This window comes from Homalodisca vitripennis, unplaced genomic scaffold (assembly GCF_021130785.1).
Source record: "Homalodisca vitripennis isolate AUS2020 unplaced genomic scaffold, UT_GWSS_2.1 ScUCBcl_23;HRSCAF=586, whole genome shotgun sequence".
Taxonomy (NCBI): Eukaryota; Metazoa; Arthropoda; class Insecta; order Hemiptera; family Cicadellidae; genus Homalodisca; species Homalodisca vitripennis.
The window spans coordinates 131,170-203,258 of NW_025776149.1; the positions used below are offsets into that span (position 1 = coordinate 131,170).

Here is a 72,089-nt window from a genome sequence, read left to right on the forward strand (position 1 = left end):
TTTGTCATTGAAGAAATTATAAAGGCCTACTCCTGCTGAAGCTAATCCAGCTACAGCTGCGACGGTTAAGAAAACCTGCCTTTTGTGCCGATGAGGGAGCGCTCTTGATATATCAGTCTCTCCATTGTTAGACATGAGGAGGCAATCAATTTTTGTCCCTCTGCAAATATGGTTACTCAGTGGGTTAAATCTTGATGGTATAGTCTCCAAAAATTCCTGCATTTCATGATTCATTGCCTCCAGCAGTTTTTTCTTTGATTCTGTCAAAGTGCAGTCTGTCTTTGAGGAGAATTCAGGAACTTTCGTTGGATTTGCAACTAGATCCATATCTATAGCAATTGTAGTATAAATGTTATTCTCATAAGATAGCATAATCGATTCCGGTTCTATTACTATACCGTACTGATCTAGAGCTAGAACAGCATCTGGTATTTCAATAGCTTGACTATTTTTCAGTAGGAATAGTAAAAACAACATAGTGTGAGTTTTGCGATTCATCATAGTGTAGGCGGACGACAGACGACAAGTGCCGGTTGTATGTCAACATTCACAATGGACCGCTACCCCCACTACTCCAGCCGGCCCGTTTACCCGACCTCGGCAGCCGGCCTTTGCCGAAGGAACGCACGGCATCCCTCGACGAGTCCACGGCAGCCGGGTAATGATTAACCGACCACGACACTGTCGTGCATATATGAACGGCCCCACATGCTTCTTCACCCAATAGTCGGTTAAACGACACACGACAGCCGGGTATATGTGAAACAGGCCTAAGGGCTATGTAATCCTAGACATGTTTGACCTTTGGGAATACGAAGTGATAAAGTACGAGCCTGGACTGTTTACTGACTTCACTAACAAATTTCTAAACATCAAGCAGGAGGTATCAGGTTAGCCTATGAAGACAAGTCCAGCTATAGTCAAAATTACTTTAACCATGAAGGCCGACCCAAAATTAGGTTAGACTGGACCGAACTAAAATTGAAAAGAACGGGAGTCTTCGCTCCCTAGCAAAATTAATGCTAATTTCTTTTTGGGGTAAATTCGGCAACATTGAGAATCAAACAAAAACTTCAATAATCAGGGAAACCGATGTACGTACTATTAATTAATCCGGGGGTCCAAGTAAAAACCAGAAATCATGATGAGGTTCTACTCGTCAGCTGGCAGTACATAGATGAGGTCAGTGAGTCTCAGAACAGTAAACGTCGTACTAGCCGCCTATACTACATTCCAGACGAGGCTGAAACTGTTCAAACACCTCGAAGCTCTGGAGAACCATGTCCTCCACTACGACACAGACAGTGTCCTTTATGTACACAGTGAGGGTAAAAAACAAAGTACCTACAGGGGATTATTTGGGTGAAATGACCGATGAGTTGGTAGACTACTGCCCCGTCTCTTACGTTGGTGAATTTGTGTACGGCGGCCCCCAAACGTACGCATATCTTGTTTGTCCAAAAATAAAAATTCGTTGGTTGAAGTATGTAAGATAAAAGGCCTTACACTAAACCTTAGAACCAGTAAAAACTTAAACTTTACAAAATAAAAAGAAATGATACTTTCGGAAAACAAACAAACCTTAGACATTACTGTAACCCGAATTAGACAAACCAAGGACAAAGCCATCATAACTGTAGAGGAGATCAAAATGTTTAAAGTAACTGACCCAAAAAGAAAATGTTTTGAGGATAACGGGGCTCTACCTTACGGGTACAGTAAAAGGACTCACCACTAGTTGGAGTCAAAACTAGTAGGTAGGTTTTAAAGCATTGTATGTGTTTATACCTACCTCTATGCCAATTTTTGTAAGTACATGAATTCTTTCCATTGCACCATTATTGAATGTAAGAACAGCATCCAAAGCTCCCATGATCAGTGTGTGGTACCCAACAAAAGTAGTCTTTGGTATTCTACTCTACAGTTTGTTGTTGAAGCTTTCATTTGGGTTTTGTGTATGCCCATGCATACAGCTTGACAACAGTTCATCTTTTGTTAGATCCCTAAAATTGGTTTAATTGTTTCCATGACACAACATTCATAGAGGATTTGTGAAAATAGTGTTGTCCTGTTACCAGACTTTTTTGGTACTTGCACTACGAATCTTCATCTTTTGGGCACAACTGATGCTAGGGTCGGTCATCTGTGGAGATGCTGTGGAAGAGAATGGCCCAAACAGCAGCTTTTATTTTTTTAGGCTTCCTTGGCTTTTTCTGACAGCTAGGCCATAGTTAGTTTGGAGAAGATCAACTTGATCATCTGTTAGTCTAGTTTTCCCACCTAAAACTTATCCGTCTGATAATGGAACGCCCTTCATTTTATTCTCAGGCGTCGTAATCTAGGACCAACCCTTTTCTGTACATGTCCTATTATGAATTCAAGTTTCTTTATTTGGTGTTCATTACCATATGGGTTAGCTGATTTTACAACATCAAACTCTTTTGAGTCACCGTCACCTAAATATAACGTATACCGAACACCACGAATATTTTCTGATCTCTGAAACAATTTCAAAATTCCGACACATTCCATCCCACGACTACTACCCTCATAATGTTTTACCCAACCAACATGTTTACCCTTTTCAGCTGAATTTTTAAATTTAGTACACCCTTGACAATATTTAGTTAGGCATTCCAAATCCAGTATTTTACCTGTGTCGAAGGAGGTAGCAGTTACAACACCGTTTATACTGACATGACCCCTCTTCTGCCAAGTACCATCAAAATCTGCTGCAATGTTCTTGTCATTAGAGTTTTCTCTAATTGCTTCTACTGCTGCTTCTTTCATTGATGTCTCAGCCACATCTGTCAAGCTTTTCAATGAGTAACTTTTCAATAGCTTTGGTGTGAGTAACAAACCGTTGATGTGGAGCACATAACAATTTAATATAGCACATAAAGTTTTCTCACCAGCTAGGCCTACTCCTATGCAACGTAGGCCATAAACAAACCTAGTATTTAGTTCGTAGGGTTTGTTTTTCTTTTCTGATGTGTCTTTTGATACTTTATTAGTACAGTTTGTGCATAATAAGACTAAGTTTGAAACAATACCTGCTCTTTTACTTGAGTCTTCAGGAAATTTTAAATCGCCAATAGAGTCACAATGTTTGCATTTACATAAGGTATTGACAAGAGTACCTACTTAGTGTATTTACATCAACAATAATATTTACAAAATTTGATTGGTATATGTCTTCAATTTCTTTACTAGGCTTATTCAAATAGGGAAGTTCTTTTCTATGACGCACTTTCAAAACTAGGCCTAGGATTTCCATAACCTAAAGTTGAGCTACTGCTAGACTCACCAGTTTCATTACTACTAATGTCTAATGTTGTTGGTTTAGTATATTTATTCCCTCTGAAGGTTCTTCTCTTAGCATAACTTAGTGATCTAGGCATATTCAAACACAAAACTGATTATAACTAATAAGCTCAAACTTCACAACCACTTCAAACTCTTTGTAAACAAACTACTGCACATAATATACAGAGTGAGTTTTATGTCCTGGCATACCTGGATATAATTTAAACGGCCCGAGATATCGTTGACCCTACCTATTATAACATATTTTTTTAATTTTTCAAGTTGTTGAAAATGTTGCCCCCTTTTCTAAAGGGGGGTAAAGGGGGGCATCTAAACATTTTCAAATACAAACCCCTATCATGTGTCCCCTCATTTTAAAGGGAATAAAAAAAGAAATCCAATAATGCAAACTAGAGGTCTCTACGTTTATTTTAACAGATTTTATGACAAATTTACAATAATAAAATCAGTAACTGTCTTGTCCTGTTTATCGTAACATGAGTCAACACTAACGCAAATTCTAAAAACAGTTACCTGTTTTAATGTAGCAGGTGTTCAAACTGTTCACCTTCGGCTGTTTGACAGTATGCTAGACGTGTGTAAAAACTTGAGACAGCATTCAAGAAATGATCTCTAGGAATTGTTTGAGATAAGTTCAAAATTCTTTGCGTTAAGTCATGGACGTCAATTGGCTTTGTTTTGTAAACCAGATATTTCATGTAGCTCCAAAAAAAGTAATCAAGTGGGTTAAGGTCAGGAGACCTTGCCGGCCATTCCACAGCGCCCCTTCGGCCTATTCACCTTCTTGGGAAGACATTATATTTAGATATTGTCGTACTTCAAGACCATAGTGTGGTGGTGCTCCATCTTGTTGTAATCAAATGTTATCAGCTTCTTGTCCAAACATATTTTGGAGTGCAGGCACAATCTGGTTTTCAAGCATATCTAAATACTTCACAGAATTTAAATTTCCATCAATTATAAATGGACCGACCAAGCGGTGATCTACTATTCCTGCCCAAACATTAACTTTTGAAGGGCGTTGTGTATGGGCCTCTACATACCAGTGTGGATTGTTATCTACCCAGTAACGACAATTATGCCTATTGACGGCACCGTTGGTCATAAAAGTTGCTTCGTCACTAAAAAGGATTCTGTTCAGTAGCTCAGGTTCAGCGTCTAGTTTGCCCATCATTATATCACAAAATTCAACCCTACGGTCATAGTCATCTTCACTAAGCTCTTGCACTAGTTTGACTTTAAAAGGTTTGAATTTATCACATTTAAGAATTTTTCTTACCGAAGATTGGCTAATGTCGTGCTCCAAAGCAGCTCTTCTCGTAGATATGTGGGGATCTTGAACAAAGGACTGCATAACATTAATGATTTCTCCTCGTCAATTACAGGAGCCCTTCCTGGTTTGGGTCTATTCTTTACAGAATGAGTATCATTATACCGTTGAACAATTCTTGCCACCGTAAATCTAGTTATGGGATTGTTCCGGTTAGGAAATTCCTCAATAAATAATTCTGCTACTTCAGCGTATGATCTCATACGTTCTCCATAACCTCCCATCATTAACACAGTAATTCTTTCAACACAGAATTCTCCATCTAGAAATAAAATAAGTAACACTATTTGTCAGAAAAATAACCTTAAACTGATGTTGTTTATAGCAACTTAATTAATCAGCTGATGAAATGCAAGTGAGTAGTAAAGAGAAAGTCAACAGTAGATTGTTGCAACCTGTAAGATAAGAACAAGGGAAATTCCAAAGTCATATTTAGTTACTGATCATGAATGTGCTTAAAATTAAATAAGTGGTAATAAGTAATAAAAGTAAAAAGATAAGTAATAAGTAAATTTAAATAACATAACATTGTTTTGACTTGTTTTATTATTATTGTGAGTCCTCCGCACAGTTAACACAGATTTTCGCCTGGTGATCAAGGAACATGTGACGCTGGCAGTTATAACACACATATTGTGTCATTCTTCTTTTTTTTGAGGGACAAATAGAACATATTTTTCTTTTTTCTTTTCCATGACGATTTCTTCGACTGGAGGTAGAGCATCATTAGCTGGAACTAGAGCCACGGCATCAGCGGCTGGATCTGGAAGTGCGGCTTGATTGTCTGGGCATGGAGGCACGGCATTACCGGCTGGAGGAATAAACGATACATTTGCAACTGGTTCGTGTTCCCCTAGGATTTTTTTGTCTTCAAATTTCTTGGTAACATTTTAATTGTAACCCTTTCTTGCAACCATGGTTTCATGAGCTCTTCACTGAGTCCTTTAGCAAAGTCACGGCGATGAAGTGGTTTCTCATTTTTCATAACCATCATGGACACATACAAAACATATGCGTTTACCAAGGTACTGTTCAACATGCCATAAAAGTAGTATATAGGCCATCTTTGAGTTTCCTACTGCATTACATATTACTGGACATTTCGTCAAATGTGTCAACTGCACCTTTCGTTGAGTTATAAAATTCAACGATATCTGGTTTCTCTGACTCTTCAGATATGGTGCCTGACTCATGACAAGTTGAAAGTAAATAGACCATCTTATTTTCTTTTGCCTTATATGAAAGCAATACTAGCTCATTGTCATAACAAAACATTGAACTGTTAACTCTTCTAGACTTTTGGTCTGTCAATTCAGGAGGAATCTCTTTCTTGTTTGAGCGCAAAGTACCAACAATAGTCAACTTAAGGTTCTTCAGCATGTCCTTAGCCAGACCAACTGAAGTGAACCAATTATCCATAGTTACGTTCCTGTTAGAACTACGGATAAGTTTCAGTTAGGCTTTTAACAAAATACGTTCCAACAGGAAGCCCGTTAGTGTTAGTATACTTTCCTAAATAAGGCATGGCATCAATCATATACTTAGTCTTTACATCACATAGCATAACTATTTTACTACCATATTTATTTGGTTTTGAAGGAAGGTACATCCTGAATGGGCATCGTCCTCTGAAACCTAGCAACTGTTCGTCATTTCTTACGTAGGAACCAGAAATATAGTTATCACGGCAAGCTTGAACAAACTCTTCCCATATCTCTCTGATGGGTGCAAGTACATCTTCAGAATTCCGTGTAGCTCTGTGATCAAACCATAGGCATTTTAACAAAAAATCAAACCGATTTCTGCTCATGACACATATGAACCTTGTGCCACTAAATGAAGGATCAAACAGCTCTTCCGCTGTCAAATGATAGTCTTTCATGACTGCAGACATCACCAAGAGCCCCAAAAGAGCGCTAATCTCCTTAGATGTAGTAGGCATTACAGTTCTTTGGTACTTTTGGCATATTTCAATCGTCTTTGTTCAATTTCTACATTTGTATGAAATACTATTTTATCCACAATTGATGGAATAATAAAAATCTTAAAAGAATCTAATGGAGATTGAATGTTTTTGGCATTATTTACAGGTCTCTGACGGAAATGAATTATGTTCCTTCGGCTACACCTAGAAAAACGGGTTTTTGGTTTTTAGCTCCAAATGTACCCATTCTTACCTCTCAAAGTCCTAGTTTTAGGGAGAACTAAGTTTATATGACGCTTGAGATTAGACAAATATACTGGTTCATCAGATCTATTTGATACAACTTGAGCAGAAGAACTTCTGCTAATTTCCGGTACTTCTTCAGGATTTACTCCAGTATCACTATGTGGAACGGATGAAGAGGAACTTTCTTCATCGGACATTTCATAATTAGGGTCATTTGATTCTGAGTCGTAAAAATCAATTGACATTAACGTATCAGTTTGAAAATTGGTGTCATAATTGTGAGACACATCTTTACCTTCTACAGGATCGTTTTGACGGTCTATTCAAATTAGTATCGCTAGTCTCAGAAGGAGATAAATGATGTGTTACATTACATTTGCTTGTAGATGGTAAACTGAAATCATTACCTGGCCTTCCTTGAGAAACTGAGGTATCACGGATTGGTTGTCGTAGTCCTACCCCGTTTTGGCTGTCATCATCTTGAAGATTAGCAAACAACTGAATTCTGTCCGTGTCTTCTTCACCTGAAGGATATAAGTCGGGGTCAGCATCCATGTCGTCAACAGTCGTGTCACTTTTTCCATCGGACTCAATTTCAAGGTTGTCTTCCGTTTCACTCTGGGTAATTTCTACGTCAGGAGTTTCAATATCAGGTTCAGAGATCCCAATTCCAAGTTCTTTCAACACCTTGTCGATGCTATCGTCTTTTAAATTAAAATGCACTTTAAGTAGACACTGCTCCGCAATACGTTCACACAACCAAATAAATTATTACTTTATATAAATGTAATGAATTTAAGACAAATAAAAAAAAAAATTTAAGCATTTCGATTTGAAGAAACGTGTTTTGTTTTCTTTTATCCCCCTAAAAAATCTAAAGTAGTTTGTATTCATGGTAAAGGATAACTATCCTTACGCGTCAGAGCATTTAGTGCTCTAAAATCACAACGCAGTCGATACTGAGTTGGCTGATTAGGTGGCGCATCTACACTCCTTTTCTTCTTTACCAGAACTATAGGACTACTCCACGGAGAATCCGAAGGTTCAATAATGTCCCTAGCTAAAAAAATCAGCAACTTGCTCTTGGACTACCCCCTTTAGTGCTTCTGGCTACCTATAATTATGGTGCCATTTTGATTGGCGCAGCATCCCCTGTAGGGATCTTATGCTCAATCAAGCTAGTACATCCTAATGGTCCGTTTCCATCATAAAACAAAGACTTATACTCTAATAAAACGGTTTTCAAAATATTCTTATCTTCCTCATTCAAATGTGCTAACTTATTGTCTATTAAGGACAATACATCAATCTTTTTATTTGAATTAGTTCCCATTACTACATTATCCCATACTTCCTCTCCTGTATTATCTGTCTATTCCTGCAACTGTGACCACATTTCAGTATGTTCCCTTTTAACTACACTGGCTGCTACTTTACCCAAGGTTAATTCTGCTTCCTTACTAATTTACGAACACACGGCTTCCCCGCCGCTATCACTACTCTGCCAGGCTTTCCCGCCTGCATTACTATTTACCAAGGCTAACCCGCCTTCACTTTTATTTACCAAGGCTATCTCGCCTTCACGTTTACTATCACTTTCTAAGACTACCCCGCCTACAAGTACTTCCTTTTCCATTATTTTACCCACAGAACTGCCCGCAATTACTTTACAACCCTGCTCTTCAACCGAGCTTTTAACATACTTCTTACTACTCTTTACAAACAACTCTTGATTCAACATAATACAAACAACATTATCTTTATACACCTCTGCGGCATTACCTAGCCATCTCCCTTTTTTCAACACCACACTCGACCTATGGGGATTTAAAAGTCTACACTGCACTAACGATGCACCTGAATCCTTAAATAATTTGCTAATTACTCTCGCTACACAAATATTAAAACTTCATTACTACGCACTTGCAACTCACTTGAAACTGGTTCAACATACACTTCATCTACATTAACAAACCTCTGACCTTCCACTGTTGGCTTTAACACACATGCTACTAAAATTTCGCTAAGTTCCGGAACTTCTATATCACAGGGCATGACCACTTTCCAGACATGAGCTCCAACTACTGGTTTCCTTCCCTTTTCTTCCACAACACCAAATGGTTCCTTTTAGTTCGCGACGCTCATAGGTTCCATTACCTGCACACATCCGTCAATAGGATCCTTTATCGACGGGCTCAAAGTCTGAATAGTATCAACCCTTAGGACTTCCTGTCCTCCACTAAAATCCAAAATTACACCTAATACCTTTAACGCATCAACTCCCAAAATTCCAACGTAAGGAATGTTCATTTCACAAATAAAGAAATTAACCTTAAAGTATTCCCCTTTAAAATTCACTAACACGGTTTATTCTCCATAAATAATTTTTCCCCCTGTCACTCCTACCGCCTTAACACAAGTCTCTGTTGGCACACACATATATGCCCCCTTTCTCAAGAATGAAATCTTAGCACCTGAATCTAATAAAAATGTAAACACTTTACCTTGAATTTCAGCTTGAATGGTTAAATCCTCATTACCATCCACATAAACACTGGGTACAAAAGATTCCTTGTGCATTTCAGGTCCCTCAGCAGGGTGGTCTACACCGACGGACCTCTGGAGTTTAACGCCACAGAATTTTGCGTCTGAATTCTTCAAACACTTGCATAGTGTCCCATTCGTCTACAATTGAAACACTCTACTTTGGGCTAACTTAACACTTTAACTCCCATGTGTATTATTTATATACGCACTTAAGTTTATGGGCGGCCCATGTGTATTTGTTTTATACACAGTGAAATTATACTTTAAAATGTTATGAATTTAAGTGCCTACCCAATATAGTCCAAGCGTCTCATTGTACTGGTAATGGGTACAGGAATATGTGAATACATGAAAAAATAGCCTAATGCCCATAGGGAGCTGTTTATGAAGTGTATAAAAATATGATACACATGGGCCTGGGTAATAAAATCATGTACGCTAGATGGGACAAAAAACCCCAGGAACCTGAATTTCATTGTGCAATGTAGGAAAATAAGTAAACAATCTAATGTAAATACAAATTTAATTTTATAAGAGTAGTAAAAAACATTACAGCACTAAATTTATCTTGAAAAAAACCATTTGTAAAGGCCTACTGAGTATATTTGGGCACTGATTTATGAGTTTTGAAAAAACATTCCAAACACAGGTATTGACTGGAACAACCATTGCATTTCATTTTCACTTGTGCAGATTTCATCGCGAATTGTATCCGAATCCATTATGAACACAAATAAAATAAGCACTAAGTTACACAAACCACACTTTACCTAACCCCTTTCTGTTGTTCTGTTTGTAAACCAAAACATTGAATGACTAGTGCTGGCTCTGGTGGCCAATCCCCGGACCACTGCAACCAGTGGCAGTCTGGGCCCAGACCAACATAAAGAGCCATTAGTTGTAATGATAGGTGTGCAGATAAGCTATACACAGCAGCAGAAACATGACCATTTCGTGTGTATAAATAAAATACACATGGACTGAGTGAAAGTTATTGTGCGTATCAAATATATACATATGGTAGCGAACGCCTAAAATGATGAAAGCCACTTGGGCTGGAGGTAAAAGTACACTTTAAATGCCTGGTAGTCAAAGTGTTAAATGAGTTAGGCGTAACATTAGTTTTTTGGGTACAATAAATATTGCGTACTACCCCTCTCTGATTGTGTTGCGGCTACTGGACCACACCCTCACTCTCTATTTCCGCCTGTATTTCCCTCAATCTTTGTCCACGGCCTTTATACGTATTCTAAGGCCCCCCATCCACTTACAGTTCGAACTGCAGTTCTTGACTGCAGTCAGAACTGTGAACGGTGGACTGTGGACTGTTGAAAAATGTTCACGTCAGTACGGACTGCAGTCGCGGACCGCAGTCCGTTCGGTGGCGTGGTTGTCGTGGTCAGTCTTTCCGGTGTTTTGCCGTAGGTGTGTACTTTGTAGTTATTATTCGTTATATTATTTATTATATTTTTAGTTATATTATTCGTTTTGTGGCTGTAGGAAAAGTGCATTCTAAGTTCTTATCGTATGTGAAGTTAAAGTGCAATGTCTACGTTTGAAGATTTGGCAGCATACGCTGTAATAGCGGTAGCTATTAAAAAACGCAAGAAACGAAGGCATCAAATGTGGAAAAAAGAATGGCTTCAGAGGAAGAGATTTAACCACGTTCACCTTCTTAGGGAGCTTGAAGCATATCCTAGAGACTGGAAAAACTACTTAAGAATGGACGAGAAAACGTACTTTGATTTATTACGTATAGTAACACCATTGATTACCAAACAAGATACAAAAATGAGGGAAGCCATTACACCACATGAAAAACTGACTGCGACATTGCGGTATCTAAGCACTGGCAGAACAATGGAAGATTTAAAGTTTTCAACGAGAATTTCCCCCCAAACATTAGGAAGAATAATTCCAGAGACCTGCTCAGCTATTGTCAAGGCCTTGAATGACTATTGCAAGGTTAGTAGCCTAATGTGTGTTTCAAGTAGTTTTGAAAAATCCAAAATATGAAACCAGATAAAAGTTAGAAAAAGAAATAAAGTAGGTCTTTGTTGTTTTCGAATGCCAACATACTGTTAAGAAATTACAATATTTTTAATCTGCTTATGGATTTGTTAAGGTACATAGCCTACACATTGTATTATGTCACTACTTTTTGCTAATTTTAAATTACAACTCCAGTATCTCTAACGATTACGAGTTCATTTCTGTGTGCACACAACATTTAACCATTTTTATAAAGTAGTAAAAGGTAATGAAACTCATACAAAATTATTGTAAACATTATATTATCCATACTTGTATTTGTTGCGTTGTACAAACAACACATTTACTTTTTATAACTAAGGAAGAAAAAGTAAAAAATCAATTTAATTAATGTAAGTATAAAGATAAAAAGTAATACGTACCTATGGTGTATGTTTAACCACAAATGAGTAAAGTAATAATTATAAAAACTATGACACTGTCAAACATAACATTGCAATCTAGTATTACAAACACATGGCAGCTCACAACAGTACCGCATATGAATAAAGATTAAAGTGTAATTTTAATTGAGTGCAAAATATTTTCACCACAAACAAAAAAAAAATAATAAATGTAATTTGTTCAACATATAACTCTCAATGTACTCAACTACTGGAGTAGGCCTACTAAAAAACCGCACAGCTTGGGTTGTGAAAAGTTTACAGGTTTAAGCCTACTTGTTAATAATAGAACACTTAATTTAGATTTGTATAGTTGACACTGAAGCCAGACATTGCTGTATCATCATACATTGGTTCATAGGTTGATCTACCTCCTGAACTTGGGGTAACACTAGCTGCCGATGGTGTTGTGGAACTTGAGTAAAGAATACCTGGGTTAACTGTAGCAAATCGTGTTAGTCCACCTAGTTCTGCTTCAAACAGGGCATCATTAATGATTTTCTGCGCATAAATCCTTTGCTCATTGTTCAGCAATCTCAGCTTTTGAGCAACGTTCTTCCCAAAGGCGTCGTAGTGATCTTCTTCTTTTGTTGTTGCCAGTCGTTGTCCAATATTAACCAAGACTTGATCACACGGGGACAATTTTTTTTGCCGTTTAAAAGAATCTTTAGGTTCAGGTGTTGCAGAGGTAATATTGGAAGCGGTTCGAGCAACTTGAGGAGGATTCTGTAGAGATTGGGGCGCTGGTACATTTTCCTCAGCATCTAATGGTTCTTTTTGTGAATCGTCCAGCATCTCCTGTAAAAAAAAAATGTTTGAAAAAAATGTCAAAATCCGTGACTTTTCGCGGATTTCCTTTATTTCCGTGCCCGGTAGACACCCTGTCATTACTTAATAATGAACCACAATATCAATAATGATTCAGTTATCACCACAGTACATTCTTAACTACTTATTTATTACTTTCTCAAAATATTATATTGAAAAAATTACAGAGGGGGTGGCGAACGGAAAACGAGGGGTGATACGGTTCTCGATGGGTTTGATTTCATTAAAATTTGTTCCGTACAAAACGCTGGTCTGAAATATGACAGCTGACAGTTTATGAATTGTTTTCAGGTACCGAATACAGCCGAGGAGTGGAAACAAATTGCACAGGAGTACGGGGAAAAATGGAATTTCCCCAACTGCCTAGGCAGCATGGATGGAAAGCATATAGCCATAACACCACCACCTGGAAGTGGTTCTTACTTCTATAACTATAAGGGTTTCCATAGTCAGGTACTTTTCTGCATTGCTAGTGCAAACTATGAAATAATTTATTTTCATTTTGGTGTTAATGGCCGGGTATCTGATGGAGGAGTTCTGAAAGAGACAGACTTCAACAAGAAACTAACAGATAAAAGCCTCAATTTACCTGAAGAGGGCATTGTAGACGGCGAAGCTCTTCCATACGTATTCATTGCAGATGACGCCTTCCCCCTAACTGAGGTCATAATGAAACCCTTTTCCTATAGGGTTGCAAACAAACCTAGAAAGGTATATAACTACCGACTCTCAAGAGCACGCCGAATGGTCGAAAGTGTTTTTGGGATTCTCGCTGAGAGATTTCAGGTTCTACAAAAACCAATCACCTTCATTGACTTGAAGAAAGTGAATAGTGTTGTTGTTGCGTGCTGCTACCTGCACAACTATTTGCGTAGGACAATCCCTCAAAGGTACTCACCTAAAGACTGGTTGGATTTAGATGACGACGAAGTTGGTGTGTCTAAGCCTGGACCAAGAACCAGCGATCACATGGCATTACAAGTAAGACAAACCGATCGCCCAATGGCTAGTGCAAAAGAAGTAAGAAATAAATTTGTTCATTATTTTAGCAACAAAGGAAAAGTGGAATGGCAAGACAGATACATCTCTTAGTTTATAATGATTATTTGAAAACAAAATACCTCCGATGACAAACTGTAAGTTAGTTGTAGCATTGTGAATACATTATTTAACCGCAAAACTAGTAATTTAATTCTCTTACCTCGTCTTCACTGACTCTTCCTTCTCCTAAGTTGGAAGTCCCTCCTAGACATTCTTCCTGGTCAATAAGAAACAAAAGTTCTCTGTAGTACCACAGCTTTGGTACATATATATCGTCTGTACCACTGCCAGAACGTTGAGAGGCTGTTACCTTTCTTTGTTCCTTACGAAATGCACTTCTGATATTGTTTATCTTCTTCAACACATCGCTTTTTGTTGCAGTACTGTCAAACCCTTTCACTACTAATAGTAAACTACGGTGGGCTGCTTCCTTCTTTTCCCTATTGTGATAGTCTTTTGACTTAACCTTCCATACACATTCATGTTTCCTAAACTCCTCTATAAACTGTAAAAGATTATCCTTCGACCAACTGGCCATGATTGCCGCGTCACAAACAAAACAATGCGCAACCACCAAACGCTCACCACTCAATGACGCATGAGGCCGACACGGAGCAGCTGAGCTAGCGCATGCGCATATCTCGCAGCTTGGACTGTCGACTGTGGCCTGTCACGGGAGCCTCCACTAACTAGCAGTTCCGCCTGCAGTCCGATCGTTGAACTGTCGCACCGTGCGACAGTTGACAGTCCAACGATTCGCCTGCCGGATTCCCCATCCACTTACAGTTCTAACTGCAGTCCCGGACTGTCTCAGTCCAGGACTGCAGTTAGAACTGTAAGTGGATGGGGGGCCTAAGACTAACCTCCGCGACCTCTACCAAACTCCTGAGGTCTTCCATTTCCTCTACCTCGGCCAGGTAGATAACCCATACGCGCCTCTTCCTCTCGGCCCAAAATTATTCCCCACGGGTTGCCTACAATCCGATTTTACATGTCCCGGCTTATTACAGTTCCAACACTGTACTGCAAATACCATAGCATCCTCCACTACGGGCTTACTCCTTTAATCCGCTTCTACTATGATCACTGTCTTTACTGCCTCCTCCCAGTTTTCCGGAAACCTAAACCTGGTTACCTCACCGGGTTTACCTATCAAACCATGCAAAAATGACGCTAACATCCGACGTTACGCTTCTTCATTCACTACTTTCTGTTCCTCCTCCTCGACTATTTACTTCTTATACCTTTTCCTAGATTTTTTTGGTTTATACACAGTTTTTTTATGTTATTGATTTAAATTTTCTCCCATAGGTACATAACACTTTGTTCAGTGTTCCCAGAACATCAACATCGTCTTTATTTTTATTGTCCAGCAGAAGCACCCTTTTTTGAAACCTTTTCCCAAAAGTCCTTAGGACTTTTACAACTTTTCAAATCTTTTGTGGATGTGATTTCAATTTTGATTAAGTGAGAACCTTGTTCACCAGGTGATACAATTTTGTGTCTTATTTCTCTTTAAAAACTGTAATTCTTAAATAATAAAAAAGCGTTATTTCTTTTATCGGTTTCAAAAAGAGAGGTGAAATCGCTTTCATCATCAGATTGGTCAGAGGATGAAGAAGAAGAGCTCAATGAAGACAGCGATCTTTTAGTTCGTTTCGCGTTCCTTTCCTGTCTGCTTTTCCCTTTTACGTTATGTCATATCTCTGTATTAGCATCTGCATCAGTAGCCTTAGCGGTTTGAAATGTAAGTTCATTTTGTAACATTTTATCAACGTTTTGAGTTATTTTGATTGTACTTGTTATATCGAATTCTCGGTTCTTATAAGGTTTTTTCTTTAACAAAGGATTTAAGATGTGCATAATTTCATTAAAAGGTTTGTTTTCTGCAATCAATGAAGGTACTTTGTCCTGACTTAGATCAATTTGGTTCAAATATATGTTTTTAGAAAATGTAATTAACGCCTAGTGTGAATATGATGTTCATTGGGGTTAAATCCTCTTTTATTTCTTGTATTGTTTTTAGGGCGGTTATGGAAAACTTATTTCTCAACTGAAGCCATTCCTAGGGTGTATAAATTTTGAAGTAAGGCTATTAAGTTATCATACCAGGTTTTTCTTTGTTCAGGCTTGGCTTTTCCGACCTAGTTGATTCCATAACAGACTCAGCTTGAGCGATAGACTGTTTTGTGGATCCATCTTTCTGTGAAACCATACAATATGTTTAACCAATTAATGCCCAAATTATTTTTTTTTAAATATTTTTCTTTTCTTCTAGTATTTTATTATCTATAGTACAAAGAGTGTTGTGACGTGTGCGGTTTATGGTGAGTTATGGTATAAATAATGTAGAACTGATCACTCTACATTATATAAATTTCAATTCATCAATGTCGTAGCGCGCCGACATTGTACCAATTATACCAATGCACCAATGCCTGTACGTCACTCTTGCCTGTTCTGTATAAAAGAATAGCCCATTGAGTAACCTTTTATCTCCGGTGGACTGTTCACCGCACGACCGGACGACACGCTGCGGCAGGTGAACTGATAACAAACAGCTGGTGGATTGATTAGTGAGGAAGCTTGCGAGTGACTGGATTGCGTCGGTGCTGTGTGTGTCTACGAGCCCTTCAGCTTCGCTGGATTTTCGGGAGCCGACTAATAAAGTGGCCAAGGGCTTTTTTTGGGAGATTTTGTCCTGGTACACTTCCTGGTGGACTTATTGCCGAGCCGCTAGTGGGTACTCCAGCTTGCACTACCCTGACACTGGGATCTGCTCCTAGCCGTGCCGCCTTACACCTACCACTACCGCACCGCGGATCCGCTCGCGCCGCGCCGCGCTCTTCCGCGCCACGGTCTGGACCGGACGTAGTAGGCCTTTTGTGTTGTGACTCCCAGTTGGTGAGTACAGACTTGGATTATTTCACAGAGTGCTCTTATGGATTAGTGAGTCGGACGCGGACTGATGTCTAATTCTGGCCCAGGAGCTTGTATTGTGGAAGGAGCCCTTAAAATTTGGTTCAACGCTACCCTCCAGACGTTAACTGCACACCTTAGTGCATTATAGTGTATCTTTAGTATATTTACTTGTGTCGTCTATTATTTACATGTCTAGGCCATTTATTGCATGTGTTTATTGCATTTATTTATGTATGTTGCATGTTGTTTTGAGGAAGTGGAGCGCTCCCTACCATAATTAGAGTTCATTTAGCCATTTGTAATTCTCTCTAATAAGTGGTAACATTGTATCTTCGCTATATTTGTTGTTAATTATTTTCTGTCTAAAAGCATTTATTTACTGTAAGGCTGGATTACTTGTGATAATGTCATACAATTCCTGCACATAAATAATTAGTTTAATTGCAAACATTTGAGTGTTTTGTTTCTTTTGTTCAGTCCTAGTAACTGGATTTAGATAACCTCGCATAAGTATTAGGGGTCTATATTTAACCTTATATTCAGAATATTTCAATACAACTATCTGTGTAGTCCAAAGGCCTGGTTGACAAAAAAATAGCTTAGTGTATGGTAGTAGGGAGCCTGATTGGTACTTTCCTTGGAGCAGGGGTACTGTTCCTTGTTGGAGCCCTGCCTGTTACCTGTCCTACAACAAGGTGGTGCCCTTTCCCTCACCGAGCAACCTTAAAGAAGAAGAAGTACTAATCGTAGGTTACCCTTTACCCTTACGGCGCGCTGTCAAGGACCACCCCCTTTCTCCACTGAGTGATACCGGACATTTGCACAATTCCCCTAGGGGAGAACGTTGCAGTGTAGATACAGATTTTTATTTTTTTTTTATTATCCAATACTGAATGACGTCATGTCGACAGTGGGCATGAATGGTAACATTACGGCATTGACAGATATTGACTACTAAAGCCAACCGTGAGCGTATCCGGTAAGATGAAAACTATATTTACACACATTTTAGTTTACTATTCCTAATGGAAAGAATTTTAAATGACAGAACATCTATATAATAGCACTTTTATTTATGTATAAAACTACAACTGTACAAACTGGTGCATTAATAATACAAAAAACACTCTTTTATGTGACAAAATAATATTTTCGAATATTAAAAGGAAGTACATGTTATCAAAACGTTTGTAACAAATGCATTGAGCATGTTTTGCAAAACATTGTTACAAACACTGTTATAGAACACGAATTACACACAAAACTATTTATAAATTAATGTCACGTGAATAGAACTACTGTTAAGTAAAACAATGAGCTGTTGTAATATCTCCAAGTAGCCTTCTACGTGGTACAAATACTACTGCACTCCTAAAAAACTGTCAAATACGTAACAATACGTACTTAGTAAACACAAAAATGTAGTTTTAGGAAGACATTTTGGAAGAAAAATTATGTACAAACATGTTCATATAACGGTTCAGTTTTCGGTCGTTTGTCATGAATAATGTATTTTTCGAAAAATGTCTGATAGGTAAAGCGGTCAAAACTTTTATCAACAGGTCTGTTAAAATACAATATTAACTTGGAGCTTGATCTGGTTATCGCGGAGGTCAGATCACCGGGACGAAAACAGACGTGCATTTTACCCTCAAGATGGACACAAGATAGACACTCAACTGGTGGTTCTGACTTTGAGATTGGGAAGTCCAAGAGACGACACCAACCATTCTCTTAGTCACATAGTTTTCTACCTCATCCTCTTGTTGCCACAAAGGAGTGACGGTGACGTTTTGAAGTGATCCACCCTTCATCAGGTATTTGAATAGATACTTGATGACGCGACAGGTAGAGCAAGCTCCAAGTTAATGTGTGCTTCATACTTAAGCAATAGTGCGGTGTTATCGTGAACAGTAACATACCTGTTGCGTAACTTGATTGACCGGTATTTCTATAGTCCCGCCTGTACTGCACGAATCCTCCGTCATCTACGTGGGTTGTCTGGCAGGATAAAACTTTGTGCAGTGACCCTTCACAGCGTCCCTGCACAGAAAGTCGGTGCAATGAACTGTGCCATAAGGACCATGGATCATGTGCTGCAACACCAACTTTCTTAGTCTAAGGCTACGGCCACACTCACCGTTTTTGTCGCTGCGTCAGAATCGCATGCGACGATGACGTTGCGTCAGAATCGCAGACATGGGCCACACTCGCCGTCAAAAACGCAGATCTCAGTGGCAAAGATGTCTTCTCTAAGTGAAGCAGACTTATTACTAGTGTTAGCTGTTAGATCTTATTTGAAAAAGAAAAGAAAGAGAAGATTTGGTATTCATCCAATGAACACAGTGCGTTTGAGCCAAGGCCAGTTTTATACATTAATGAGTTTTTTGCGTAATGATAATGAAAAGTTCTTCTCTTATTTTCGAATGAGTGCCACATCGTTTGATGAACTATTAGCTCTAGTGAGAGATGATCTGTCAAAACAAGACACCAGACTACGTCTGAGTATACCAGCAGAGGAACGCTTAGCTGTAACTTTGAGGTACGTAACAAAATGTGACAATTACTCTGATATTATAATAACATTTGACAAAATATATTAAATGCTTCAACGTTATCAATTATTCCACGTTCCTACTTTATATTGAAATGGAAAAGGAAAATTTAAGGAGGCGAAGTTCAGTCGTCTCTACCACTTAACCTCAGAACAAATTTCATGTTATTATAATTTTAAATCCATTACTTTAATAGTTATTTGTAATAGATTATAATTGTATTTGTTGTTGTAGGTAAATGAGATAGCAAAATATCAAATCAAACAAGTAATATTTGTAATGCAAGAGGTTATGTAATCTTACATTTAAATAATGCAGTAAAAATAATTAACACTTTTGCAATGAAGGTGTCCAGTCCAATTACAATTCTTCAAAAACACTAAACACATCCGAATTATTGTTACTAAGCGATTCAGAGGGTGTAGGGGACTGAATGTTAGCCTGGCGCTCTCTTGGAGAAGCATCCGTCCAATTAGGGTAGTTATATTGGGGATGATTAGGGACGTTTGGTAGCTGCTGCCACTGGTGACTTGAGTGGGCAAAAAATGCAGGGGGAGGGTTATAGCGTTCTACTGCCAAGGCTTGCTGCATAACTTCCGTAAATTTCATCCGAACCCACAATTTTTTGTCAACAGGAAGGTTTTTTAACATAGGCAAAAAGGATAGTAGAAAGTGCTTATCAGCTTCTTCTTCTTCATCCGTTGGCTTGCTTGCATTTGTCAAATGTTTAAGTACGGCCATTTCAAAGGGAGTCTGTCGATATTTTTTGTTGATACGGTTAGGCGCTGCTTGGTTGGGCGCTACTTGGTTAGGTGTTGCTGGTTCTGAAGCAACTACCTCAGTCAAATCTTCGTTGTTTTCTTCAGTAGCCGCATTTTCGTTTCCAATGTCGGGTTGCTCATCAGGAACATTGGTGGTTGTCCTGCAAGAAAATAGCTCTTCACCATTGAGTTCAGGATAAAAGTTAAACTCTCAAATTTTTTACCTACAACAAGTTAAACCTGTTAAAAAAAACAAGTTGAAAAAGGTTAGGTTAGGTTAGGTTAGGTTAGGTTAACAGATTTGCTAATATTTTCTTATTAATTCTTACCTCCTGTCAGTGTTGTTCGCAGTGAGGAACAGCAGTTGATCGAAGTACACATACTTTTTCTTCTTCTTTTGGCTACTGCCACTAGGTAATTTCAAGTTTTTCATCTCCCTCGCAAAACAATCTCGTAGTGATCTCCATTTTTTTTGCAATTCCTTTACTGTAATAAAGACAGTTTATGCAATTATATACTTTATCAAGGATACATGTTAGTAATGTAAATTACATTAACCAACCAGAAAAGTCCAAAAAGTTAGATTTGTTTCGTTTCAGGTGGGGGGGGGGGGGGGTTGGGTTTTATGTTCAAGTCCCCAATAATAAACTTGAACAACTAACACAGTGTCTTATTACTGTGAGATAAAATATATATCTACAGATTTTGTTATTTGTTTCAGGTTTATTGCTACAGGAAACACGTTCAGATCTCTCGCGTTTGAATACCGAATTGGTAGATCGACTATAAGTAAACTCATCAGAGAAACTTGCACGGTTTTATGGGCTACTATGAAAGAAAAGTTTATGAAACTGCCAAATACCGAAGAATGGGAAGAAATTGCCAATGGCTTCAATACTCGTGCAAATTTTCCAAACTGCATGGGAGCCTTGGACGGAAAACATATCCGAATAGTGAATCCTCAAGGAAGTGGCTCGGAGTATTTCAACTACAAACAATTTTTTTCTGTTGTGTTGCTTGCTTTGGTTGATTCAAACTATTGTTTTTACTGCAATTGATATTGGTAGTTACGGAAAAAATAGTGATTCTAATATTTTTAGACAGTCTGCCTTGCACAATCTGCTAGTTAAGGGAAAACTTAGTATACCAAATGATCAAAGATTGCCTGATTCTGAAGATGACACCCCAATGCCTTTCGTCATTGTAGCAGATGAAGCTTTCTCAATGACTCAACATGTTCTTAGGCCATATGCTAAAAGAAATCTAACCACACAAAAAAATATTGTTTAACTATCGGCTTTCACGAGCTCGTCGATTTGTTGAATGCACTTTCGGTTTACTTGCTAACAAATGGCGAGTTTTTCATGGTGCTATTTGTTTGGACTCAGAATTTGTTGTAGAGGTTGTTCAAGCCGCATGTGTTTTACACAACTTTGTATGTGTAAGAGACGGTTTTCAGTTTGAAGACACCCTGTCTTGTCCTTTAGAAGACATACCCGTGTTGGGCACTGGCGGCGCCCCTTTGACTGCAAAAGCAATCCGCGATAGATTCGCCAATTATTTCACATCCCCCGCTGGAAGCGTTCCTTGGCAATTTGACATGATTTAAATAACTTACTCTTAAGTATGCCATTAATAATATAGGAAAGTTTTGTAAATGAGCTTGATAAAAGTGTACATTACTGCTTTATAAACTGAAACTCCCTTAGATATGAACACATCATATTTATATTATTTTTTATTTATAATATTCAATGCTGTTCAGTTTCATGTAATGTGTGCATAACATTGATAGTTTTAGTAATTGTTGTGCTAAAATTATAGTAATTTCTGTAAAACCTTACAGTCCTACATTTTATTTTGTACGCTACAGGGAGCGATTACGATTTTTCACGGAAGACTGGAGTAAATTTTTTTAAGCAGTTAAATATTCTCTCTACTTGCACAATTACTGGAAAATGTGGTTAGGTTAGTTTTTCAGTCATTGCTTATTTTTTGTAAATGGTCTTGTTTTTATGAAAATAAATTCATTATTATTTCAAGTACTAAAATTTTACTCACCTTCTTTATTTTTTTCCTCATTAGTCATCTGCTCCCAGTTCGAAAGCACTATCCTGGCCACCTCAATCCATAGCTTAGATTTTAAATCACGGTTACTGTAGTCCTTTAATTTAAGATCCCAAAGTGGAGGACGGATGCTCACCTCGTTAATAAATAGTTCGGTGTCAAACATTTTAACTAATAGAATTATTACAACAAAGAAGACACTTGTCAAAGAGGTCACAAATAGAGTGAGGTGACTGAAATGGTATAGGAAGTAAGAAGAGTGGGGAGGGACAAGTTGCGACAGGAACGGCGAGTGTGGCCACCTTCATTTGATAACATAAGCTGCGTTTTCGTCGCAGCGACCGAAAAACGCTACATGTTGCGTTCGAATCGCTGCCGTCGTCGCAGGACGGCCAGTGTGGCCGGCTCCCATTTAACTCCATTCTAAACAGAGATTCTCCTATCGTTGCGATTCTGACGCAGCGACAAAAACGGTGAGTGTGGCCGTAGCCTTACACCGGCTTCTTCTTCCGACGGGATATCCGCGCGGATTACAGAGTCGATTTCGTCTGCTTGTCTCCGTCAATCTTAAACACGATGTGGGCGTGAGGAAGGCCCCTCATTTGCATTTTGATGACGAAGACGATATAGTTCGTGCAGGCGAACATCGCTCCGCTCCGCAGATCTCGAAGAAGCTCGAGGAGTTTGATCTGGAAAACTCTGCAAGCCGTGCTATGGTCACTGCATCCACTGTCGTGAGGACACGCTTTCTTGTTTTCCTCCCAAGATGCGCTGTATGTAAACGTATATAAGCGCTGTATATCACTGCATTGAAGGCTCACACTTCTTCGCACATGGGATAGTCAATCATATTAAAACAAAGCAAATCACTTTGATACGTTAATTTATTTTGATGTAATACAAACAACTAATTGTACTCACTTTGCTTTGTTGTTAATTTATTCACTAAAAACAATATCCCATCGCCCGGTTATAACTTTTAATACACTATTGCACAATTGAGGCGTTAGCTTCAAGAAGGGCACATAGCTGAAAAGCTAGGTTTTCAGAAACAAGGTTCAAAGTTTTGTAATAGGTTCAAAATGCTTTAAGAATTATGCTGATTTTTTTAAATGGTTGAAATCAATTAGTTTTATTATATTTGAATAAGACTTAGAGTTAAGTAATGAGTTAATAAATTTAGGAATTTAGTAATTTAACATTTTAGAAACAGTGTTATGTGCCCTTCTTGCACCTAACGTTATTTATGCTGTGAGAAGTGTGAAGTAAATGATGTATTGACTCATTATTAAGCAAACCAAGACATTTATGAACACAAAAACAGGTTTATAACATGATATCAAAGGCTTCACAGTAAATATTGAAGAAACAACAAGTTTTTTTTTAAAGTTTTTTTCTCTTGCAATAGGACTATTGTTTGATAGCACTAAAACTCTTCGTCACTGATCTCTTCGTTTGTCGGAGGGGTTTCTTCAACAGTCAAGTTTTCGAAAAGCATTTCTATATATGCCACACCATCGTCATCAATGAACTTATACAAATCTCTTACGTCTCTAATTTTTGCCGCATTCATCATTGGTGGAGAAGGTGGTTTTAGTGTTTGTTGAACATTGTTCAGTATTTCACTGTTGGTAGAAGTTTTCCATATTTTAAATGGAATAAAGTTGGCACAATAGGTTGTGGATGCCAAAAGAGTGCCATTTTCCATGTATTTCATTTGAACATAGGATTGAATTTTGAATTTCCTGCCTTTACACACTGGTGGCAAACAAGCAAGGGTGTTGAGAGCTGAGTTCCAGTCTTTTATCAGTGTTTTGTCATGTGTAACAATAAAAGGATTGCTTGAACGAGCTAGAACCATAGACTCTAAGTACGGTTTCACTGTTGTTATCACTTCTTTCTTCTTCAACAGTGTTTTGAAGAGTCCAAAATTCCTGTCGCACTGCGAAAAGGAATGGCCGCGAACAGGAAACATGTGTGTAATGTCAACGTTGTACACTTTTGCGAACCAGCATCCAAATGAAACTATTGTTTTGTTCTTATTTTGGCCCCCGGCACCATCTGAGAGAAACACTATCTTCTTTACTCTAGGAAACTCGACAAGTTTCTTCTTTAAGCAGTCATACAAGAACGATGCTACGGAATTGGCATCTTTTTTGCCTTCTGTTTCCATAAAGGTGTACATGTAGGATGTGTTGTCATTGTGAATATGAACATTAAAAGTGTAAAGCCAAAGAAGCCTTTTATAAAATTGACTTGTAGCATTGAGCTTAGGGAGAGGCAAATTTTGTGCGTAATCGAACTCTATAACCAATGTAGTAGGGTCCGTTTTACAATTTTCCAATATTTCTGTCTTAGTTTTAGAATAGGCCTTAATTTCTTTCTTGTGCACCAAAAAGTTCAACTTGCATTCATCTTCAGGATTTACATTTAACTTCATTTGGCATTCCGTACAGTAGTCGCAAACGTCTGTCTTTGGATGACGGAAGCTAAAGTTACATTGTTGTTTAAAACATTTGAAATATGTTTTGTACTTCATTATTAGGTTTTTACCGGTTTTTTCTTTGTAGAACTGTGAAAACATATCATGTAACGTCTTTACATTCAGACATGGATCATCAAAATAGTTCAGGTTAGATTTCTCCTGACAGTAGTGACTCTTTTGTGTGGGATAGAGTTTATATGCTCAAGAAGTAGATCCCATACTGAGGATTCAAATTTATAGGGTCTATTACAATGGGTCCCTCTCTGATCAGAAAATGATCCATTGTGATTTACGATTTTGTCCTGGACTATTCTAATCCTTTTCATTGACACATTAAAGAGTTTCATCAACAGTTTTTGGCACACTACAAGTTCATGTCCATTATCTACCCTTAGAGAGTAACACCAACTACGAAGTCACTCTTTCTTTGGTTGCGTAGCCACAGTTTTCAAACTTTGGGTTTTCATACAGGTAGACAGAAAAGTATCTTGAACTTCTTTGTTAGAACTATCCCAAAATTTTGTAAACATCTCAATCTGTTGTTCTTGGGTAACCTTTTCGCAGCATTTCTTTAAGCAGCAAGGTGTTACTCTCGTAAACTCTTTTCCACTTATTAGCTTTTTAGAGGTTGAAACATAGCTCTTACCTGAATTTCTAGCAGTTTTATTTAGATTCCGTTTCCATTCAGTTATTTTAATTGCTTTCTTACCAACCAACTGCACAGCTTTTAGGTTAGTTAAAATCTGTCCACTATCACTCATATCGAATACCGTTTCTGAGAGTTCACTGTCCGTTATATTATCACACTCTTATAAAAACTGAAAACGTCAACTCTAAAGTAACTAACAAAAAAAAAACTAAGAGAAGATCTACTATTATTATTGTAAAACTATTAGTAATAAAATGTGGTTTTAAGTATTGTAAACAAACAGCAAAACAAAGATGTAGATGTAAACACAACTCACGGTCAGCTGACACTGAAAATCACCCGACATGCTAACACAAAAGCAGGCGTACCAACCTTATGGAATAAGATATCAACACAAAATTTTCAGGACACATGTACAAAGACATGGTGGATCGTTTTCTGCGTTCTCCGCAAAAAGGACACATAGCGGTATGTGCCCTTCTTGCAGCTACCGCCTCAATTCCGTATTGCATCATTGCCAGGTGGATCTACACGTCTGACGTCCTCTCTGCTTCAGCTCTCGAAACAGAAGAAGGATTCTGGGGCCAAAACATTGCGTACTGTCTCAAACAATGCTCAACCCCTCTCCCGTTCAAATTAGCGTCTTCACGATTGAATATAAGTTAATTTTTTTCTCATAATTATCGAATTTTATCACGTTCACTATAATTGATCAATTTAAGTCTTTATATTTTCTTTAAGTATTTTTCTATCGCTTTTTATTTAAATTTTTGCAACATGTGCTTTCTGATGTCATCAATACGCAAGTCATTTTATCCCACTATTGGCTTTTTTGCGTAATTTTATTTGGTACTTTTAGTAAAAAAAAAATTTTAGTTATGTTTAGCTCAGTTTAATTATTTGAATTTGTTCCCGTATAAAGTTTAACATATTTCTTTATTATTAATTAAATAAAACTCAATTCCAATAACATGTGATTTACTTGCGTCACGGTCATTTGGTTCACCGTCTGCTAATTCCCCGCGAATATTTTAATATCGTAATTTGACCTGTCACACAACCCCCAAATATAAATTGATCACATATTTGTTGTCAATTTATTTTTCTCCTCCAAGTAATTAAATTTTTAAATTTTTTGTTCAATTAAAGTGTTAGTGACAGTTTTACTATCACGTGTTAATATATAATTTCTAATAAATAAAAGGATGCAGTAACCTGAAGTTTGGCTTAAACATCAAGTATGTCATCGTCGTCGTCCGCATACAATTCAAATTCTATCACATCAGTATTATCTGTATCTCTTCGAGGCCCGCACAGGAGGCGAGCCACACAACGAAACAAAATGTAAAGAACACATAGGCATGTCAAAATGTAGAGCAAAACTGAAAAATGTATGTCGTTTTAATATAACTTCAGATGAATAAAAATACACATAATTTATTTACTCCTAAACAAATTATTGAGCCATAGCGTTCTCGTAATGTATCTTCATGCACCTGGGCTATAACGACTTGTATTATTGAAATATTATTAAGAAAATTATAAATCAGACATGCAAGACGATATAAAATATTTTTTTCATTAGTAAACTCCAAGTGTATATTTAGTAAAATGTATTACTAAATTTTTAACTATTAAATATTATCTGGTTTAATTACAGTTCTAAATATAAAATAATTTAAAATGGCAAATTTTAAGTTCATTGCTTCAAATCACTCTATATTTTCCACAAAAGAATTGACAAATCATTTTGTAATATTAAAAGGGTCCTTTGGCAAGAAATACAAATTTCAGTCATATATATAAAATTATAAATCAGAGCTCTCTTCTGAAATAAAATAATAAAGTTTTCAAATAAAAATTAAATACCACTTGGAAATGTCTAAAATAAAAAGTTCACTTCTAAGTTCAATCTAAATTCAAAAATCAAACTTCTCTTTCCACTAGTTGTACCTTGTGACGAACGTACACTGAATTTGAAATGACTGGGCTCTAATTAATTAAACGAGGTCGTGAGTAGAATACCCCGGAGGGTAGCTCCAACATGGGCTCTTATGGAATTATTCTGATTGGTCGAGAGCAGGTCACGTGATCCAAGATGGCGGCGCCCATGTCGCGGTTTGGCGGGAACGAGCGGGAAAAATCCCTCGAGGGAGGGAAAAATGCGGGGAAAATTCCCTAGTCTAAAAAAAAATTGACGGGAACCAAAAAAAATTGGCACCTTGTTTATTTTAAATAAAACTAAACTATAAGAGTATACTGTAAACTGCAATACAAGAGCCCGCCGTCAGCCGTACCCGCCACCTGAAACAAAACACATTAATCAGTAAGGCAGCCGCGTCCGGCTCGAGCGCACCACATCCGTGAAGGTCAACCGCACTCCCGTCTGGGAATGCCGCCTGTCTGGGAATGCCGCCCGCCCAGGGTCACCGCGTCCGGGAAACACAGTCTTTAATCAAAGCCGCAAGCAACGCCGCATCCTGGTCCGGTTCCGCTTGGCAAGATTACCCCCCAGGGTCACTGCGGCCATTCCCATATCCTGGATCCTTGTGACTGGGGCTTTATAAGAGACCGAAGTTATTCCCTTCCAGTCAGTTGTGGCAGAGGCGCGCTAGATTGCAGCACACCACAGCAACACATCCAAGTAAACTAGCGTATTTCGATAGTCTCGAAATCTAACCCACTAATTAGATAGTACTAAGCAATCCTATACTTATACAGTTACTACAGTTATACCGTTACTATACTTATACAGTTATATACAGAGATGGAGCCCGTACATGTAGTGTGTACCGACGAGACCTACGTTACAAGGTTTCGAGTCCGTGGTACTAAAGTGACCTTTAAATTTAACTCTGTCCCTGAAGGGGTGACGGAACTCGACTGGGTAAGACGGGGGTTCGCCGAAATCGTGGACCGAATGAAGGCCGATGCCGAAGGCACAGACCAACTCGGTTTCACTCTAAGGTCCCTAAATTTAAAATCAAAGAGCCAGGTACGTAGCATTCCGACCCGCCAGTGAGCTGGACGGTGACGTGTTGTGGACCATATTCGGCGGGATCGTCCAGAGCAATTCCGAAACCCTCACCTCCAGCGATACATTCCAAGTACAATGCACTAGAGTAAATATTCCAGTAGGAACGGGTAGAGTGAGACCTGGCTTGTACAATACTTTTTACGAAGAGTGTAAGTCCCGTAAGGGTATTGTAGTCATTAATAATAGCGACAACCTGTATTTACCGCGTGCTCTCGTTGTGGGTAAGGCAAGGGCCAAAAAAGATCCTCAGTTCAAAGCTATACGTGAAGACAAATGTAAGAGACAAACTTTTAGAGCTCAAAAACTGATGACCAAAGCCGGTGTCCAAATTTCAGAACGGGGAGCTGGGATCCCCGAACTTTCAAAATTCCAAGACCACCTGAAAAATTACAACATTACAGTCTACAGTAATGGAAACAAAGGCCGGGTTGTGTACTTTAATGGTAACAACACTGATGCTCAGTACAAAATCAACCTGCTGTATCACGATGGACACTACAACGTGATTACATCTCTCACTGCGGCTTTTGTATGTACCTACTTCTGCGAGCCTTGCCATACCCCCTATGAACATAAAGGTGAACACAGGTGTTCCAATATCTGCCCCGCGTGTCAGACTGTATCTCCGCCATGTAAAGAGGAGCATGGAGGAATAGTTTGTCCAAATTGTAACATCAAATTCAAAAACCAAATTTGCTTCGCAGCCCACAAGAGTGAGCGTTGCAAGGCAGTAAATAAATGTAAAGATTGCCAAAAACTCGTATTTTTCAAAAATCGTAAGTCAAAACACGTGTGTGGTGAAGTGTTGTGCAAAACTTGTAACGATTATATGCCACCAAACCATCAATGCTACATGCGGGTCGACAAAAATAAACCCAAAACCAAAGACTTTCTGTTCATTTTCTTCGATCTTGAGACCCGCCAAGATGAAATTTTAACCGAAAATTCTAAAGTTCACAGAGGCAACCTTTGTGTTTCGCAACAGTTCTGTTGGCAATGCCTTGGTGGTAGTGAAACATGTGAAAATTGCAACAATCGCACCAGGGTCTTTAGACAAGACCCGATCAATCATTTTATGAATTATGTAATGGAGGAGAGAAAAAATTCAAAAACGTATGTGTAATGGCCCATAATGGCCAAGGTTTTGATTTCCAGTTTTTGCTACAGTACGTTCTCAAACAAACCAAATTCACCCCGGAACTGATCATGCGAGGCACAAAAGTAATTCTCATGGAATTGGACAACGTCAGATTCATTGACTCACTAAACTATTTCCCCATGGCCCTCTCTGCACTTCCAGAAGGGTTACTTCCCTCACCTCTTCAACACATTGGCAAACCAAAATTATGTAGGCCCCATACCATCCAAGGAGTACTACAGCCCTGAAACCATGTTCGAGAAAACCCACAGAGACTTTGAAAATTGGTATAATGAACAAGTCACTAACAATGTAGTTTTTCATTTTCAAAAAGAGTTGGTCGAGTACTGTATTTCAGATGTAGACATACTGGCGCAGGCGTGCATTAGATTCAGAGACATTTTCTTGAAAGAGTGCAATGTTGACCCCTTCATGGAAGCTGTTACCATTGCAAGCGCATGCAACCTGGCTTTCAGACGCAACTTCCTAAAACCGAACACCATCGGTCTGATCCCTAAGAACGGATACCGCATGGTCGACTACCAATCGTCTATCGCTTTGCAGTGGTTGTCTTGGGAGGAAGAAAAGCGCGGTGTTCAAATTCAGCACGCGGGGCGGGGGAGAGAAATCAAAATTGAGGGGATAAAAGCTGATGGGTTTGACGGAGAGCGGGTTTATGAGTTTCAGGGTTGCTACTTCCACGGGTGTCCCAAATGTTTTCCTTTTAAAAGGTAAGAGCCCCTTACGGATGACCCTTCCGATACTCTGCATTTAAGGTTCGAGAGAACCAAATCCAAAATCTCTCGACTTGAGAATGCCGGCTACGAGGTAGTTGAAATGTGGGAGTGTCAGTTTAAAAAACTAAAGAAAGAACAAAAATTGGACCATCTAAATTCACTCCCTATTCTAAATACACTCCCACTTAATCCCAGAGATGCCTTCTTCGGGGGAAGGACAGGAAATGCGAAATCCTATCACAAGTGCGAGGACGGGGAAACTATCCAGTACGTGGACGTCTGCTCACTCTACCCGTACGTCTGTAAACGTGTAATGTATCCTCGGGGGCACCCTGAAATCTGTGTAGGGGACAAGAAGTGTAGAGAAAGTGGCTTGAAGGCCGAAGGTCTCCTCAAGTGTAAAGTTCTGCCTCCTCTAAAGTTGTATCATCCCGTCCTTCCAGCACGTATGAACAACAAATTAATGTTTCCCCTTTGCCGCACATGTGGTCAAGAAATGTCCAACACAGACTGTAACCATAACATCGAGGAAAGAGCATTGACAGGGACATGGACAATGCAGGAAATACGCAAGGCTGTGGAAAAGGGATACAAAATTTTAGAAATGTACGAGCTCTGGGAGTACGAGGTGGCAAGATACGAGACAGGGGGCCTATTCATCGACTTCATAAACAAATTTTTAAAAATCAAACCAGAGGCATCAGGTTACCCCACCTGGTGCCTCACTGAAGAAGACAAGGCCAAGTACATTCATAGTTACCATGAGCACGAAGGTATTCACCTGGACCCGACCAAAATTTTAAAGAACGGGGGTCTTCGCTCCCTAGCTAAATTAATGTTAAATTCTTTCTGGGGTAAATTCGGCCAAAGAGAGAATCAAACAAAGACATCAATTGTTAGAGAACCAGGCGATCTGTACAAATTACTTACAAGTCCGGGGGTCCAAGTAAATACGTTACAAGAAATAAATGAAAATGTACTCCTTGTTAATTGGCAACATATTGACGAAGTCGGGGAATCCCTGAGAACAGTTAACGTCGTACTAGCCGCCTACACTACCTCCCAGGCAAGACTCAAGCTTTACGAACATCTGGAAGCTCTGGAGAACCAGGTCCTCTATTACGACACAGACAGTGTCCTCTACGTACAAAGGGAAGGTATGTACAAGGTCCCCACAGGGGATTACTTGGGCGAGATGACCGATGAACTGGTTGACTACGGCCCCGGCTCTCACATTGTAGAATTTGTTTCAGGCGGCCCCAAGACTTACGCCTATCTCCTATGGTCCACCAGCAAAAACGCACTAATTGGGGTCTGCAAAATTAAAGGCCTTACTCTAAATTTAAAAAATAGCCAAACGTTAAACTGTTCCAAATTAAAAGAAATGGTGCTGAGTGAGACCAATGCAAGCTTGGAGATAGTTGAAAACAGAATAAGACGTACTAAAGAAAAGACCATTGTTACAGTGGAGGAGCACAAATTATTCAAAATTACAGGACCCCAAAAGAAGGCTCGAAGGACCCTATGACACTTTACCTTTTGGTTTTAAAAAACATAAAAATTAACACATTCTCGGGACATACAGCAAGACTTACCTGACTCGTCCCACACACCCTTGAGGACCGGTAGCAAGCCGCAAGGTCCCGACTCTTCAAAATGCCGAAGCAGCCCCTCTCTACTCTCGAAGCTTCTGCATAGCTGAAGGGCGGCCAGGGCTTGGAGAGTAGGGACCTCGTCCCACGGGAGCCAAGGCGGTATGACACAGGGGTCAGGTAGGGGCCTCCACAACTCCGAAACGGTGAAGTCGTACTCCACTACCTGGCTGCTGCGCGAGCGGTTATGTCGCCGTGACCTCCCATAATAAAGTCGCCGCTCGCGCCGTGCATCCCGCTCCAGCTGACGGTGAGCCCGACTCCATTTCCTGGCAGAGATGGATGGCGGCGGTAGAGACAGCTGTGGCGGCGGGTCTGCCCACGTCAGGAGCGAAGTCAAACTGACGACCACCCGGAGGACCACTAACAACGAGTTTATCATTGTAACTAACCGCGTTTCAGAGTACGGGAGCTCAGCGTCCAAGTGGAGGGGAGATCACATGACCGGTCATGTGACCTCACAAGCCTACATCCTGGGAGGTATTCAGTATAGCTCCAACCATTCCTACATCCAGTCCACTCTCGCTCTCAGTGCGGTTACGGGATCCACCTGCAGAGATGGCTTCTACCCGATCACCGGACGAATGCGAGATCTGTCTAATCAGTTGTGACGACGGATTCATGTTATACCACATCATGCCAAAATACGGGTGTAACTCCTATGAGCGCTGTTATAGGGCGATGAGATGTATCAGAAACTCTGGGGTATTCCGCTTACAGCGTGGACTCTATGCGCGAAATCCCTAACACTCTTGCCAGTGAGCGCGGGGACATTGTGCATAGCATGTCAAGGTTTTTCAAGTTTTGGCAGGCTCAACCGCGTGACGAAGAAGAATGGGACTGCACTATGAACATTTGGAAGAGGCCCTTCTACACGATGCTATAGAAAGCGAATACTGGGAAGGTGTAGTGAACGAGGTAGACTATCTCCTAGCCTGGGAGGTAGAATTCAAAAAGCACCTCAAACGAAAAGGGTCCTGCTCGGCGTCCGAACAATCAAAAACCGCCAAATTGTAAACATCCATCCTACCAATCCTCGTCCTGCACACTTCCAGTCGTCTTCATCACCCTTCTTTCCAACCGTCCCTGTGCAAATGGGTATGTATGAATGTGGGAGCTCAGTAAGGGGTTTGGGCTTGGGCATGGAGATGAACAAGACTAGGCCCTCGAACGGCTCGGTACGAATGTGGTCTTTCGGGTGGGCTAAACCCCATAAGTCCCTGAGACCGTGAATGTGTGTGTAATGTCTAAAGCCCCGTTTACACTAGCATGTAGCGCTTGCGCAAGTAGGACGTGCAAGTTAATGCAAGCTGTACTTGCATGCAAGTCAAGGTTTACACCTACTGCAAGTGGAACTAGCCTCAATTCCAGTCAGTGCAGTGCTACATGTGATGCGGAATGTCGGATGTTATAGAGGACGTTAGGGCTGTAGTGAGAGATGCAGTTAGTGTGTTACGTGATGAGCTTTTTGTAGAAGCAAATGAATTACTATTAAATATAAAGAGAAGAAAAAAAAGGTCATGCTGGGAAAGAAGATGGGTTTCAAGAAGGCTGCAACTAGGAGGATCAAAACTATTAGATGAATTGGCGAGAGAAGACCAAGATAGCTTTAGGAACATCCTCCGTCTCTCAAAAAATAAATTTGACGAATTGCTAGACCATGTGAAAGAGTGCATACAGAAAAAGGATACAAAGATGAGGGTAGCCCTACCAGCAAAAATTGTTACAAATTACGTTAAGATTTTTGGCTACTGGAGATTCCTTTGCTTCCCTACAGTATTTTTATCGAGTACCAAAATGCACTATTTCAAAATTCATTCCTGATGTTTGTGCTGCTATATATGAAGCATTGCAGGAATTTGTGCAGGTAAGAGATTTTCCTAGCTATTAATAAAATGTTTTTTGAGGATATGTGTACTTCATTTAAACACAAGTTCAATGATAATAAATTTATTATACAATAGTCAAAGGAAATATTGATTAGCAGTAGATTGGAAATTGGTAAAAAATGTTAGTGTCATAGAGACCAAAAATTAGGTATTGAAAATGTCTTTGAACTTTTCTTAGATGTCGTCGGTTTCTTCCCCTTCGCCTTCATTTAAAATACTGTTTATAGCCATTGACAATAAGTTGTTATCCTGCACTATTTGAGCCGACGTGTCCATATTATGATACACGGGAGAGGCTGCACTATCCTCACTTGGGCCAACACGTGAATACTCAATATTGGAATGAGATGAGTAGTTTGGAGATGGAGATAATAAATTTTGGGACGGACTTTGTACGTTATTATGTTGGGCAGGTTGTATGTTTCTTTTCATTCTTAATTCAAACAAATGGGTTTGAATGTGTTGCATGGCAAGTAAAGCGGATGACTCAGGCAATTTTTTCAACTGGGAAGCAACAAATTGGCCGAATAAATCGAACTCATTGCTTTCTGTCATCTGTACATTCCGTGGTTCAAATGCCTTATCTGATATCTCTTTTAGTGTTATAATGGAAGATTCAATTTTCTGTACTCTCTCATCTGTTTTTGTTTTAAATGCAGTTCTAATCTTGGGAGGAATAACAGTTTGGTGGTCAGTTGTAATCTTTCTCTTGATACGGGGTGTTTGATGTTCGTCACTCTCAGCATCAATATCTTGGGATTCTTCGTTTCGTTGGTCCTGTGGGGAAAAAAGGTGTAACTTAATGAAAATTGTTTCTGTCAAAAGTAAAACATGTTCTGATATTTTATATGTGTTACGACATGACAATATTTATTTTTTGTAGATGCCAATGACGGAAGCCGGATGGGAAGACATAATGAGCGGTTTTTCAACACGATGGAACTTTCCTAGATGTTGTGGTAGCATCGATGGAAAACATATTCAAATACGTTGTCCAAATGAATCCGGGTCAGATTACTACAATTATAAAGGAAATTTCAGTACTATACTTCTTGGTGTGGTCGATGATGCCTATTGTTTTACGTACGTTGACATAGGGAGCAATGGCCGAGCATCCGATGGCGGAGTGTTGGCAAATAGTAAGTTGCAACAGGCTATAGATAATAACACATTAAACCTGCCTGAAAACGCTTTGTTCGTTGCAGATGATGCATTTCCTTTAAGGGAATATTTACTTAAACCTTACACTAAAAGGGCAGGGCCCTTAACTTTAAAGCAAAAAGTGTTCAACTACAGACTGTCTAGAGCTCGTCGAATTGTAGAGAATGCTTTTGGATTACTGGCATCAAGATTTCGTATATTTGAAAAGCCTATTCCCTTATCACCTGAAAAGGTTGACAGCATTGTTAAAGCAACGATTGCATTGCATAATTGGCTACGTATTACAAGCCCAGGGGTTTATTTTTACAGAGGTTGTGTTGACGTTGAAGATATTGAAACTGGTGAAATAATTGAAGGTGACTGGCACAAAAACGTGAGAGCAGAAGGTTTACTGAAAGTTAGAAATTTTGGACACTTACGTAATCCTACAAAAAGGGCGAAGATGGTGAGGGATGAGTTAGCAGATTGGTTCATGGGAGAAGGTAGTGTACCATGGCAATTTCAGTTCGTCCAAAATCAGGAACATTTAAGTGTTTGACAATCAATTTGGGCTAATTCAGCCAAATTGGCATTTAATGGTACCATCAATACATGTATAATGTAACTGTAACTGTATGTATAATGTGTTTCATTTTGAACATTGATTAAATAAACGTTAATGGAAAAAACCGTTTTACATTATGTTGTTATTTAGGCTTAAGTTACCTTACATTACAAAACTTAATGCCTACCTTATTACCATCTTCATTTGGAATTCCAATTACTTGGCTCTCTCTTGTCTTCACAACTGCTCCTAATATGCGGTCCATTGTTGGAAACCACCTCAGTGTCGGTGTGTATACGTCATCTAAACCACTTCCTGAAGACATGCTTTTTGTTATTTTTACTAGCTCGTTTGAATATGTATTCCTCAGGCTTCGCATCTTTTCTTTAGCATCTTTAACAGTAAAGTTTGGCATATTCATTCCTTTTACAATCTGTAACCAGCCGTCTTCTTTAAGATTTCTATCTTTATATTCCGCCAATTTATAATCCCATAAACAAGGGTATCCCTCATACAGTTCCAAAAAAGTTTCAATGTTGTTTATGTTCCATTTATCATACTTTTTTACCTTTTTTCCTTCCTTCTTGACAGTCTCCTTTCCTATCACGGGTTTATCACTTTCATTGTTCTCGTTGGTATCAGCCATGACAACTCAGTAACCACTACAACTATAACAAATATACAAATTAACCTTAAACTCAAATGTACAGAGCACACCGGAACACGACTAAACACTCACTTTACTTGCTTACAAGTCGGAGTGGTCTGCAAGTCACGTGTTTACACAGGCAAGTGGAGCCGGCGTGCAAGTAGAACTGACGCGCAAGTTGTTACTTGCGCCGGTAATATTTGTCAGAACTATTACCGGCGCAAGTAAACAATGCATGCAAGTCAGCCCTGCAAGTTTAACTTTTGTGCATGTTAGTGTTTACATTTGCAAGTTTTCTTGCAAGTAGGATGCAAGTAAAACTTGCGCTACATGCTAGTGTAAACGGGGCTTAAGAATAAGGGGTGGGGCATTATTGGGTCACGGAGTGTTAACCAGTCACTTCTGGACTGACTTCCAAACCCAATAATGTTTAACCTGGGCGTCAGACACTCTGTTCCTGACGTGGATGTTTCCAAAACCACACCACTTAGACATTTATAAATACACTTGTATTACCACCTAAGGATCACTTCCCAACATGGACGCTATAGCGAGAGAACTGCACAAACCGGCTAGACGAAATTATCCTAGACGCAAGGTCACGCTGAAAGGACTTAACGATCTCTATCAGGCCGACCTTGTAGAGATGATTCCGCATTCAAGAGTGAACAAAGGGTACAAGTATATATTAACGATGATCAACTGTTTCACAAAATTCGCATTCGCCATCCCCATAAAAAACAAAACCGGTGCAGAGGTCGCAGCCGCACTAGGGCCCATACTAGCTAAACATAAGATGAAAAACTTACAAACGGACCAAGGTAAAGAGTGGTACAACATCCACGTTAACAAACTCATAAGGAAACACAACATTAACCTGTACTCCACCCAATCACATTTGAAAAGTTCCATTGTAGAACGACTAAACAGAAATCTTAAAGAAAAAATGTATAAACGGTTTATGGCACGCGGCAACTACGAATGGTTAAGTATCCTACCTATTATAGTTAATGAGTACAACAGTACCGTACACAGGACGACCGGTATGAAACCAAAAGACGTTAGACAGAAACATGTAAAACAAATTCTCGACCGAATAAACAAAAGTAGACCCATTAAGCCGACAAAACCTAAATACAATGTAAACGACCGGGTTAGGATAAGCAGACACAAAGGAGTTTTCAAAAAGGGTTATTTACCCAATTGGTCAAACGAGACGTTTATAATCTTTGCAATAAAACCTACAAAACCTGTAACATATATTTTACAAGATATACGAGGCAACGTTTTGCAAGGCGGTTTCTATGAGCAGGAACTGATAAGAACCGCAACAGGAAACGTCTATCTCGTCGATAAAATTCTTAGGCGGAAAGGCCCCAAGGCCTTGGTGCGGTGGCGTGGCTTTGACCATACCCACGATAGCTGGGTAAACTCCAAAGACATTTTTCGTCCAGACACAGTAAAATATAAAAGGTGACGCAGTGCCTTGGAAACTCCATTACCAAAATGAAGGTCGTAAAGCAAGGTATAATGTTTAAAGTCTGCAATATGGACGAGTTTATAGGTAGCGGATTAGGCCGCAAAAACAAAAACGGTCCGCTCCTACCCGACACTATAAGGAGCCTGATTGTAGGCCCCTCGAACTGTGGCAAAACAAACGTACTATTCAATCTACTTGTAGATCCGAACGGATTAAGGTTCGAGAATGTGTACGTATTTTCAAAATCTCTGTATCAGCCAAAGTACCAACTACTGTCAAAGGTAATGCCGAAAGATGTCGGATATTTCGCCTTTGATGATAACTCGCAGGTCATTACGACGGACGAGGCCAAAGAGAACTCTGTTATGGTTTTTGACGATATAGCTTGCGAAAAACACGATAACATCCGTAACTACTTCACTATGGGCAGACACAAGAACAGAGACACATTTTATCTCGGGCAAACGTACACGCACATACCTAAACAGCTTATCAGGGACAATGCCAACTTTATAATACTGTTCAAACAAGACGACATAAACCTGCGTTACGCCTATAGCGATCACGTAAATACCGACATGGACCTGGAAAAATTCAAGCAGTTGTGCAGTATGGCTTGGAAGGACAGACACGGGTTTATACTCATAAGCAAGGACGATGACATTGATAATGGAAGTACCGCGTAGGTCTCGACGGTTTTGTTCAAGATCTATAATGGTGAGGATCTACACTTATAACGACATTAGAAGGTTCTTGAACCAGAGACTCCACAAAGTCAATTCAAATCTGTGTACATGGTACTACCCACACAAGAAAAAGTTTTCCGGTAATTACTGTAGCAGACGACCACCACACGGTTTCCTTTTCAATAGAAGGTGTTGGAGACACAAACGCTAAGGACAGTACAGTGCAACCATTCCTCCTGTAATTCTGTTAATGATTTCGTCCAGCGAACGCTTTTATAACCGCGATATCTGGATAGAATTGTTGAAAAAGAGCCAAGAGAAAGGTGTACCATTTGTAATCGTTGTGTATCACGAAGACATGTTAAAGTGTACTGTGCAGGAATCACAGAACCTCTTGTCCAGATTCAGACCATTTCCAGACCAATTCGGAAACCTTGTACCGCTGAGAAACGCGCACGGTGGTATATACTTTGCCCAAGTCTGTATAAAAATGTTAGAGTACGGTTGTAAAATCCCATACACCTCACGTTGCATCATTCTCACGGAGCGAACTATACCTATTAGGAAACCTTTTACAATCTACAGACACGTACTGGCATCAAAGTGTTACAGTGACATCAGCTACAACGTAGCGTACGGCCCGGTTCTTGACGGACTGCCGAGAGGCGAGAGGAACAAAGTGTTTGCAGGCGTAAACAATCTGTTTCAGAGCCTCTTTACATCCGAATTTCTCAAGGCGGCTTTACCAACGGTGCCCATGTATTGCGACAGATTCGGAATAAGTCTGCGGGACGGGGTGTATAGCATTATAGACCGTAAGCAGTTTGAGGCGTGGAGGCGGTTCACAGGAGCCAATCCGAGTGAGTTCTGGCTACTCAACTCTTACCTAATTCACATACATGGTAGAGTGAGAAATAGGGTGGCTCGAAAAAACCTTTTTTGGAGTAATCAAATTCTAATAGCGCAAAAAACTTGCGCATAGACGTCATTATTAAGGAAAAAATATAAAATAAAATCATTTTCAAAATTTGAAATCGCGCAGAGGGCTTAAAGTTACGAAAAAAATAAAAATTTTGGCAATTTTCGAAATCGCAAAAAAATCTAATTTTTAATTTTGTTTTGTTTTAATAGTTAAAAAGGGTCTTATAGAATAGCCTCAATGAATATAAATAAAATTTAGACTAATTCCCGTTGAACTGAAATCGCGCAAAATGTCTATAGATGCGGGGGTTTTCGTAAAAAATCGATCTTCCATGAATATGATAATTTTTGTGATTTTCAATATTTAACGTGTGTTTATATAACATATTATATTTAGGTTTGTATTAAGACTCTTGCAAGTGATAATCAAATAAATTTATTAGCCAATCACATCATATTATACATTATGCATGTTATTGTGATAGGCAAAAGGTTATTTAGATGGAAACTCCTTTGAATTGTGACTTGAAATCAAATGTGGGCATCAGCTGTCTTGATTTTAAGGTAGCTCTAATATATCCATCTCGATTTTCTTGCCCACACACTTTTTCTGCTGATTCTGTAACCAGTTTTACACACCTCTCAACTGCCTGGGTGTGGCATGGGAACTTGAGGTAGTTAAACTCCGGTAAGGCCTTTTCTTTCAATAGAAGCAATATGTTCAGTTGACATCTTAGACAGAAGTGGCGGTGGTGTTAACTTACAGGTAGACCAATCAATTAGTTCGGTATAGTTGTTTGCACTAAAATTGATTGAAGGTATGATGAAGTCTCTAACGAATCCTTCGGCTAATGGCTCATTTCTGGATTTTAGGATCCTCCTGTATCCGAGTTCTCTAATGTTTGGGTTCTTATCCATTATCATAGCCAACATGATATTTTCAGGGTGACTGAAGAATGCGTTCCTTTGAATCACTGGATCAATGATATTCTTGATACTTTCTGGCAGATATCTGGTTGATTTGACTACCTTCAAAATATGCTTCGGTCCATCTTTCACAGTCCAGTTTTTCTTTATATCAAACCACACAGGCGAATATGTCATCACTATGTAATTTGCAAGAGTCTGTAACTCAATTGTTGGACTAGTTTGGGAGACATACAATCTTAAAACCCGGTTAGCACAGGTAAGCCAACGAGAGTGACTGATGGGTCCAGGATCCTTAGCAGCCAAGTCTGGATTACAGATTCCTGTGTTGAATGCTCTTACAATGTCTAAGAGGTACTGCTGATCTTTACTCAGATTGGATTTAGTAATATAAATTACTTCTGAATGTATCGGCTCAAAATCTACAACAGGAAGTTTCTCACAGCCAGGGAGTTGTTTTCCGATTGGACCACTGAATGAAGCTGGCCCTGTTGTAGTTCCATCCAAGTGTTCAAATAAATGCCTATATGGCAACTCATTAAAATGTAGCAAACATATAAACCATTGCAACGAACGGCGACACTTAAGTTCTATTTTGTGTATAACACCATTTCTCCATCCAGTGTTTGTGGCTGTTCCATCACATCCGACGGCCTTCACTGCACTCATATCAAATCCCTTACTTTCTAAGTGTTCCCAAATACTGTCTGCAATTCCATTCCCGGTCCCGTTTTTTTGGTGTTACATGGCCAATGTATTTACCACCAGGCTCACTTATCACACTGACATGTTCCTCTTTTATAGTCCTCCGGTACATTTTCGATCCAATCTTCTCCTGAGTTATAGTTTTGTCTTTTCTTCCGTCAAAATAGATTGCGTTTACTTCTTGCATCTGGTTGTCTTCTTCCGTAATTACTTTTCGAATCTTCTCTTTCTCTCTTCTTATTTTATTTCTGTCTATTACTTTTGCCATGTTTTCATCACATATTATTCCCAAATCGTGCAAGACACCAGTAGCTATTGCTGCGGTTGCTCTCTCCGACACCCCGAACCTGTCACTCATCAAGGATGTTGTTGTCAACGTTGAACGCATTTGTGTAGACGAAGAAGGCAACAAAACCCCTACATCACACTCAACATCTGGTAAATTTTTCTTAATTTTCTTTTTTTCATTACTGCAACCACTTATAGCACCTTTGCTTGTACTGGGAGTACTAGGCTCAAAAGTAGTTTGCGATTCTTGAGACAATTGTGCTCTTCTCTCTTTCTTAATTTAGTTGTTTCTTGTACATCTAAACTACCAATAGCCATCATTCTGGTTGTTCTTTGATCATACATAAATTTCAACTCAATGTCTGGAATTCTTCTAGTTTTATCACATTTACAGGCTATACTCAAAGGACAGTTGCCCTTACAGATGACAGTACCACATGTGCAATTCAAAGTTATTTTGCATTTACACGCAGCAATATCAAAAAGTTTGATTTTTGCATTCTGTATGAAAGCCTCAATTGTTTTCTTGTAAAAATCTTTCACAGTCTCGGTTATAAGATTTTTTTAATGCAATATAAGAGTTGTAATATGATTGGATCAATTGGACCACACGAGTGTGTTTTTGTTTGAATTGTGGCCTTGTTGTAAATTCCAACTACTTGAGTAGCTACACAATCGGCAATTGCTAAAAATCCTAATTCTTTCTTATTAATAGGGCTAAATAACAAAGAACATTTATACTTCTCATCCAAGCAACAGAGCAGGATGTCCTCATATGTTGGCAGCGACAATCCACTTAGTTCTTTGGGCACACCGATGATAGGGCACGCAATAGTCTGTCTTGTGACACGGGGAGCGTTTGGACATGCCATTTCAAAATTACAACATATAAAAAACACTTTATCACAATGTTCATCACATCACCGTTTGATTGCACTAACAACGTAAGCACTAGCAGTAACGCGGATGATTTGTAACTGACCGCCCGCGTGTCCCGTAGCCTGGGCGAGTCTATCCGTCCAAGCGGAAGGGGAGTATGTTTTGAGGAGAGCTAACTAGTACCTTACTTTCGGCCTTTTGCGTGAATACAGTTTAGGATTATCTGTTCGGAAAGTATGTTTTCCGTGTTGGGAGAACAATTTTGAATGGTTTTCAGTCTATTAAAATATTAACTTACTAATTTTTAGATTGAGGCATATATTTAAAAATCGTTAAAAATCATGAAAGATCGTTTTTTTACAAAAACGCCTCAACATCAGGCCTTTTGCGCGGTTTCAGTTTAAAAGGAATGAGTCTAAATTTTATTTATATTTATTAAGGCCACTCTTTAAACCCTTTTTTAACTATTAGACCCCAAAAAAATTAAAATTTGAATTTTTGCGTGTTTTCGAAAATTGCCAAAATTTTAATTTTTTTCGTAACTTTAAGCCCTCTACGCGATTTCAAATTTTGAAAATGATTTTATTTTATATTTTTCCTTAATAATGACGTCTATGCGCAAGTTTTTTGCGCTATTAGAATTTGATTACTCCAAAAAAAAAAAGGTTTTTTCGAGCCACCCTAGTGAGAAACCCCATCGCACAGTTAAAAGGTTTATGGATAAGACTGTGGAGAACGACAAGTATACAGTGGCCTAGAACCCCCAGTGGAGGGACGGCTGGAAGAGAACCTTTGTGTTCAGATCACGGGCACGAGTACAGATACCGAGATCGGTATACTTCAAGAAACTGGGTACGGAAGCGTCACTTTGTGGAGTTGTTACGGTTTATGTTGCTTTTATAATTGTAACCTCTTTCGTGTGCCTGTGTCCGCTTCATTATATCCCTGTAAGCGTTCAAATCGTTTTCGTCGTACTCTTCCTTGAGTGGTGCACGTTTGAAGAGCAATTCATAAAGACCCTTTGTAGGCGTGTAGTGTACGTTATTTATGAGTATACTGCTGTCATTATCGAAAGTTATCGATTTGTTCCCGACCATTAGTGTACTGTTTTCGTAGAGCAAGCTCAAAGTTAATGTGTGCTTCATACTTAAGCAATAGTGCGGTGTTATATGGAACAACCTATCCATCGTGAACAGTAACAGACCTGTTGCGTGACTTGATTTGACCGGTATTTCTATAGTCCCGCCTGTACTGAACGAATCCTCCGTCATCTACGTGGGTTGTCTGGCAGGAAGGCTTAGGGCGCGTACACATGGGCGCGACACGCCGCGCGACGTGCCGCGCGACAAGATAAGCAAGTCCGTACACATGGGCGCTGCAATGGTGACGTGTCGCGCGGCAGGAAAATATTACAACAATGATCAGAACTGAAATGGACGTTGAAGAGGCAGTATGTCTTTACATTTTGTATCGACGTTACAAGTCACGGAGACGAAGACAAAGACAAAAGTGGGTGCATCCAATTTCGAAAGATAGATTTAGTCATGGTGCTTTTTTTACTCTGTATCCGAAGCTGAGGAATTTCCGAGAAAAGTTTTTTAATTATTTTAGAATGTCAGTTGAATCATTTGATGGCCTTCTTAATATTGTTGAGGATGATTTAAAACCTTCCACAAACTTTGTGAGGGACTGTGTTTCACCTGAAGAAAAGCTAGTGATTACATTGAGGTAAGTGTATTTATTTAGGAATTTTAATTAATTAACAAATGAGATATGTAAATGTATGATAATGTAAATAAAGAACCTAGTCACACTAAATGAAAAGTCTATAACACGTGTGTTGTAGTTGACATTACTCGTACAGTTCCATTAAACTTTCCTGTGACATGACACTGTCTGTAGGTGATGTAGCTTGTGTGGGATGTGGTTCGTTGAAGTTATGGGAGACTGGTACATGAGGGTTCATAAAGTTGTGTGCTGTACGTTGTAGGGCATATCCTGTCGTTGATGGACCTTGGCTGTACGGATTGCGGTTGTAGGGTGGGTTATGTGGAGTAGGAGCGTATGCTTGTGGTTGTGTGTGAATGTCTTGTGCACGTTGAATTACTTCTAGTAGTTGTATCTTAGTCCTTATCCTTACATGCTGTGGTACTCTTTTTAGTTCTTTATACAAGGACAAGCAAAAAAGCTTATCTTCATCATCACTTTCTGGCAACGTCTGACTTTCTCTCAAGGAAATGCTCTTGGTCAAGGTATCAGAGAAGTGCTTGTCCACAGGGTTCATTTTAGGTCTTTTAATTCCACTGCTAAGAGGTCGTTGAGGCATGGTCAAATCTTCATTGTCTGATCGTTCATCTACATCTTGCAAGACGGTGGTTTCATCTTCCTCGATGCTACTTTGTTTCCTTATTTCGCATGGTGTTTTCCAAAAACATCAATCTTTGAAAATATATGTAAGGTGTGCTTTTTACAGCTGCTGACCCTGACTTAGTCGTCTTTTTCTTTCTCAGCTCCCTTGCAAAACTGTCTCTCAAATTCTTCCATCTTTTTTGAAGTGAAGCACCTAAAAAAAAAAACACATACACTAACATAATTGTTTAGAAACATTTCTTTACTAATGCGAGTGTGTTTATTTTCAGGTATTTAGCTACTGGATGTTCTTTCGTTGAACTGCACTACAACTATAGATTGGGAAAGTCTACAGTATGCAGCGTGGTCAAGCAAGTATGTGCTGTAATCTGGAACAAACTCAAATGTATTTGCATACCAACAACCACAGAAGAGAAGTGGAAAGAAGTAAGTGACGAATTTCTCCGCTATGCCAATTTCCCTAACTGTCTTGGAGCTGTAGACTGTAAACACATTAGACTACAGCAACCTGAACATACGGGGTCACTTTTCTACAACTACAAACACTATTTCTCAATGATCCTGCTAGCTGTTTGCGATGCAAACTATAGTTTCTTGTTTGTTGATGTTGGAGCCTACGGAAAAAGTAATGATTCTTCTATTTTTCAAGAATCCACATTTTACAAAAAGCTTATACAAAACAAGTTGAATATTCCTGATCCGAAACCAATTTCAAATAGAGACGCAACACCTCTACCATATGTATTGGTTGGTGACGATGCCTTTGGTCTCAGCAAAAACATCATGCGCCCATACGTTGGAAAGATGTTAGAACACTCCAAGCGAATATTCAACTACCGACTTTCCAGGGCTAGAAGGTACATAGAATGCACTTTTGGAATTTTAGCAAACAAATGGCGAATTTTCCATAGGCCTATTAATGTGAACGTAGACTTTGCAGAAAACATTATTTTGGCGTGTTGTACGCTACACAACTATGTTCGTCAGCGAGATGGTTGTAGATACGAAGATACCTTGTATGCAGCACCGTTTGTCAATGTGGAAAACGTAGTACAACGCCCAAACACATACGCGAAAGAAGTAAGGCTGGTACTATACGGACGCTGCCTCGGTCGTCGCCAAAGTTCGGCGCATAAGTTGGACTACTAGTCCAGACTATACGGACGCAAAATGCGTCGCGCTGTTTTTGCGTCAACGCCCCGCTGGCCAGACTATACAAGCGCAGAAACCGCCACGTTGCTTCCCAGATCACTTTATTCCAAGTTGCCAATATGGATGCAGTGCAGATCGGTGCTGTAGGGTTTCAGTGTCTACTAGAGATGTATTTGGAAAAGACCAAAAGGCAGGATAGACGTTGGGGTACCCATCCCGTTCTAAGCAGCAGATTGACAACAGGTGCGTTTCATTTGATGTTTGAGAAGCACAGACAATATGAAGACAAATTTTACCAATATTACAGGATGTCTGTTAGCTCATTTGATGAACTTTTACATCTTGTCAGTGACGGTCTGATGAAGAAAGATACCAACATGAAAAGGAGTATTGAGCCAGCTGAAAGACTTGCTATAACCATCAGGTAAGCCGTTTATGGGTTAAATCGAAGGGTAGATCCATGTCAAGTGTTCCAGCAGTGGTTGCTTGACATTTTCAGAAACATTAATATTTGGTAGATCCATTTTGAAATGGGGACCCTATTTGTTTTGCCCGCTAGCTGTTTTCGCCTTTGCAAGCATCCCCCCAAATATAAGGAACTGACCTACCAAATAAAATTTTTTCTGAGATTATCAAGCAACCAATATTGTTTTCCTGGACCTTGGGATGGATTGACCCTGAAGTGGTTTTAAACATTTAGTGTATATTATTATTTTTTCCTTCTAGAATAATGTTTGTTTGAAGTAAGGGTTATATAAAAAACGCAAAAACAGTTCTGGAATATGTATTAGTTTTAGTTTAATGATTCTTTTAACATAGTATTATAAATATTTCTATCAGGTGTACAATATGTAACATCGGATATTGATAAAAAATACAAATAAGAGCCTCGTTCAGTTTAAATTGCAGTCAGACACTTACAAACACAATAGGTACGTTGTAATCATTTTGTGATACATTATAATCACTAGGTTAACATATTTTGGTAAACTTAATGTAACTGATTTTTATGTATTGATTACGGAACAACATTCAATTTCATTTACCTCAAATTGCTCTGAAAGTTAGCAGACCAATTTTGACCGAGTTATAAAATACAACCTTTTTCTATATATTTGTAATGAAGGAACAATGTAAGCCTATAACATTTTCCAATAGTTACATTAGGTTAGTCTTTTGTAAACAGATAACCTACAAACAATAGTAAACTAACCACATATTACAAAATATGAACTACTATTAAGTAAGTAAAGAATTGTATGACCAAGAAGTTTCAGTTCTGCACAAACACACTGGGAAGTTAATTACAAAATTGTCATTATTCCACAGTTAATCGGAATACTACTTCTTACTACTTCTTCTTACTAGAAGATGGTTCAATTCCCGGGTTCACGGAAAAATGTACAAATTCTGATATGTTAAATGGTTGGTTTTGAGTGTTGTCACTGGAAGTGGCATTAGAGCATTCGGTGTTTTCGTCATAGTCACCGATTATTGATGGTGTGGTCGGAGTCGGAGTTGTGTATGGTGAATTTAGGCCCGAGAACATTAATGGTGACGCAGATGTGTAGTCCATCATTTGGGTACGCACTGGCACTGGTTCCTGAACTCGTGTTTGGTTCATAATAGCATTTCGGAACACTTCAGTTAGTTGCATCCTAACATCAAAGGCAGCAAGTGGTGGTAGGCTGTCCATAACAGGAAGAAAGGACATTAAAAATGCCTTGTTCCCAGATTTATCTGAGCTGTTAGCTGAGGAAGTGTTCGCTCTTTGAATGGCGATGCTTTCTTGCATCAATGATGTAATGTTTTTTGAAGCTGATGTCAAAGTTCTCTCAATATTAGTTCTTTTTGACACACGTTCTTGTCTCTTCTGACGTTCAACTAGTGACGAATTTGAAACGCTGTCAGCACGGTCATTGTCATCTGCATTAGTTGTTTCTACTGTTTCTACTGCTTCTTGTTCAGATATAATGTGTTCAAGGGGTGGAATATTTGATACGTTCTTGTCATTGGGCTTCATGTAAGGTGTCAAAAAAGACAGTTGGTCAAAGAAAATGTATTTCTTTTTTTTTTGTTGCTGGAGCTCCAGTCTCATTTTTCTTTAAAATACGTAGTTCCCGAACGAAATTGTCACGCAAAGTCTTCCATTTTTTCATCATATCTTTGCCTAAAACAAACGGAGCACTTTTAGAATCATATAACTGTATACTTGTCACAGGTTTAAAGCAGGTAATTATAATATAACATTTCTTGTTTGATTATAGTGTATTAGGGACATATTAGGGTCATTCCTTGTAAAATCATCAGAGTGGGGTTTCTTGACTGTTTTATTTTATTTTAATATTTTACGTCTGGGCTAGCCATGCGTCGTAACTTCGATATCTACAGCAGTAGATTTTTAAGTGCCAAAAACTGTGATCATGTACGCAATGGCACAATTAAATTACTAATGTTCTTTACAATACGTTACAAATAACATACGTTTAACATACATTTCAATATTTAAACCTTTTACGTCAAATAACCACACAATTAAACAAATAACCATATAATCAAACCGTAATTTAAGGAAAGAGATGATTTCAAAACGGTGTTAAGTTATTATCACAACAAAGTTGTAATTTCATTTTTGTCTTAATATACTTCCCATATTTATGTACGGTACTATTATTAATTATTGTCTTCGTTACTATTGTAAAACAACAAAGATAGTTAGTTGTACTTGGTGCTTAGAAAAAATATGTTTACATCATTACACCTTTGTTTATAAATATATCAAACTTAGTTACCTGCTTCGTCCTTCATTTGGGGAGTCATTTCCTCCCAGTTGTCGTGCACAGCTGCTCCTACCTCCATCCAGCACTGAGCTTTAACATTTCTGTTTGAATATTCTTTTGACTGGACGTCATAAAGTGGAGGTCGCTTCTCTACTTCTAAGATGAACTTCTCAGTATCAAACATGTTGATGACTCTCACACAGAAGCACAATAACTACTCACTCAAGACTGCGACTGCGGGCCACGCATCTAGCGTCCGTATAGTCCGGCCCTAGCGTTGCGCAGCGCTATCTACGTCGCGCTGCTAACGTTTTTCCAGGGCTGGTCGCGTAAAAATGCGTCGACGCCGAGTTGGAGGGCAGCGTGCCGCGTAGACTGCGCTCGTATAGTCGCTCAAATTGACTTGCATTGCCATCCAAAATTAAAAATAGCGCAGCGTATTTAACGCGACGCATTTAGCGTCCGTATAGTACCAGCCTGAGAGGGGAGGGGAGCGAGCCACACCAAGGCCACACTAGAATCCCAGGCCTCGCTGCTGCCCTGCCGCTGGCTGCGTGACGTCACGGTAAGGGGCGGGCTCCGGCTCAACCATCTCGGCGTTTCGCACCCTCATACTATAATAGTAGTTATTTGTGAACGTTTTCACAGAACTTAAAAATTGGTAGTTGGTCCAAGCTAAGAAATATAATTAAAAAGCTATCCTCTGAAGTAATAGACGTACCAAAATCAGACAAAGTAGAATGTATAAGCAGTTTGTTGGATGAGATGTTAGAAGAAACAACAGACACTAATGTTGCAGAAAAGTTAACTTTCTTTAAAGAACAAATTAAATTAGCAGCTTCAGTTAAAATTTCATATTTTACGTCTTCCTTAATTTGGTTTGCAACGTTATTCTTTTGTTTTCCAGCTGCATACAAAAAGATTGCCAAAGTTTTGACTATGCCCCATCCACGATACTTGCAATCTGTTACCTCAAATTTAGGAACTGGTAGCTCTGGAATAGATACTACTCATATTAGATATCTAAAAAAAGTTATCCTGTATGAAAGAAAATGAAAATGTATGTAGCTTACTTATTGATGAAATTTATGTAAAACCAGAATGAGCTATGCAGGTGGTAAATTGAAGGACTAGCTCATAATGAAAACCAAAACTCTATTGAATTAGCAACAACCATTCAGTCATTTATGATAAGCTCACTACTTTCACACAATAAAGATGTTGTAGGGTTTATTTTCCCCTGTAGAGATTTAACCAGTGATTATTTGTATAGTCTAATTTTACAAGTATTGAAAACGTTAACTGATGTTGGGTATATTAGTGTTAACAATTATTTCCGACAACAATGGTGTTAACAGAGCTATGTTTACAAAGCTTTGTGGTGGAACACTTAAGAGTAGTTTTTTTCAATCCTTATAACAAACAACAGGAATTTTTTGTTATATTTGACACTGTTCACCTTTTAAATGTATGAAAAACAACTGGCTGAACCAATCAGACAGTAATCAATCATTTATATTCCCTGACGTTTATGATAGTAAAAATACTCATTTTGCAAGTGTTTCACATCTAAAAATTATTAAAAAATTAGAAGAAAGTAATGTTGTTAAAACAGCCCCATTATATTAACAAAAAAGTTTAATTTCCAACTAATATTGAGAGACAAAACGTAGATTTATGTGTAAAACTGTTTGATGTTAAGAAAATAGCTGCTCTAAAAGCACCATGCTACTCAAAATAACAATAATGCATTTTTTGGCACAACAATGATTTTAGAGATAATTCTTACGTGGTGGAAGATTGTTAACGTAAAGAACCCCTTCAAAGGTGTGAGGTTTAATGATAAGTTTTGTAATCCAGAGCATACGTTGACGGATGAAAGTGTGTTATATTTAATGAAGTTTGTTGAGTGGTTAGAAGCATGGGACAGCTTGCCAGTTCAAGGGGAGGAAACGGGTAATGGAAGGAAACGAAATGGCAAACTCACTTTGGACACTCAAACTGCCTTGGTTCACAGTGTAAAGACTATAATAGTTGTAATTAAGTACTTATTAAATAGTTTTTAAGTATAAATATGTACTAATAGGTAAATTTCAAACAGATAACTTAGAAGCGAGGTTTGGGCAGTACAGACAAATGTGTGGAAGATGCTACAATATTTCTGTTGTACAAGTTCTTGAGGCAGAAAAAAGAACTGAAAGCTGACGCCTAATAAAGGTTGTATCAGCTTCTAATAAGATATTTGAGATCAAAGATTTAATTTTTTACAGACCAAGTTGACCTTGTTGAAAGAAAGTGATAGTTTTGATTTTAATGATATTGATTTTGAAGATGTAATTTAAAGCATTAAATGATGTTGCCATATCAGAGAATGACTTAGTAGCCTTAGTTTACATAGGTGGGTTTACATGTGTTTACATATGTTTTTCAAAATGCTAAAGTCGAATACTTGTAAACAATGTGAAGAATGCTTTGTAGAATACAAAGAGCTAGTCTCAAATGTAAAAAAAGAAAGATTAATAAGTTAAGCCAATAAATAGTAACTTTTATAATAAGAATAACTTTTGTATTGCTTATTTTCATTTACCTAATAATTCCAAATGAATTAAATATTTATGTACTATGATGAAGTATTTGTGCTAAAGGGATACTCCTGAGATAGGATAGCTACCTTCACCGGTTGTGCTGAAATATTGATAAGTTTCACGGTGAGTCCTGGCGGCCAATGCTATTCTTACGAGACGAGCGCTGATCGCCCGCCCCTTACTGTGACGTCACAACATGAGCAGCGCGGCCTGGGATTCTAGTGTGGCCTTGGCCACACGGCCGCTCGGCGGAGAGTGGGGACTCACCGCTATTGGCTCTCGCCCCACCACCGGCGTCATGACCGGGGGGGGGGGGGAAGAGGAACTGTCATCGAAAGCGTCAGCTGATTCTACCTGTTTGTTTACATCAGCTGGCTCTCCCTGCACGGCTATAATCTGATCAATATGCCGTCTGAACACAATGCCAGACGTCAATTCAACTTCGTATATAACATTGCTGATCTGCTTAATTACCGTAGCACTAACCCATTTGTCGCGGGTGCGATAGTCCCTAACAATTACATTTTGACCAGGATAAAATAGTCTAACTTTAGTTCCAGAGAAATACTCCTTTTGCTTGTCTTGTCTTTTACTAACTGTCATTGACAGGTTAGGCCTTAATAAATCTAACCTAGTCCTTAATTGCCTATTAAACATCAACTTTGCTGGGGTCTCATTGGTGGTAGCATGAACAGCATTTCGATAATCAAACAATATTCTACTTAAAGCTATATTTACATCTTTCTTATCACGTAAAGCCCATTTGATCTTATTCCTAGCATATTTGACAGAGTTCTCTGCCAAACCGTTACTCATGGGATGGTATGGAGGACTCAAAGTATGTCTGATACCATTGTTTGACATAAAATTATGAAATTCAAATGAGGAAAATGGTGGACCATTGTCACTGTGGACAGTCTCTGACAGGCCAAACCTACTGAACAAATCTCTTAAATGATTTATGGCTACATTGGCTGAAGTGGAAGCTACAGGAAACACTTCCAGCCACTTGCTGTGCGCATCAACAATTAGTAGATACATTTTTCCATTAATCGGACCTAAATAATCCATGTGAAGCCTTTGCCATGGACTTGAGGGATAATGCCACGTATGCAGCTGACACTTGCTAGGGTTATTTCTCTCCATTAAACAGGAAGAACAATTATTTGCCAAGGACACAATTTGATCATCAATATTAGGCCACCAAACATAACTACGAGCTATCGATTTCATTTTGACTGTACCCATGTGGGATGAGTGAAGCTCGTCCAGCACATATTTTCTCATTTTGCTAGGCACGACAACTTTGTAACCCCAAACCAATATATTATTTACTATAGACAACTCCTCCCTCCTTGCAAAATATGGCAACAACTCCTTGTCATCCCCAGGGATGCTATTGGGCCACCCGTGCCTTACATAACCAATAACTTTGCATAAAACTAGAGCTTCTAGCGTTTCTGCTTGTACATTTTCAAAAGTTAAAGGCACTGAGCTTTCCAAAAGACAATGCAAATAACTGCCCTTCCAGTGGTCATCGTCGCTCACTTCCGGCTCTTTCATTGTCAGTGGTAGCCTGCTGAACGCGTCGGCATTACTGTGATCAGCTGATTTTATATATTCTATATTAAACTTGTACCCTGACAAAAATAAACTATATCGCTGCAACCTGCTGGCGCTAAACACTGACAAACCCTTATGAGGACCAAATATTGATAGAAGCGGTTTGTGGTCCGTACATAAAGTAAATTCCCTACCATACAGATATTGGTTAAATTTCTTCACGCCCCAGACAATTGCTAGAGCCTCTCGATCGATCTGGGAGTAGTTCTTTTCAGCATTAGTTAGCGTTCTAGACTGGTATGCTAATGGTTTTTCAATACCTTCTGGTGTGACAACACTCAGGACCGCACCTAGTCCAAAAGAACTCGCGTCTACCGCCAGCTTCAACGGAAGTTTGCCGTCATAGTGCGCTAAGATAGTCTCGTTACTTAGCAGTTCTTTTACTCTATCAAATGCCTGAACACATTGCCTGTTGAAATCAAATGGAACGTCTTTCTTTAATAAATTGTACAATGGGCTTAAAATGCTTGACAAATTTGGAAGAAATTTGGAATAATAGTTAATTAGCCCAATTAGCGATTTAATTTCTGTGACATTCTTTGGGATAGGTGCGTTCTTGATTGCTTCTACTTTCTTGGGATCGGTGTGCAAACCGTGTTTGTCAATGACAAACCCCAAATACTCTACTTGGTCAGCAAAGAAAGTACATTTACTCTTTTTGACGGTTAAGCCTTTCTCATTCAACCTCTTACACACTTCTCTTAACTTCTCATAATGAGCCTTACCATTTTCAGCGGTTATTAGAATATCATCTAAAAATACTGCAATTTGATCTATACCCTAGAGAGTCTGCTCTATTTTCTTTTGAAAAATAGCACTTGCTGAAGTTATGCCAAAAGGGACACGGGAATAGCAAAATAAACCTTTGTGTGTACTTATGGTACACAGTTTCTGAGACTCTGGATCTAACTCTAATTGGGTATATGCTTGACACAAATCGATCTTACTAAACTTCTCGCCCTTTTGCAGGTTTGCAAACAACTCATCTATTCTTGGTAACGGAAATTTTTCTACTTCTAAACAAGGGTTCAAGGTTACTTTAAAATCACCGCAAATCCTGACTGAACCACATTTCTTTAACCCGTGAGGAGTCCCGTATATTCCACTTACGTAGTAGAGGTCACCTGTATAGCTGCCATCTAACATTGCGTTTTTTATTGCTATTTGCTCTATATTGCTTTTAAATCTTAACTTGCACTTATAATGCAATTTGTACCTGTTTCCTGATAAGTTAATTTGTATTTTACAAGTGTCAGGCAATTTTAAAAAATTAATAACAAAAATAATTACTAACTATTGGATTTTTTTAATTTTATTAATTTATCCCCATTTACTTACACATGCAGAAGGTTGAAATAATTTTTTTCAGTTACTAAGGAAATGTTTTTTATTACTTAAGACATTCTAAATTAAATTGATAATGTAAAAATAATGCATGTGAAGTGGAAACTAATACAAGAAACAAAAACTTAGATCTAGTTCCCTTCTGCTGCACAGTTGTGGCACCAATAGCTTGTTTTGGCAGTGTGCTCCTTGCATACGGATCTTTCACAAGCTGAGCATTTGTATGGAGTAAACCTGTTTTTCCTGACAGGGCAGTAGTGACACCTTGGTTTTCGTCCCTCGACAACTGAAAAAAATACAAACAGATATATATATACATATATATATATATATATATATATATATATATATATATTTTTATATGTAGGATCGGATCAAAGAATTTATTGTGTTCACAATCAAGAAGTATTAGAGTTTTTTGTAAGACCAAGGTGTTTTTATCGGTAAAATATTAAATGTATACAGTTTTAGTTACTGGTAAAAATGATCAATCCCTACCTGGTGGGGGGTTTGGCTCAGGAAGTTCTACACCGGCGACAGCCCTGATGCTGGTCCTCAACGGGAGTGAGAGGGTCTGAATAGAAGCTCTATGTAGAATATGCGGCTTTACTAGGTCCCTCGCAAGGCTCGTTATGAAAGTCCTCCTCTGCATGGTGTCTTTTGTATTCAGGTTGTAGATAATCTGACCATTTATAGTTGCCAGATTCAGGAGTCCACAAAAAATCGTCAAAGGCCACCTGTTACTAATACGTTTTACAGAGTAGTCCTTTTTCTTTCTGTCTACAACATCGATCCCACCTTTGGTCATGTTATAAAAAGTAATGACCTCTGGTTTGTTAGCCTCAGAATCGGGATCAATGGAGTCATCATCATGAAATGTCGACAACATCAAAACATTTTTTCCCTTTTTTTCGGGACATAAGAGACTAATGTGGCTCTATTCGGGTCACAGCCAAAAGCAAACATGCTGCTGCCTACTGGTCTACCGTTGACATCTTTAAATGAATCTGGGATCTCTCGCTTATTTTTTTTTATAGTCCCTACTATAGTGGTTCTATGATGCATGAACAACTCATTGGCAAGGGGAACAGAGGTATAGTAATTATCCATCGTAATGTTCCTTCCTGTTCTGTCGATAGGTTCCATTAGTCTCAAAACCACGCTACTTGCTGAGTTGTCATACGCATAAGGGCCCGGGGGCTGTTTGCCCGGATAAATTTCCATGTTCAACACATAGAATGTTCGAGCGTCCGACATTGCATAAATGTTTATACCATACTTGTCTGGTTTATTGCTCAGGTATTGTCTGAACTTACATCTTCCCCGAAATGCCTCCAGCATCTCATCAATAGTAACGTACTCTCCTGGAGTGTAGTGTTCCTTACACAAACTGACAAAAGTTTCGAATACATCCCTAAATGCAGCCAAGTTGTCAATTTTTTTACGTTCCTCCCTGGTTCTATTGTCATCAAATCTGATTGCTCTTACAAGCTGATGGAATCTTTTTTGAGACATGACTGCTTTGAAAAAGTCAGGGGCAGTTCCATCATTGACCCACATTTCACTAGTGTTTAGGTGGTTTCCTTTTTTTACTCCTAACATATAAAGAACCTCAAAAAATGATAGCAATTCATCAACATTAGTATTAGGACAATCTTGTTTGTCACGAGCATAGTTTGAGGAGATATCATCCAACTCGTCATTGGTAAAGTTGACAATGTTCTGAATCATTTGATCTGGGAAGAAAAGTTTCCATGAATCAAAGATAGTTCTACTGTTCTTAGCAGCGCCTTTTACACCTGGCAATTTTTTTATAATATTCTGTTGAGAAGTTTTCGTTCTTCTAGCATCAGATTTATGAATGTACCATTTTGTGAAAGTATCCTTACCTACATACACTGGACCGGGATGTTGTCTCCTACTCTGCACTTGGATAGGTCCAGGCTCCCTTACTGGCTGAGCTACAGGTTCGTGCACCGCTATGTCCATAGCAGACGTTGATGGAGCATCCAGATTTGTAAAGCTTACATTTGCATCCTCTAGATCCCCGTCACTTTCACCAGACTGTTCAGTGTTCGAATCGTGGAGTGAATGCTCTGAAGGAGCATCTTGTTCACTATCACTACCAAGATTAGGAAAAGTCTCTTCATCCTCTTCAATCCAACTAAGAATAAGATGATCTTGAATCTTAGACATCTTGAAGTTTTCCAATGCTAAACTGCATAACACCACACTAAGTGACACTTGAAATTAATTCTACGCTAAAATGTTTCACTTAGACACTCAAATAACAATAAAAGACTAAAAACTTTGTTCATAAGAAACGCGAACTAAGCATACAAAACGCTAACGCGATCAGTCCCGTGTATAGATGTCGCCTAACTAATGCGCCAACGTGAATGGTCCCGTGTCGAGATGGCAACTAACAGAGTATGCGGCGCGCGCTTCCACCCCTCCCCCCTCCACTGCCTACGCATGAATCATATCACAACCACAGTGAAAACACGTGTTATATAGCCTATGAGGCACTTGCTAAGATTCAGGAGGCTAAATTAGAAAATAAAAAAAATTTCTTCAGAGCTACTATTTTGTTAGATGGCATCTAACAAGGGGACCCCTCACGGGTTAATACAGGAACTATGGGCGTACCCCAATCTGAGCTACTTACAGGTATTAACACTTTCTCATCTACTAGCCTAGCTAGTTCGTTTTCAACCTTGGCTTTCAGGGAAAAAGGTATTGGCCTAGGTTTGAAATATTTAGGAACCGTGTTTTCTTTTACTGTTAACTTTACAGGCTCGCCTTTAAAACAACCTATCTCGTCACTGAAACCTTAGGAAATTCTTTGAACAACTTGTTCTTAAGTTCAAGACAACTATCGGCATCGGTTTTACTTATCTCAAATAACCTGTCATTATTTTTAAACGAAATTTCAACCCCTAGAGCACTTAACCATTCCCTACATATAAGTGGATGAGCACCAGACTTGATGACATACAAGTCCATTACTTTGTTATAATTAACTTCAACTTCGATCTTGCCTACAGGTGTGATAGGTTGATCGGTATAAGAGCTGAGTGTCAACTCACTAGGTTCTAATTTACACATCTGGAAATGAGAATTGTAATATTCCTCACTGCAAACACTCACAGAAGCCCCTGTATCAACCTCAAACGTTAAGCTTTTACCATTAACAATTAAATCAAGCAGAATTGGGTCTACATTGACCCTGTCAGTCACCTTTTCATTCATCCTAAATAAATTGGCTACATCATCCACAAATTGCTCAGTGTCCCCTGACACCTGATTACTGTCATCAACACCTTCTAGGTAGTTATGTTTGCGATAATTTTTGGAATTCCCAGTGCTTTTACTATCTCTAAAATTAGTCTTATCTCTATTTACATTTGTACCTTGCCGACCAGCTAACTTAGAACGACACACTTTTGCTATGTGGTTTTGTTTACCACAGAAATGACACTTCACACCTAATAACCTGCACTGTGAACGGAAATGCCCTGTGAGGTCACAACATAAACATTGCGCACTGCCACTGCCACCTGGCGGGGATCGCCGCTGCCATCCAGCAGGCCCAGATGACGTGCAGCCGCTGACCTTGGCTGTCCCCCCTGCTCCCCTCCAGGCCGCTCCAGCGTTGTCGCTCCGTGCTGTCTGGGAATGCGGTGCGCCATTGCCGAATCTCCCCCTCCTGGCCACCACGCTGCTCAACTGATGGATCCGCTCGGGTCTTCCGACTGATAGAGCTGCCGCCGATTTTTCTGCTTGCTCCATTGAAAGCACTATTTTGGTCGCTTGCTCGAACGTTAACGAGGCTTCCGATAAAAGTTTTTGTTTGGAACTTTCACTTCTGATGCCACTCACCAGTCTGTCTCTCAAGTAATCATTTAGCGACGCGCCAAAGTCACAATGGGTTGTCATTTTTTTCAAATTTGCAATATACTCGGCAACCGACTCGCCTTCCAACTGTACTCGCTTACTAAAACGATATCGCTCCGCGATGAAGCTAGGAGTCGGGAATAAATCGCACACCCAGAAGAATACTGGCACAACTAAAAAATTGTCATTTTTCAGGAGAAGCAAAATAAAGTTTTGTCATTCTTGCCTCGCTAATGTAAAGCTGAAAACCTTGATTGGTTTTTTTTTAATTATATTTATAGCTATGGAGTAATTGATACAAGAGGTTTTCATAGGTGTTTTACTGCTAAGTTTCTTACAAAAAAAGTTTAATTAGTTTATTTTGAGTTGTACCACTTTTCTAGAAAACTTTTGCAATATTTATTGGATTTTTTTAAGTTATGCCACTATTCCAGAATTCTTTTGCCTTTATTTTATTTTACTTCTTTAGATGTGCCTCTTATCCATATCACTGTTCCGCCTATTTATAAGTGTGCTAAAAGGAATTAAAGCAATGAAAGAGTAGACAACAGATTAAAGATGATAACCCTTTTAATTGTAAGTATTATAAAAGTACAAAGATAAACATTGGAAAAACCCATATATAGAAAAATGCAGCTTTAAGGTTTAAAATAGCCTAATTAGGGCTAATTTTTTTTAATAAAAATTATTTTAGTTTAATAATAATACGTAAAAATAATAATAAAGGGTTTACAGATAAAAATAGAAACTTTTACAATACTGTTGTTACTATCTACAAAATGGTATTTTTTAGTTCAATAATATCCTGATAAGATAGAAATTAACATTTTCTAAAGACACGAATGATACCGTATGAGGAACCTTTGGTTGTAAGTAAAAAAGAGCTAAGGTAATAAATTCCAAATACACAATTTCAACTGTAAAGCTTAGGGAAGTTTAAAGGTTTTTGAAAAAGTCACTATAAAACTTAGGGATTACGTTGGCATCAACCATGGCTCATTAAATCAGTTTTTTTTCTCTCTCCAATGGTCGGCTTCTTCTTATAAGCTCCTACAAGTTGTATTGAGGCAGTTGGCTTGCAGTACCTTTTCCTTTTTTGTTGATGTTCCATAAACTCCTGTTCACTATAGGAGTTCTTGTAAAGTATCTGGATCTTTTCCGTTATGTGTCAGCAATTTCTAAAAATTATTTCTATGTCTTTGTAATAAAACAAATACCACATACCTTTATTCTGGAGGCCAGTAGGCGACAATATCACTAATAATTTGTTCAAATAAGTCTTTATCACGATTTCGGCGACGCCACAAAAATTCACACAAATATGAGTCAATCATAGAGCGCCGCGTACCGCACTGAACTTTATTCCGATGTTTTGCAAGCCGCCAGTTACTTTCAACCGTTTGTGTGTGAGCACCTGTCTCCGGATCAACAAAATTGTATTTATGAGTAACAGTAAAATGTTCATAACCGTGTTTGTACAATTGTTTATATGATTTCCATTCGTCTGAAATGATTGTCGTTCCACTTCGAATGTAGTTTTTAATTATTGGAATTAATTGTGTGGCTGATCTATTTTCGACGGCAACCAAGAAACATTCTTTAGTTTCTCTACAGATTCCACCGAAAACCCACTGTTCTGGAATAACACGACCGACGTTATTTTTCCGGCGAGCAAATAAACTTTCGTCAATTTCAACCGTCAGGCCAGGTCCGCCAATTACAATAGGGTTTTGTACCAAGTGACTCGCGGTCACTTCACGCATGTAATTGTTCCAGTCCACCGCAGTTCCATGATTTATACCAAGTTTTTTTTCGCAGAATTTTGTCGACGTCAATTCTTGTGACCAACAATATATGAAAAACAGAACTGTTCGAAAAGGTAACTTTGAGCCGGTGAAATATGTGTCTTGACGCAATTGTTTGTACTCGCGGCACGTTGTTTTATTACAAACCCAACGGAATCGATTTTGTAAATATAATTTCATTTCATGTCCGTTCGCACATTTACGTGGATTGTGTAACAATCCTTTTTTCTGGAAAAACGACACAGCGTCTTCTTCATTTTTACAACTTTCAACCAACTGGATAAAATTCATTACACAGCATTAAACACACTAAGACGACTAAACAGGACAACAATACACGCACAGGCAAGAGCAGGAACTGACTGCACCGCTACCGTGGCTCCGTTATCGCGCCGCCTCGTTATCTTGTCCAGACGGGCAAAGTCCAACCGGTTATAACTACTGTCGGCAGTTTGTATTATCTAAAAATACCTATTCTTCCATTACAAAGTGAATTCCACTCAGTTTTGCCTCATAGACAATAAATAGAAATTGCTGACACATAACGGAAAAGATCCAAGTATCTTTGTAGGTTGATTTTTCTCAACTCGTACAACCAGAGCTTTGCTTAACATAAATTTGTTTTCTTCGTCATTGTTGTTGCCACTTTCATCAATTTGCTCTTCTTCTTCCTGGTCTTCTACAGTTTCCAGTTTCTTTGTGCTTTTTGATGGCCCTTTACATCCTGATTCCTTTGATTCTTTTTTCTTTAGGATCTTTGTCTTTGAGGTTGCCTGAGGCGTCACAAAGCTACAGTCTTTGTACAGTTGTTTAAAATCTATAAAATCATCATGGGACATCTCATTTACTTTGAATGGAGTGCCGGTTTTCTTTGCCATACGTATGATTGATACGTATTGAGAAGGAACATAAACTGGGCCTGACTTTAGTGTCTTCTTAACTGCCCTTTCTATGACAGAGTGGGCAATGTCTCCTTCGTTTTGGGTATGCCCTTTAATGAGAAACTTATGTGTAATAGATTTAATTTTTAACACAGTGACTGCATAGACGTACATGGAAATCATGAATTTGTTCTTTTGCTGCCCCCAACAATTGTCCGAGTAAAATATCACTTCTACTTCTTCACTAGCAGCATCTGATGTGTCTTTTAAAAAACTTCCAAACACCGGTTCCCAATTCATTTACACCTCTGCCACCTTCTCCTTCGTGCCAGGTATAACAGTGTACAGTTTTTGTTTTTAAATCACAAATTGTGAAGTTTTGACAATTCAGTTTAGATTTATAATAGAAAATGGAAACGTCCCCTTTTGGTATAGAAAAAGTTGCTTGGATATCATAGCAAGCAACAATAATATTTTTGTCTTCACTTTTCTTATCTCGCTCCTTTTCTTCGCGAGACAGGCTTTTCTCTGTTAAGTGAGTGTCATATCTTTCTTGTAAGGTTTTTTTAGTTTCATTATCGGCATTTTCATATGCAATGCATAGGTCACATTGGTCTTTCTTTGGTATAAAAAAAGATAAGTTAAACTCATTGTTAAATATGTGAGAATACATAGCAGGATGTGCAAAAGGTATTCCATCTCTCTCGCAATCTTGTTTGTAGTCCCTATACAGGTCAGCGATTTGCTTACCACCTTCGATGAACTCTTTAGTGGTTTGCTTGCGCAAATAGTGGCTTTCTATCCGGGGTATTGAGTTAATGTGTTTTCTTACACTTTCCTTGATAGCTGGATCAATCGTTTTGTGATGACCGTGTTTGCCACGATTATCTTTATTTACAAAACCACCTGTGCTCAACTTTTCTACCACAGTTCGAATGTATCGATTTGGTATATCCAAAGTTGCAGTAAAGAACTGTTTGCACACTCTAACTTTTTCTTCATCAGTAGTGAAATAAAAAGCGTTGTTCAAATGTCTTTTGCTTTCTGGTCTGACATATCTGTACGTAGGATTTATTTCTTGCAAACATTTAGAAATAAAGTCAAGCTGTCTATTAATATCTCCGAGAGCCCAAAACTGTTCAAAAATATATTTCCTTTGTTCTTCAGTTACTCTTGAACTGCACTTGAGTCTACATATTTCCCCACATGCCGGTCGAATAGCTTTAGCCTTAAACTCTTTCTTACTCTTATAACTAGTGTACCCTTGTCCAGAATTTCTCAAAATCTTGTTTTTGGTTTTAATCCATTCTGAAGGCCTTGCTTTTCTCTTTCTTCCTTTTCTTTCAGAAACCGTTTCTGGGGTTCCTCGGTTCAATTCATTTTCGTCTTCCACTTGTGCTGACAGCTCATTATTTTCATTTATATTAATGTTCACATTGTCAAAACGGGAAGTACTTGGTATATGAAACGAATCGTTAGAACTATTACTCTTATGCCTTTTAAAGATTTGTAAGAGTTTACAACTGTTTTTCCGTTTTGGACATTCGTCGTTTATATCAAAATCAGGATCCTGGTCAGTGTCATCTGCTTCTGAAGAAGAGCTCGAATTACGATGTAAATTCTGCTTGACATTTTTACTTTTTTCAAGGATACGAGTAAGTTTAATTCTAGTTTGACAATCGGTTCCTCCAATTTTCCATTTTTCATTATCTGATCTTACTCTTTCCGCCCCTTCAGTCTTATGTACTTCTTTTTTGTTTATCTCAACTCTACTTTTATTATATTTGTTTTCTTCAGTCGTATCTTCTTCAGTTTTACTCTCTTCAGTAGTATTATCGTCAAATTGTCTTGTAGTGTCCTCTTCATTCATAATGCTTTCAGTCTTGTCTTCTCCACTTTTATTGTTTTCAGCCATAAACTCTTCAGCTGTAGTATTCATAGTATTATCTCTTCTAGTTGTGTTGTTTTCAGTATCATCCTCTTTGGTAATAACATCATTTTCAGTCTTGTCCCATTCAGTCTTTTCTTGTTCTTGGTTCTTCATAGATTTCTGTCCGTCTGATGCATCTGCATGATAAGGGGAGAAGAAAATTTCTCTCAACCCACATGTTGAACTTGGCACTGGACTATTCTCTTGGTTCAGGACTTTGTTCACCAGCCTTTTACCTCTTGACTCCATAGCCTGAAAATAACATTATACTTGCAATTTCAAGGAGGAGAGATTTTTAATGAATAATCATGTGTAAAATGAATATTAAAACAATGTCAGGTAGGTTAGGTGTTAACATAAACTATTTACAGTTTATATTAATCTGAACTACTCGTAAATAAAAAATAATAATAAAACAATAATTGTAAAATTTTTTGAAAACTGGAACTTTATAAACTAGAACAACTATATTTTATTCTAATTCGTATTAGAAAACTGGCACTTTTCAAAATGTACCAGATAGAAATTGATATAAATGGAAATTGTTCCGTGAATACCCCCTTCCGAATAAAAGTGGCACTTTAAGCGAAAAATGACACACATATTTTGTGGAATACAGGCATAACTTAAAACGTGCCACTATTTTAATAAAACGTAATGAGTAAAGTAAACTTACCTGTAGGTGAACACAGGCACAAATCAAAAAGTGTCACTATTCAAGAGCGAAAAATACAGTCCGTCTCCGCACAAGGCTAAAGTGCCACTGTTCTACCAAAACTAGTGATGTGACGAGTCGAATAGTTCTACTCGGTCAACTCGAGTCAGACTCCACTCGAGTCGACTCGAGTGACAATTCCGTTCTATTCGAGTAGAGTCAACTCGCATTTCGTATTCTATTCACTAATCACTATCCCACCCAAACCAAAGGGAACCCGAGATTGGACGACTCGGTACGAACTCGTCCGGCTCGCTCCGACTCGTTACGAACTCGTCCGACTCGTTACGAACTCTTACGACTCGCTACGAAACTCGTCCGACTCGCTCCGAACTTTTAGCGCGATCCATCTCTTGTCAGACAGAATAAGTCATTTTGTTCATAACCCTAAGTGATGTTTTGAAAGTGATCTGTAGCCATTATTAATTTTCATTCTATCTAACTATGCCTCGGTACAACAAAAAATCTGTGGTATGGGAGTTTTACAAGAAAACTACAGATAATCGAGTGCAATGTAAGTTGTGTTCATCTTCCTATAAACATTTCGGAAACACATCTAACTTAGTAAACACATCTAAAGAATAAACATCACAGTTCATATTTGGACACCTCTGATAGACAGCCATCTCCTGGAATTTCAAGGAAGTCAAGCACGAATCTTCCAGCAGGTCCCTTGGTTGATTCCGTAAGTAATGATGCTTCTACTAGTGGAACACAAACACAAGATACCAACATATCTTGTGATAATTTTGATTCAGAACCTCCACGCCAAACAAACGCCATAAACAAATGAGACTAGTAGCACCTACCAAAATAAATCAAAAATCTGTTGATGACGCTTTGTTTAGACATGATAGTTTTAGATTATCAGCCCTTACAGATAGTAGAGAATGTTGGTTTCAAAAAACTACACTAAGAAACTTAACCCGGACTACACTCTTCCAAGCAGAGAAAACTGTTATCGACCAAATTACTCGATGAACGGTATAAGGTATGCTCAGAAGCCCTTAAACAAAAACTAGCAACAGTTGAAAATATTGCATTGACAACAGATATCTGGACGTCAGATAGTAATAGAAGTTACATGTCTTTAACATGTCATTTCATCCTTGATGCCAAGTTAAATTCTAACGTGTTTATCTACCTCTGAGTTACCCTTGGATCATACATCTGATAACATAGCTAACGCTATAAGAAACATTGCAGAAGAGTGGCAAGTATACATCATAAAATTGTCGCTGTTGTTACTGATAATGCCCAGCAATGTTAAAAAGGCTGTCAGAGAAATTTTACATTTGCGTAATCACTACTGTGTTGCGCACACATTAAATCTTGCCGTTAAGGATTGCATATCGAAGGGCAATGATGAAAATGATCATTTAAAACATGATGAATTGATCAAAATTATCAGCAAATGTCGTTCAATTGTGACTCATTTCAACCATAGTGCTAAATCTTCCTATAAAATTGATAGATATTCAAAATCAAATGGGTCTAGAAACGCTTAAATTGAAGCAAGATGTCCCAACTCGGTGGAATGCAACTTTATTTATGTTGGAACGGTTGGTCAAAGTTAAAATTCCTCTTTCAGCTACTCTGCCACTTATACAGTCACCTGTACCATCTCTAAATGCTTCTGAGTGGGATATAATTGACGACTGCATTGCTTTACTCCAGCCTATAGAAAAAATGTCAACATTTTTTGTGCGGAGAAGCTTAGAAGCTTACCCTACACTATCCAGTGTTATACCATTAGTAAGAGGACTTCAAAGTGTATACTAATAAAAAAGAACCCCCAAACAGATGCAGGTAAACATCTAAAATCATCACTAATTGAAGTCATTGACAAAAGACTGAATGTTTATGAAAATAACAGGACATCAGCCAAAGCAACGTTCCTGGATCCTCGTTTTAAGAAAAAGGCCTTTGGTGTTGAATCCAATGCCCAAAACGCTCAGAAGTGGGTAATTGGAAGAACTGACCAAACTCCAACCCGAATCAAGACAACCTCACACACAAAGCCTACCACCACAACCTGAGCCAAGGCAATCAGAAGAGGACAATCTGTGGGAAACTTTTGAAAAAAAGGTAGCTGAATTGACCACCTTTCAAAACGCCAACTTCTTCAGCAACAATATTGATAAATCAGTATATAGAACTACCGTATTTAGACAGAAAAGCGAATCCACTCCAGTTTTGGGAAGAGAGGATGCACATTTTCCCTTTCACTTTATAAACTAGCCCAAATGTATTTGTGTATTCCTGCAACTTCTGTTCCTTCTGAACGTTTGTTTTCTAAGGCTGGGATGGTTGCCAATGAACGCAGGAACAGACTACTGCCTAAAAAATTGGACAGTATTTTATTCTTAAACAGCTGGAGCAAGCCTACAGTACCAAATTCAATGTAGGATGTACCTATTCTGTTTAAACTGTGTAGTGTATAATACAGACTAACCTGTGACAAATTAATTATTATATTGTATTATTATTATATTATATTTTTATCATATTATATTATTATTATATCACATTTGTATTATATTATATTATTATTATATTATATTTTATATTATATTTATTATAATATTATATATATATATATATATATATATATATATAATTATAATTATTCATCCAATTCATTATTACAAATATAAAAAAGATACTGTTTATTTCTTTAGATATATGTTTTTTACGATGTCTATATTCAATTGAAAATGTTGTGCAACATACTCGTATAGTATAATATAGTAATACTTAAATATATTACCACTATTGTAATCTTATGTGTTTAATTATTCATATACCATTCATAGGGAAAAGACATAATAAGATGTGTGTGTATATATATATTTTTTAAATTTACATGCAATACCAAAATATTACACCAAATTACATAAAAATTAAAATAGTTTAGTTTTAAATATAGTATTGTATTTTATAGGAATTAAATACAAGTGTGAACTAGAAGTATTTTTTATTTTTTACAAACTCCCACGTTATGTATAATACAGTGTTAACTCAGATAAATGGTTCTAAAAAAATGGAATATAAAATCAAGTAATATCGCGAATCAGTTCTGTTTTACTCGCATTCAACAGTGCAGGTCAACGAATTGCAGGAGTCGGGTGAATACTGAATACAATTAATTATAGTGAATACGAGTCGGCTGGAGGTCCGCTACCCGAGGATGTGAATAGCGAATCCGAGTCGGCTGACTCGAGTCACGACTCGAGTAGGTAAAGTATTCGAATACGAGTTACTCGAGTTGAAAGAGTATTCGACTCGGGCACATCACTAACCAAAACACGCTGCAAAACCGGTTAGAAGAAAACTGACACTAGCGCTGCCACGCGGGAACTAGACGAGATAGGAGTACGGGAGTTCAACACAGGTCCGCAGAACGTCTTTGCGGTCTAGAATAGTGGCATAACTCAAAAATGACAATTTTTTAGTTGTGCCAGTATTCTTCTGGGTGTGCGAAATGTTTTTGCACAAGTTGCACCAGTTCATTAAATGTCTTTTCCGACGGTTTATTAGGAGTGCACAGGTCTCTCAACAAACTATACGTTTTTACTCCTATCACAGTTAACCCTACGATAGCAACATTGAATGGACAACGTTGAAAGGCAACATGGGGTGACGCGTCACCCCATTTTGCTTAAAAGTATAATAAAGCATATTAAATATACATTAAAAGTGCTTCTAACTTCATTATTTAATAAACCGTTATAAATACACAAATTACTGTTATATTGTTTTTCTTCGTTTCCTAATAAAGTATTAAGAAATGTATTTCAAGGAAGACTTAATGAACAAGTTTTCTATATTCAAAATGCATTAAAAACAATGATAGTTACATAAAAGAATGAGAAAAAATACGTTTACTCAACAATATTTTAATGATAAGATACATGTTAGTGAAAAATAGCATTTTTGAGTAGTTAAAATACTTTGTAAATGTATAATTATGTTCATATAATATAGTTAAAATCATGAATAATAAAAAAACAATACGAGTGTTTATAGACCACACTAGTATAAATTAATGTTTTGACTAAAAAAAATATAATACAAATGAAATATAAAGTTATAACTTATATTATTGTAGCTAAGGCAACATATTAATTTGTAATAAATTTACCTTTTGTCTTAAAAACATTCATCACAGACTTCTTTGCGATGGTCACCACAAGTTGGTTTCCTGCATTTTGAACACACAGTTTTCACTTTTTTGTCCTTACAACGTGGACACAAGTGACATCTAGCTTGTTTAGCTAGCTTTGCCGGTGGGTTGAGGGGTAGCTGAGGATCCTCTATGTGTAGAATTGCCTTGATGGTAGCCTTCAGCTCCTTTGGAAGATTTGTTTCCAGTCTTCTTTCCATGTGAGGTCTTGCCAACTGCAGTCCCAGCTCCTTTAAAAATTGCCTTCGCTTCATATTCTCTAATGGTACAGTTTTTTTGAACAGGACCATTGCATTAACGCCTCCTTTGCCCAACATACCATAGAACATGCGGAGGGGCCATCGTCTAGTACCTCTTGATACACTGTATGCGTGTACCATTTTATCAAATGTATCTACTCCTCCTTTAGTCGAGTTGTAAAACTCTATGACTTCAGGCTTTTGGGAGTCTTTATTTACATCAGGTTGGTTATGCATAGTTGACAGAATCAAAACGCATTTGTTCTTTTTAGGAGTAAATGATGTAAGCATCACTTGACCAGAAAATCCAAATTGTGTTGTGTTGACAGGCTTTTGTTTGTCTGTCAAAAATGAGGTAGGAATTTCTCTTTTGTTGCGCCTTACAGTTCCTACAAGTGTTAAGTTGTGATCCGAGCCGCTATCACTTGGAGGGTTAATGATTTGCCAAAAAATGTATCTGTGGGTGCTGTTATTTATGCAGATGACACTTCTCTCTTCTCCTGTAATAAGAATTTCATCAATCTTCAAATGACCATGAAATCAGGGGAAGATGAAGCCTTGAATTGGTTCTCCTCAAATAGATTGCTTTGTAATCAAGATAAAACCCAAAATATTATATTAAGCTTATCAGCTCAAACTCAGGAGGTTCAATCAGTAAAGTTACTTGGCATGTACATTGATTCAAAATTAAATTGGTCTCATCACATTAAAAACCTGTGCTGTAGGATCTCTAGGGTTAGTTACCTGATTTGGAAATTGAGAGACATTGTTACTATAGAATATTTAAGAGCAGCATATTTGGGTTTGTTTCAGTCCCATATTTCTTATGGTCTGATTCTTTGGGGTCATGCAACATCTGTGAGAGATCTTTTGTTGATTCAAAAGAGAGTTATAAGAACTATTTGTAGAGCAGGTCCTTTTGATCATTGCCGACCACTTTTTGTTCATTTGGGGATATTAACCGTTATCAATCTTTATATTTTTCAGGTATTAGTATACACAAAATCTAACCTACACTTATTCCTCACCAGGCAAGACATACATGTACATAATACAAGAAACAAGTTTAAGCTCATTATTCCTCAGCATAGATTAACTAAAATTGGTTCATCTCATAAGATAAATTGTGTAAACTTTTTTAACAAATTAGATGAGTCTGCGCAAGCAGTATCTCTTACTGTGTTTAAAAGTAAGCTAATGAATTGGCTGTTGAGTAATCCATTCTATACATTAGCTGAATTTCTCAACTGTGAAGTAGATTTAATGTTATGTTGATTCTACATTGACTTGTCTTATGCAGAGCTCTTATATGATTATTGCATAATTGTACTTTCATATTTCATATTTTATAATTTTAAATTATGACGATGTATAATTTACTGTGCTTTTATATTTTAGTATTTTGATTTATGAAAATGCCTATTTCATGTATGCAAATGTGATCAATGGCAATAAATAATTTGACTTGATTTGATTTGACCGCCTTCTTCTTCCGAGGGGATGTCCGCGTGGATTACAGAGTCGATTTCGTCTGCTTGTACTGGACCGTCTCCGTCAATCTTAAACTCGGTGTGGGTGAGGAAGGCCCCTCATTTGCATTTCGATGACGAAGACTATATAGTTCGTGCAGTCGAACATCGCTCCGCTCCGGAGTTTGATCTGGAAGATTCTGCAAGTCGTGCTAGGTCACTGCGTCCACTACCGTGAGGACACGTGTATATGATCAGTTTTAAAGAGTGTTGTAGTCCAACGTTGGCTGTGTCATTTTTCTCCGAATCGGTGTTTAAAAAATGTTCAAACTTCCAATTCCCACATCGATGTGTCCTATGCTGTGGAAATTGTATGTAGTGTTGTTGGAAGTATACTCAGTGTTAGTGAAAGTATACGTTATGTCACTAGGACTAGGCATATATTCATCTCAGGTTTTAAATAGGTTAAATGATATTTCAAATTAAATATCACTGCATTGAAGGCTCACACTTCTTCGCACATGGGAGATGGGATAGTCAATCATATTAAAACAAAGCAAATCACTTTGATACGTTAATTTATTTTGATGTAATACAAACAACTAATTGTACTCACTTTGCTGTGTTGTTAATTTATTCACTAAAAACAATATCCCATCGCCCAGTTATAACTTTTAATACACTATTGCACAATTCCGTATTGCATCATTGCCAGGTGGATCTACACGTCTGACGTCCTCTCTGCTTCAGCTCTCGAAACAGAAGAAGGATTCTGGGGCCAAAACCTTGCGTACTGTCTCAAACAATGCTCAACCCCTCTCCCATTCAAATTAGCGTCTTCACGATTGAATATAAGTTAATTTTTTTCTCTTAATTATCGAATTTTATCACGTTCACTATAATTGATCAATTTAAGTCTCTCTATTTTCTTTAACTATTTTTCCATCGCTTTTTATTTAAATTTTTGCAACATGTGCTTTCTGATGTCATCAATACGCAAGTCATTTTATCCCACTATTGGCTTTTTTGCGTAATTTTATTTTGTACTTTTAGTAAAAACAAATTTTAGTTATGTTTAGCTCAGTTTAATTATTTGAATTTGTTCCCGTATAAAGTTTAACATATTTCTCTATTATTAATTAAATAAATCTCAATTCCAATAACATGTGATTTACTTGCGTCACGGTCGTTTGGTTCACCGTCTGCTAATTCCCCGCGAATATTTTAATGTCGTAATTTGACCTGTCACACAACCCCCAAATATAAATTGATCACATATTTGTTGTTAATTTATTTTTCTCCTCCAAGTAATTAAATTTTTAAATTTTTTGTTCAATTAAAGTGTTAGTGACAGTTTTACTATCACGTGTTAATATATAATTTCTAATAAATAAAAAGGATGCAGTAACCTGAAGTTTGGTTTAAACATCAAGTATGTCATCGTCGTCGTCCGCATACAATTCAAATTCTATCACATCAGTATTATCTGTATCTCTTCGAGGCCCGCACAGGAGGCGAGCCACACAACGAAACAAAATGTAAAGAACACATAGGCATGTCAAAATGTAGAGCAAAACTGAAAAATGTATGTCGTTTTAATATAACTTCAGATGAATAAAAATACACATAATTTATTTACTCCTAAATAAATTATTGAGCCATCGCGTTCTCGTAATGAATCTTTATGTACCTGGGCTATAACGACTTGGATTATAGATTAACGTTATTAATCTATAATATTATAGATTAGAATATTATAGATTAATATTCTAGAATAGTATGAAGAAAATTATCAATCATACATCCAAGACGATATAAAATATTTTTTGATTAGTAAGCTCCGAGTGTATATTCAGTAAAATTTATTACTAAATTTTTAACTATTAAATATTATCTGGTTTGTCTAAAATAAAAATCACACTTCTAAATAAAAAATAATGGATTTATTTAAAATGGCAAATAAAAATGTCAGTCAAATATACCAAATTAAAAATCAGAACTCTTCTGAAATAAAATAATAAAGTATTTAAATAAAAATCAAATACCACTTGGAAATATCTAAAATAAAGCGTTCACTTCTAAGTTCAATCAAAATTCTAAAATAAAAAAATCAAACTTCTCTTTCCACTAGTTGTACCTTAACTTTCAAGTCTTTGCAATTCAGATAAAACTCTCTTACACAATTATTTCTCTCTTTGACCATTTTCCATGTACACTATTCAGTAGTAATCTGAATTTACAACATTATCAGGATCTTTATAAGGTAAAAAATGTTAGACCTTTTACCCTTATAAACTAAAATTATGCCATGAAGTGATACTGCTTACTTCAGAACTTCATTTGATACTGCTGGTCAGTTTAAGGTAGTGTTTACAAATACATATTAAATGCACTTCAATCGTTTGGGTTTTAAGATAGTTTACACCTTTTACGGTATTCGTATTATTGATTGTAGAGTCACTCTTGGAACAATTAGCCTCAATACTACATTGTATAATCAAGTTTTGTTTTGCATTGTAGCAATTTCAGTTTATTTAAAATAATTTCACCTTGTGTTAACTTTTAAGACAGAGTCTTCAATATTATCATCTTCAGAATTAGGATTTACAGGAATGGAGTTAATATTTACAAATGTTTCTGCAATGTCAATATCATTTTGACCCTCTTCCTCACGATTTGGTGATTGGATTTGTGTACTGAGACTTGGTTTCTTCTTTTCAGAAATTTCAGCGTTAGTTTGTTCAATGTCTTCAAGTGTTAGTGGTATCAAATAAAGACAGTCCACATTAGCATCAATATCTTCTTGTGGTTCATTATTGTCAAAAAGTAGGTTACAGTCGGGGTCTTCAAAATTACCATCTTCTAGATTAGGATTTACACGAATGGAGTTATTATTTAAAGGAGATGAGTTTAGCACCCTCAAAGATTTATCGGCGTTACTCTCAGATACATTTTCTAAATTGTTAATATTTACAAATTCATCTGCAATGTCAACATCATATTGACCCTCTTCCTCACAATTTGGTGATTGGGTTTGTGTACTAAGAATGGATTTCTTCCTTTCAGAACATTCTCCTTTTAGATCCAGGAAAGTAGAGTTTAATATTTTCTATGATGTCATCAACGGAACTTTCATCACTGGAGCTGTCCCTTGGATTAAATTCTTCTTCTTCTTCCATTTCTTGCCTGAAAAAATCGTTGTTTTGAAATGCAGCAATAAAGTAAGATACCTCACAATTTGGTGATTGGGTTTGTGTACTAAGAATGGATTTCTTCCTTTCAGAACATTCAACGTTAACAATA

The 72,089-nt window shown here is 38.1% G+C and overlaps 4 protein-coding genes across 4 annotated transcripts; 1 reads left to right on the plus strand and 3 right to left on the minus strand.

Moving 5' to 3' along the window:
- Positions 1-10,919: 10,919 nt before the first annotated feature.
- LOC124370154 (putative nuclease HARBI1) lies at positions 10,920-13,817 on the plus strand. Its single transcript, XM_046828446.1, has 2 exons — positions 10,920-11,339; positions 12,929-13,817. The coding sequence occupies exons 1-2, from the start codon at positions 10,920-10,922 to the stop codon at positions 13,727-13,729; spliced, it is 1,221 nt and encodes a 406-aa protein (XP_046684402.1). The 3' UTR covers positions 13,730-13,817.
- Positions 11,339-14,216, minus strand: LOC124370155. The gene is made up of 2 exons (XM_046828447.1): positions 13,839-14,216; positions 11,339-12,607 (listed from the first exon to the last, which is right to left on the minus strand). Exons 1-2 carry the CDS (start codon positions 14,214-14,216, stop codon positions 12,104-12,106), a joined length of 882 nt encoding a protein of 293 aa, XP_046684403.1. The 3' UTR covers positions 11,339-12,103.
- A 5,195-nt stretch (positions 14,217-19,411) lies between these two features.
- On the minus strand, positions 19,412-22,462 carry LOC124370156. Its single transcript, XM_046828448.1, has 3 exons — positions 21,978-22,462; positions 20,246-20,402; positions 19,412-20,077 (listed from the first exon to the last, which is right to left on the minus strand). The coding sequence occupies exons 1-3, from the start codon at positions 22,147-22,149 to the stop codon at positions 19,516-19,518; spliced, it is 891 nt and encodes a 296-aa protein (XP_046684404.1). The 5' UTR covers positions 22,150-22,462; the 3' UTR covers positions 19,412-19,515.
- Positions 22,463-53,567: 31,105 nt separating this feature from the next.
- LOC124370151 lies at positions 53,568-54,516 on the minus strand. Its single transcript, XM_046828442.1, has 2 exons — positions 54,163-54,516; positions 53,568-53,950 (listed from the first exon to the last, which is right to left on the minus strand). The coding sequence occupies exons 1-2, from the start codon at positions 54,470-54,472 to the stop codon at positions 53,796-53,798; spliced, it is 465 nt and encodes a 154-aa protein (XP_046684398.1). The 5' UTR covers positions 54,473-54,516; the 3' UTR covers positions 53,568-53,795.
- Positions 54,517-72,089: the final 17,573 nt, after the last annotated feature.

Coding starts and splice junctions, on each gene's coding strand:
- LOC124370155 (XM_046828447.1), bottom strand. CDS start 14,216: ATGGCCAGTTGGTCGAAGGATAATCTTTTACAGTTTATAGAGGAGTTT. Junction 12,608..13,838: donor GAAGAGTCAGTGAAGACGAG/GTAAGAGAATTA, acceptor TTTTTTTTACAG/GAGATGCTGGACGATTCACA.
- LOC124370154 (XM_046828446.1), top strand. CDS start 10,920: ATGTCTACGTTTGAAGATTTGGCAGCATACGCTGTAATAGCGGTAGCT. Junction 11,340..12,928: donor CCTTGAATGACTATTGCAAG/GTTAGTAGCCTA, acceptor AATTGTTTTCAG/GTACCGAATACAGCCGAGGA.
- LOC124370151 (XM_046828442.1), bottom strand. CDS start 54,472: ATGACCAAAGGTGGGATCGATGTTGTAGACAGAAAGAAAAAGGACTAC. Junction 53,951..54,162: donor TGAGCCAAACCCCCCACCAG/GTAGGGATTGAT, acceptor TATTTTTTTCAG/TTGTCGAGGGACGAAAACCA.
- LOC124370156 (XM_046828448.1), bottom strand. CDS start 22,149: ATGTTTGACACCGAACTATTTATTAACGAGGTGAGCATCCGTCCTCCA. Junction 20,403..21,977: donor TGAGGAAAAAAATAAAGAAG/GTGAGTAAAATT, acceptor TCTTTATTACAG/TAAAGGAATTGCAAAAAAAA. Junction 20,078..20,245: donor GCGAACAACACTGACAGGAG/GTAAGAATTAAT, acceptor ATTTTCTTGCAG/GACAACCACCAATGTTCCTG.